We start from the raw sequence: 71549 nt of genomic DNA, 5'->3' as shown, positions 1-71549 counted from the left end.
TTGTATAAGTCTAATCAGCTTCATCGGTTTTTTCTGTCAAAGCATGAATTGCATTAAGAGGAGTTAAAAGCTAAACTTAATGAGGTCGAGGATGAGTTAACGCTCCAATACATTGTGAACACCAAAAAACTTTGGAGGTACATCCTACAAGTTAAGACCATCTCCAACCATAAAAGGGTTAAACCTAAATTTCCACCCTCCAAAATACAACTATTCATGTATTGCCCAGACTCAAACAATTTTTTTTTTTTTTCTCAAATCATGCATACTCAAAATTTGGGTCACAACTTTATTAAATCGTTTAATAATGGTTAACTCATTTTTTTTTTGTCGTTAATTTTTTGTTTAAACTTTCATAATTTTATTTTCCAAACATTTTACCTAAAAAAATTGAAATTCCGAAATATAATAGAATTTCACTTAAAATGAAAATGAGTACAACAATATAAAATTAAAATGCATACAAAAAAAATATAATTGAGGCTATCTTCAACAAAAAAGAAAGGAGAGTGAAAAAAAATTAACAATGCGAGAGGAAAAAATTGATTTTAGTGGATTAATTAACAAATGGATGGTTATTTATTGAATTTGGAATGAGTTTTGGGATTGGATATGATTTAGATAAAATTAAAACAAATATTTTGATAGTTTAATTTTAATTGAGCCGCTGGATCAATTTTTTTTTCACATGGAAATCAATTTGAAAAAATATGGGTCATTAGTTTTTTTGCCTGTTGGTCGCTGGGTTTGATTGGAAGAAAAAAAAAATTAAAAGGTTGTTTGATTACTGCCGTTGGATTGCAACGGCCGCTTCACCTGGGCATGACATGTGGAAGAAAAGCCGCCGTCAGTGGCTTTTTTGCTGGCGTCAGTTGGGCCCGCTCCCATTTCCAGACCACATCGACTCCTCTTTTTGGGCATAGTGGGCTCCACCATTTATTGCGTGGACTGGAGTTTTGGGCCAAATACCGCCCCATTTTCTAGTAGTCTAAAATTCCACCCCTCCCTAGACATGAGTGGGAGATGGTTTTGGGCTAAATTTTAGGATTTTTGGGATTTGGACCCTATGGTTAGAAATGGTCTAATTTACGAACCTTATCCAGAATCTCGAAAGGTCTCACAAATTTGGGAGATAACTTTTCTTGCTTTTAACCAAGTCTCATTACTCCCTTCATTGATGAAACTTTCAAGAATACATGATCACCAACCTCAAATTCAACACTTCGCAGCTTCAAATCAACATTACTCCTTTGGCGACTCTGAGCAGTACAAATTCTATCCTTGATGGAGAAATCTTCTCTATATTCTTTTGTACTATATGAGGATCCAACTCCTCAATATTACCCACCTCAGTCCAATATATAGGTGACTTATAAGGTCTATCATACAACGCTTCATATGGTGCCATGCCAATACTAGAGTGATGCACGCATGCATTGAGGCTAGTAAAGAATAAAATATTTGGTTTGTTTAATCTTAGCAATTCATTGTAGTTTAATCTAATAGTTGAAAATTTGTGTCAAAATTTGTGTAAAAAATATGATGCCATGAATTTGCCACCATATATATATATATATACACACACATAAACAGTTATTCTCTCATTCAGACGTCCGCACGTTATTACCGTATGGATGCCATAGTAAACAGGGAAGAAAGCAGGGAGGGTTAGTAAAAAATACATAGCGTTTGCACGATAATAACATTTGGACCGTCCAATAGAAAATAAACATATTTGAGGTTCACCCTTGTATGGCCCACTACACATTATATTTAATGATCCGAACGGTCTAGTTTTTAAATATTCCCTCAAAGATCATGTATGCAAAAAATCATTTGAATCCGAAACCATTTGGCTACTCAACTATATAGTTGTTATTATAAACTTTTTTTGAAGCATCGTGTTTGTGTATTTTGTTGGTTCCAATTAGATACATTTTTTATTTTTAATTTACATGATTTTTTTGCAAGAATGATCTATGAATAAATGTTTAAAAAACAGATGGTTTGGATCGTTGAATTTTTTTTCGTAGGGTAACCTAAAGGGTGTCCCTCAATAAAAGAGGAATACATATTAAGATTTAATGGCTTTTCCTTAAGCAAAGATAAAGTACAATCGTTATCCATTTATTAATCCTGCTCTAAATGTGGAATTCTAATAAAGTTGGGTGCATTAGTGTTTGTATGATATTATCTTTTCCTTATAAAATAGTTTCAATTACATCATTGTAGGACATCGCATAAGTCATCATAATTTGAGAAGCCGTTAGATTAGATCTAAGAGTAGGTGATCACAAGTCTCTTAGACCATATGAGTCCAAAAGAATGGGACTGCATGTATACGGAGGAAAAGAAATATATCAAGCAAGGATATTGTTCAAAACTTTTTTTATTTCGGTTAGAGAGGAGGGCCTAAAGCCCAATACGAAAACACTAACTAATAATTAATAAACGTAGGTGTAAAATCCTACATAAATCATTAAAAATTAATTGGTCGATAGCAATGGAGCATCCCAAATATGGAAACCCAAGGGCTTAATAATTTGCCCAAAAAAAAAAAGAAAAAAAAGAAACCAGCATATCAACAACATAATTGTTTTCCCTAAACACATGATTGACACATACCATCAGACACATGATGAGCATTACGACCTAATTTTTTAATATATATATATTTTTTGTAGGAATGCCTTTTAGCTTAGTTAGATCCATAATAAAAGATGAAGCCATTGGAAACCACCAAAGTTTATAAACTTGATGAATATCCTTAGACAATGGTCATTTTCCTTCTAAATAAATAAATAAAAAATATTAAATTTTAACCTGGTGATTATTTGTTTATATCTAATCTCATTTATTTTTCAACTAATTTTTTTTAATTAGTAGTGTATTAGAAAAAACTATTAATGTGCTCAAAAACATAAATTAATTGATGAACGGTCTTTCGAGGATCCTCCTTATAATTTTAGTTTCCATTTAAAAAAAAAAAATTAGTTGAGACTACAATTTTTTTTTAAAAAAAAAAAATTAGTGAACACATGAATCATGAGTCAACCTACTCCCTTTCTTCTTGTTTTCCTTTTTCTTTGGTGCATTTACACGTTATACAAACTGATTTAAACAATTCCTACACAACAGCTATTTGATGATAAAATGGAAGCTTTCCAGTCGAGCTACTTTCTGTTAATTTGTCTTTAACTTTATGTCACATTGATCTACTAATCCTTTTATGAGCAAGACTTTTCTTTTGTTCCCTGAGCTTTGAAGTAAGACACTTTTGTGTGCATTTTCTTTTGACGATTATGTCCTTTTTAGGTCATGAGCTTGAGCTTGTTTATTAATATTATCTGTATATGTTAGTTTCTGGTATTTAATGTTTTTTTTCTTTGCAGACGTGAATTAGGCCAGTTGATTTAGACAATGAGTTATAGAAGAATGTGCAGCGCATTGTAAAGGTACAGAAAGAACGTGCTACAAGTACAGAGGAAAAGGCCACGGTCAAGATGGTGGAGGAGAGCAAGACCCCCCATCCATAAAAGCCATGGTCATGAGCATGGAGGAGAGCGTGACCCCATCAACCGTGGCGGGAAAGGCCATGGTCATGAAAGCGGAGGAACTTTTGACCCCATCAACCGTTGCGGGAAAGGCAACAAAGAAATACCAGGACAACTGGGACGACCAGGAGGACCTGGCACCACTGAGACTGAAACAAAGAATTAGATGAAACCTTGGCCTGTGGTTTATGTATTGCAGACCAACCTGTGGTGTAAGACTGGTAGTACTTATGTTTGTTTGTCAATAAAAAGGTCTAAGGTTGAGAAGTTGTGAACAATCAAGCAACTCCCATCTAAAGCCATGATATCTTGCTAATCAAAGGATAATTCTAACACCTCATCCTTACTAAATCCAACTCATGTTAATTTTCACATGTAGTTGAATGAATGTATCCATTTCACTATGAAGACTGATGCCACGTTTTCAAGTTAAAATAAGGCTTATTTATGTACATGTCCCTTGTGCTTTCAAAATTGCCTCAGATTATCACATGTTCTTTGAAACGTCTCAAAATACCACCTACACTTTTAATAACTGTCTCACATTACCTATTTCGTCAGTATTAAGAGATGTTCCATTACATGATGGGTTTATTGAGTAATTTAGGGTCTGTGTTGGTGGTGGGTGGAGATTTTTGGGAGAGAAATCTTCTGGAGGCTGTTGTGATGAGTGGGTGAGGCTTGGTTGTGGGTTCAAAGGTTGAGAGGGTGAAGAAGAGGAGGGTGATGAAAACCAAAGGGGCACAGATGGAAATTGTGGATTGGGCTTTGGATAGAAGAAGATTATTGGAATTGGTTCGTCTGAAAATTGTGCATGTTTTTTTTATGAAGAAGAAGAAGAAGAAGAAGAAGGAGATGGGGAAGAGGACAATTAAGAAGAGAAAAGCTTGTTACTTTTGTCAACAATGGTTGTGCCGTTGTCTTCTGGAAAGAAGACTATAAGCAAATCCATACCCCAAGAAGTGGGGGCCACATAATGTAATGGAACGTCTCTTAATACTAAGAGAATAGGTAATGTGAGACAGTTATTAAAAGTGTAGGCGGTATTTTGAGATGTTTCAAAGAATAAGTGGTAATCTGAGACAACTTTGAAAGCACAGGAGGCATGTACACAAATAAGCCTTAAAATAATTTTAATTATATATATATATATATCTATAATAAAATAGAAAACTATTTAATCTTCAATATATATGTACTTTAAAAAAAAAAAAAAATACGGGTCTTCACAATCTACCCTCTTTAAAAGAAATTTTGTCCTCGAAATTAAAACTTACTGGATTAAGAGAACAACTCTGGGTACTTCTTATGGATTTCGGTTTCTAATTCCCATGTAGCTTCTTGTCTATTTCCATGTAACCAAAGTACTTTGACCAATGGTATTGTTTTTGTTCGTAACACTTGTTCTTTGTGATCCAAAATATGTATTCGTCTTTCTTCAAATGACAGTTCTTCATCTAAATTGAGCTCTCCTCAATCTAGAACATGGGTTGGATCAGGCTCATACTTCCGAAGCATGGAAACATGGAAAACATTATGTACATTCGAAAGTTGAGGTGGTAATGCTAACTTATAAGATACTTCACCAATTCTTTCTAAGATTTCGAATGGTCCAATAAACCTTTGTGCTAATTTTCCAGTCTTTCCAAATATTTTTACTCCTTTTCGCGGGGAGATTTTAAGAAACACATAATCTCCCACATTAAAACTTAATGGTTTCCTTCTTGGGTCAGCGTAGTTCTTTTGTCGACTTTGAGTAGTTAAGAGACGTTGCTTGATAAGTTAACATTTTCAGTTGTCTCTTATACCAAATCAGGTCCTAGCAACACAGTTTCTTCTACTTCAATCCAACATACAGGTGACCAACAATGTCTTCCATATAAAGCTTCATAAGTTGCCATTTGAATACTAGATTGATAGTTGTTGTTGTATGCAAATTCTGCCAACACCAAATGATCTTCCAAACTTCCACCAAATTTGAATATTTCTCTCTGATTATCCATCAGTTTGAGGATGAAAAGAGCAACTAAAATTCAGTTGGGTACCTAATGCTTTCTGTAAGCTTCCCCAAAATTTGGAAGTAAACTTGGAATCTCGATCAGATACAATTAAAATAGGAATCCCATGTAATCTTATTATCTCTCGAACGTAAAGCTTTCCAAGACTTTCAGTGGAATCCATTGATTTGACTGGTACGAAATGTGCAGATTTTGTCAAATGATCCACGAAAACCCATACTGCATCATGTCCTTTTGGAGATTTAGGTAAACCTGTAACAAAATCCATGGTTATATGATCCCATTTCCATTCTACTACTAGTAGGCCCCATTGGATTGGTGGGCTCCATCTCTATTAGAGATGTGGTATAAAAATGTGGTAAGTCTAGCATTACCCGTTGGTAACAGGGAAACTGGACTTGAAATTATTGTATGGTATTGGAGTATGATGACGTGGTATAGCTTGTACACATGTTATAATATGAGTGGACGACACAGGCCCATTACAGTCAGATACATATACAAAAGTACCGAAATCAAATTTTCAAAATAAAAAGTTAGACACTTGTCAGATTGTGATTTGTTTATAAGACGGAATGACTCCTTATATATGCAATGAGCCAAAGATTTTCCTTAATCCGTTTGGATGGAGGAACATAACTCCGAATTTAGCTAAAAGTCGGGAATTGAAGAGGAGAAATTGATATTAAATGACGTATGGGGGTTGAGATTTCTGATTTTAATTTCCACCAAAAAATGTGTCATTTCACAATTTCTATTGAGCAAGAATTTGTTTTCCAATGTAGCTAGTTTTTGTCATTTACAAAATTTGACATACATAAATCCAAACACCAAAATTATTAATTGCCAGAAATTTAAACAATGAAGATCTAAATTCCATCATTTTAGAATTCTAAGCAATTTTCAATTCCTTCATCCAAATTTGGCCCCGTTTGGTTCACGGAGTGGATTTGATGGGAAATCATTTCCCATGTCATTTCCCAAAGGATAGGAAATGGTGATTCCTTTCCCATGTTTGGTAATGTCGGGAAAGAAACCCGGAAATATTACTTTATTTCCTTTCCCATGTTTGTTTTGAGTAGGAATGGAAAACTAATTTTGTGTAGTTTCCCAATTTTACCCCTATTAAAAATATGTTATGAATTAAAAAATAAAAAAGGAATACCAATAGTTGTTGGATAAAACTATAATTATAAATTATTAGTAAGGACAAATTAGTCATAAAAAGGTGCATTTAATGCTAGCCTTACTTTCCTATGAGAAGGGAAAGTAAAACCCAAGGAGGGAGGATGGCTTCACTTTCCCCCCTACTTTCCCATGTGCAAGGCAACGATTTCCTATACCTGACTTACCAAACATGGGAAAGAAATTGATTTCTCATCCTCAAGTTTCCTTTCCCATGAACCAAATAGGTAAGGGTAAACAAATGCCCTAATATATTAAGTACGAAGAGTACCAATACAAACCCACTTAGTGGACACAAATACACGTGCTATTGTTGACCTTTTTAAGTAGAATTTATCTTCTCTATTTCTAGTGTGGTGATTATTAACAGGTGGAATTGGTTTTCACGTATCTCGGATTGGTGTAGGCTTCTAATGAGTTGGTTTGTAATGTTAATTTCTTTGCTCATTGTTTCTGGGTTTCCATTGGTTTATTGTCAAATCTTCGTATTTAGCCCTTGTATGCCTCCCTCTTTCTCTCTAGTCGGTTGGTGGTTCTGGGTCCAAACTGTGTTTGTAGCTCCATCAAGGTCTCCTTCGTACACTACCCGACCCCAAATTGATTAATCATTTATCATGTTTTGGGTTTCTAGGATTTCTATTGAAATCTCATAGGGTTTTCTTTTTCTTTTGTTAATTTCAATTTGGGAATCTAGAGTTTCTTATTTTAATTTCAATTTTATTTAAATCTTAAAAATAGTTTAGAGTTCAATATCAAATAAGTTTTTAGATCTTAAAATCACTATTTGAAAACTCATCTTTTTTTAAAAAAATTATAATTTTTGAGTTTATTGTTTTGAGTAGGATACCAAACAGGGCATAAGGTTCTCCAAAAATAAAAAATAAAAAAAAGTTGAGACTTACTTTTTCTTGCTGAACACATGTATCACGAGTCAACTTTGCTTTCTTTTTTTTCTTCTTCTTCCTCTTTTCTTTTCTTTTTTTTTCTTTTTTTCTGTCCCCCTTTCTCTTTTTTATGAGCTGTAAAATAAGACAATTTTGTTTGTGCAATCTTTTGACGATACTTTTTGTTTTTGCTTTTTTTTTTAAGGACATTTTTTATTGAGAGGGGCGATAGTATGCTAAACTCACACACACTACACGGATGCTAGGACTCGAACCCAAAATCTTTTCTCGGGATGCTAAGACACGATACGTCCTTATCTTGGGCTTGTTTATCAATTTTGTACATAATTGAGTTAGTCTCTTTGTATGTAACCTTTTTAATGTTTTTCTTTATAATATTTAATTTGCCTCCCCGAGTATACATGTCAATTTACTCTTCAATATGAAGTTTAATTAATTTAATATGATTTTCCAGACTTCAAATAATTAAATATAACTGGGTGACATGGAGTTGTTGGACTATGATATCATGAAGCAAGTTGAGTTTCCATCCCAAAATCAATTGGGAATGGAGGGAGTGACCAAAATCCTCATAAGCCATTTGTAACTTTTCAATGTAGGACATTTTTTTACGTTCTCATACACACACACACACATATATATATATATATATACAGTTATTCTCTTATCCGGATGTCCGCACGTTATTATTGTGCAGATCCTACTGTAAACAGGCAGGAAAACAGAGAGGGGTAGTACAAAATACACGGCGTCCGTACGATAATAACGTCCGGATGTCCGCCTAAGAGAATTTCTATATATATATATATATATACTATAGTAATGTATAGAATTAAAACTTGCTACTCTAGCTAGCAGCTTTCTCAATTACACATTTAGAGATGAATAATATGGACAGACTACAGAGTTGAGCATATATATGATAAATATGTCTAATTGTTATCACACCTTTTGTCTGATAAACTGATGTCTAGAAATGTAAATATAGAATGAAAACTTTAATGAAAAGGACTTGCATAATCACTCTACAGTGAGAGGGATGAAAGATGAGTGAGAAACTCAGGGTGAATTTCTCTGTCTTAAAGGGTCTATAAATAGGGAGAGCCAAGCCCCATTAATTACGTTCACTAAAAAATCACGTCTTATCTTGTGTTGTTAGTTATAAGCAAAATATGGCATCCTCGAAAACTTTTCTTCTGCTTGGCCTTATGTTTGCTGTTGTCATCCTTTACTTCTCTGAGGCCTCAGCTCGTAAGCTAGCTGAAACTACTACTCATCAAGCTACTCGTGAGTTTCTCGCTTTCTTAACAAAAACATATAGTTCTCTTTTTTTCCTCCCATTTGTGAATTTAATTAATCACATGCATACAAATGTGCACAAGAGATATCATGACCAAAACATACATATAGTGAGATTCTTTACGCATGCCATTTATCCTTTAATTAATGAGACATACCATGGGGAAAGTGGAAAAGCTCAACCAACTGAGCTATATAGGTTTTGAATATCTAAGCATATGGGGGGAAGTGGAAGAGCTCAACCAACTGAGCTATATGGGATTTGAACATCTTCGCACATTGGGGGAAGTGGAACAGCTCAACCAACTGAGCTATACCCCACTAACATATATAGAGTTGACTGCTTGAAACCTAGAACCTATAACATATATTAAGATTGTTCTATACAATCTTGGAACAATCTTCCTGCAAAGGTATTATTCTAACATTTAAGATAAGTTCTTATAATTAAAGAGAATGTCTCAACTCAATTAAGAAATATTTCTGTTTTAAGCCCCTATTTCATTCACAAATAATTACTAATATTGGTTTCCAATTTAACGATAATGATCAGTGCCGCCCCCGGGAAAAGCAGCGTCATGTAACCGTCTAGGAAATCATCAGTGCCAACCTCAAGGAAAAGGCAATCATCCAGCACATTGTAAACCTGGAGAAACCAATAGAGCGTGCCACAGCTATGGAGGTCATGGACGTGGAGGAGAAAAAGACCCTATCCATAAAAGTCATGGTCATGAACGTGGAAGAGAGCATGACCCAGACCATAAAGGCCATGGTCATGAACATGGTGGAGTAGTGCTTGAACCCATCCATGGAGGGAAAGGCCACGGTCACGAATGTGGAGGAGAGGGAGACCCTAACCATGGAGCACATTGTAAACGTGGAGAAACCAATAGAGCGTGCTACGGGCATGGAGGTCATGAACGTGGAGGAGAGGGAGACCCCTTCAACCATGGCAGCAAAAACAGACCAGGACAACCAGGAGACCCCTTAAAATCAAATTTACATCTTTGTCAAGGAAAACCAAAAATTTAGTTAACCAAAACCTAACAATCCACGACCACAACCCAAACCACACGCAATGAAGCGACTTCACGCTACAACCTAGGAACACATACACATAGCATAAAAACGACGCGTTAAGGCATGGTCATGGTTTTGCTAAATAACGAAAATTAACCTGTGTAAAGAGCACAAGTTTTATATTATTTTCTTTGCCAAATAAACAAGTGATATAGTAGTATATTCTTTTTTAAAACACACAAAGATAAAGTGAATCAATCTTAAATAAATATAAGATTAAATAAACTGTGTTAGCATATATATATATATATATATATATATGTTTTCTTATCCCAACGTATGGACGTTATTATTGTGCGGATGCCATTGTAAACATGGAGGAAAGCTAGGGGGTATAGTAAAAAATAGGGGTTCTTAGATCTAGGTCCAAAACAATTAGCTATCATTGGGTCTAGTCCTTGTGTTTTTGGTTTTAGATGTAGGTCCTTTGACATTTATTACTTTTTTGTTGTGTTGATTTTACCCTTTAAGGCAAATAAGGAAAACACATTGAAAATCTAAATTTAATGCATTATTTCCTTGAAATTGAATTCCAAATTTTGAATTTTGAATTTTTTTTCCTTGATAATATTCCTAATATATAGATAAAATACAATTTGATCAATAAAAAGTAAAGACTCACATATTATACCAATCGATTAGACAAGCACCCACATTAAATTATATACTTGACATACAGGTAAATAATGTTAATACATACAGGTATATATGTACCTACCTTACAGGTAAGTGTTTTTTTCTTGAGTTTTCTTAAGCAGTTTTTTCTGGAGGTTCATATTTATATACATACGTACATGTCTTCCATGTAATAGTGTTTTTTTTTTTTTTTTCCAAAGAAATTTTGTATGGATTTTTATCTTAGTTGAGTTTAAAGATCCATACCAAGATATTATATGAGTTCAATTAGCTGGGCTAGAGGGTATAATTACCTAGACTATAGGTAATTTATGGATTTAATTACCTGGACCAGAGGTAATTTATGGGTTTAATTACCTGCATACTGCATACGAGGTGTATGCATAGGTAGCTTACCTATTGTTAAGGTATGAAGTTTTTATGAACTCTTATTACAAATTTTGATGTCGGTATACCTTGGGAAAATTTCAGAATTCAATAAATAGATTTGCAATTAAATTCAAATCAAATATGATAATTAATATCCTACAAATCAATAACTTACCAGTTTTAGGAATTCATAATTTACCTTATTTATGTTTTAGGTGCATAACTGGAACAAAAAATAAAAAATAAAAAAAATTAAATATCAATAAATTGAAATAGGCATGTAATCTTATGTGACGCAAAAGTCAAAGGACTTGGATCAACAACAATTTCTGCGTGGATTGCACACAAAATCTCTCCTCATAATTGGACTTATGCCAAATTTTCTATAAAAAATATACGTCGTTCGTATGGTAATAACGTCCAGATGTCTGCATAGAATAAAATCTGTATATATATCGTATATGTCTATATATATTAAACTTTTTGAGAACAAGAGTTCATTCATAAAACCAAAAGGTATACGAAGACATTTGAAACTTATTTACTGAAGATATATGTGTAGACTTGATTTTCTTCTCTGGTCGTTAAACGGTTTACAAAAGGAGACAAACCGTCAACGTTTATGAAAAAAAAACAAGAAGGACAAAAAGAAAATGAACGTTCCTCCACAAGCAAGCTAAATGTGAATGGGCATGCAAAGACTTCAAAGTAAGTCTTTTGTAGACACAAAAAATTGGAAAAGCAAAAAAGAAGAAATCAACATCCGGACATGTGTGGTCCAACATGACTTTTCATACGAAGACTTGAAAGTTTGGACTCACATATCTTAAATAAAATGAATATGAAATTTTGAACTGGTGATATATTTGTATATTTTTTAGTGTTTTTTTGTCAAATTAAGTCCACAAAATGTGATCAACTAGGTTTAGTGTTCCTCTCCCTTTTTTTTTTTGGTCGTAAGGGAAACTTCATTGAAGGGAAAGCAACCCAAAAGGAACAGACCCGCCCAGGAGCAAGCAGAAAAAAACCACACAGACAGGCTAGAGAAAAGAAAGCAGAAAGTAACAGCAACTAGAGGGACACGTCAGCCACTGCATAGAAATGGAGTTAATAATAGTAGAGACCATCAAAGTATCATCTCTTGTGCTTCCATCGGTGGGACGGATGATAGGATTGGCAACACAAGGGAGCCATTTATCAGTCCAAAGGTGAACTCTACTACCATCAAGAATTTGCCAACGAGCTCCACGAAGGAAGAGATCTCTTCCAGCAAGCAAGCTGGACCATGCCCAGGAAGCTTTGGCACCTTTAGGAGCCAGGAGAAAATCACAGTTAGGAAAGTACCTGCTTTTTATCATTTTAGCCCAGAAAGAGTCAGGCTCAGTTAAGAGTCTCCAGCACTGCTTAGCCAACAAAGCTAGGTTGAATTCATGCAGGTTTCGAAACCCCATGCCTCCTTCTTGCTTTGGCATCCCCAAAGCCCGCCAGCTAATCCAATGGATCTTGTTTTTGTCCCCAGAGTGACCCCACCAGAAATTGGCCAAAATACCATCAAGCTCACTTAAAGAAACCCTTGGGAAATAGAAAAATTGACATGGGATAAGTGGGAATAGCAAGAACAGCAGATTTGATGAGAGTTTCCCTTCCATCTTGTGAAATGAGGCCTTGCTTCCATCCTTGAACTTTGCATAATAACTGATCCTTAACAAAACTAAGAGCATCCTTCTTGGATCTGCCCCACATGGTTGGAAGTCCAAGGTAACGGCTAGGGTCATCAGTATCCGTCATTCTCAAAATACCACAAAGCTGCTCCCGTAAATCATTAGGGGTATTAGGACTGAAAAAGAGATTAGATTTCTCAAAGTTAACAAGCTGCCTAGAAGCATGACAGTAGCAGTTCAAAATTCGGTCAAGAACCCGACAATTATGCTCAGTGGCCTTGAGAAAAAGAAGAGAGTCATCAACAAAAAACAAGTGAGACAAGGTTGGTCCATCTTTATTAAATTTGATACCATGGAGGAGATGATGATCAACGGCACAGTTGATCATAGAAGAAAGCACATAACTGATAATGATGAAAAGGTACGGAGAGAGGAGGTCACCCTGTCTGATATCTCTGGTAGGTTTGAAGTTGATACCAGGAGAACCGTTGACAATTACAGCAAACTCCACAAAGGTTATGCAATGCATCACCAAACTAATCCAGTCACCAGAAAAACCTAGTTTCTCAAGAACGGCAGTAACAAAGTCCCATTCAATCCGGTCAAAAGCTTTATTCATGTCGAGCTTGAGACCCATCTCAAAAATTTTTGTGTTCCTTCGAATTTTAAGGGAATGGAAAGCTTCATGAGCCATAAAAATATTGTTTTGAATTTGCCTACCAGGAATAAAAGCACATTGCTGAGGAGAGATGAAGTTGCCCAGCAGGGGTTGGAGACGATTTGCAAGAATCTTCGATATTATCTTGTAGGAGTAGTTGCACAGAGAGATAGGCCTGAACTGAGAAACCCGTTCAGGATTTGGAACCTTGGGGATCAAAGCAATTTCAGTTTTGTTTATAGCTGTAAAATTATCATGCCCAGCAAAAAACCTTTTCACCATACCACATATATCTTCTCCAATAATTCCCTAGAAATTATAGTAGAACACACCTGGAAAGCCATCAGGACCAGGGGCTCACAAAGCACCCATTTGGAAAACAGCATCCTTAACTTCCTCCTCTGTGACTGGATAACAAAGAGTATTGTTCATCTCAGCAGAGATAACAGGTGAAACAAAGGCAAGAATGTCATCCCATGATCTAGGCGCATCAGTTTTGAACAAACTTTTGAAATATGAGTCAATAGTGCTGCAAACATGCATTTCATCAGATTCCCAATTTCCATCATGGTTGAGGATTCTGGTTATTTGGTTTCGCTGCCTACGTTGGGCAATACAGTTGTGTAAGAAAGCAGTGTTAGAGTCACCCTTCTTCAGCCATTTGATTTTTGAGCGTTGCTTCCAAAACAGCGCTTCACGCTTCCACAAAGTGCTTAACTCAAAGCCAATTTGATTAATTCGAGAGCAATTTGCCGCCCAATTGCATTGTAGCATATCGAGCTCAGTTAAAAGCACCTCAGTTTGCTTCTTGCTATTCGAAAATTTGATCCTGCTCCAGGCTTTAAGGTCTCTGCTGCATCTTCTCAAATTTGTCCCCCAAGATGAGGAAGAGTTACGATTCAATCTGTGACTCCCGATCCAGCTCCTGGCCACCACACCTTTGCAGTCAGGATCCCGAGCCCAAAATGCTTCAAATTTGAAAGGTCTACAAATGGCAGGCTTAGCTAATTCCAGAGCCACCAGTAAGGGACAGTGATCAGAGCCGAGCATAGGTAAGGGCGTAAGGAAAGTGCATGGCCACCTCTCTTGCCATTAGATATTTATGAGCCCACGATCAAGTCGTTCACGAATCAAAACACCATTAGTTCTTTTGCCACACCAAGTATAAGCCTGACCCTGAAAGCCCAAGTCAAGAAGCTCATTGGTGTTCATAAAGTCAGAGAGGTGACGACGTTGGGTCGTACAAAATGCACGACCACCCTGTTTCTCAAAGGCCCAAAGAATCTCATTAAAATCTCCAATGCACAACCATGGCAAATTATTGGATAAGATGGAGGTAGTAAGCCACATCCAGCATGTATCTTTATCCTCACGGTAAGGGGTGCCATAAATCCATGAAGCATGAAAAGAAGTACCAGACCCCATCATGACCACCTTAGTGTCAATCAAGTTTTTAGTGAAGAGCAAAACATCAACATTCATAGAGTCATCCCACCAGAGGCAAAGTCCACCAGCAGCACCAACGGGGTCAACATAGAATTCAGAAGTGAAACCCAAATCCTTACCAAGCTTAGTCAATCTATTGTGCTTTTGCTTGGTCTCCATTAGAAACACAATAGAGGGCCGATGTTTTTTAATGATCTCTTTCAGAGATCGAATTGTCAGGTCAGACCCTAGACCTTGACAATTCCACGAGAGAAAATTCATGGCGCCCCTGTGGCTGCATTTGGCCAGCCACCACCACCATTGTTATTTGCTTCATATCCTTGAGTCAATGTTGTGTATCCTCTAGGCATATCAGTTTCCAATCCAATTTGCACATCAATGAGCCCTTCATAAGAGAGATTCAGAACCCTGGAATTTGAGCTTCCAACCTTTTGTTTCCGTGAAGTTTTGTTGCTTTTAAAAGATCTGTGGGGCCTAACATTGCCCACCCCTACATCATCAACAAACTTTGAACTCTTATCCCCCTTTGGAGACCCCGTCCAAACTGGGTTTGCCTCACGTTTGAGGCCCAAATGTTCAAAAGCCCCATCAATCTGCTGCACATTGGGTTGGCGTTGGACTCCAGAGATAGGACCAAAAGGGTTTTTGAAAATGGGCTCAATATTAAGGGGTGTGTCATAAGGGCCCAGATTACTAGGCCCAGGATGAGTCCAATTAGTAACATAATGTTGGCCAAGACTTAGTCGAGAGCGGGCCCATTTTAGCCTTTCTTCAAAGGGCGGGCTAATTTCGTCAGCAAATGTCACACCTCTATGAGCAAGGGAGGAGGAGATGTCCCCTTTGTCAACAACGCCCCAGTCATAAAGCTGAAGTTTAGAACTTTGCACCTGATTGTGAGTTGGCTCCTTGCCTTTGTCAGTGTTGGAGTTGCTACCTTGTCCATTACATGTAAGAAGAATAGAGGTCTGTTCGGTTGGCACTAAAGAATTTGAAGACTTAATTCCCAGTTCCCCACCAGTCCTAGTTGCACCTTGGTAGGTGTGCCTAGGATTGTCAGCCACATCGCCACTTGTAGTCTCAACCATATTTGGCTGAATAAGATGTGCCACCTGGGATCCACGGTTTACAATTTTGGTCTTGCCAGCTCTCCGTCGGACGCCCCTTAGGATATTCAGGTTTAGTGGAGGTCGTTGACCTCATATAGCTCTTGTCTTGAGCCAGTCGCCATAGCTAGCTGAGCGTTGAAGATTACTCTGATCATGCGGCATTTGACACCCGTTTTGGTTGTGACCCAATCTTCCACAAGAAAAGCAGAAATCCGAGAGCCTCTCTATCTTGAACTCCACCCAAGTATCTGGGCTTTCACGTCTGGGCAGCCAGAAGCCAAGGGGAAGGGGTAATCTGGAATCAATCTGAACATGAATGCAGAGGAAGCCCCTAGGGCCCTTCTGCTAAGGATCCTCAACTTTCACAACAGTGCCTAGCTTTTCACCAATCTCCGTGGCATTTCCAGTTGTCATGAGGTTCATTGGGATACCATGGGCCTGAATCCAATAGGATACAAGGTGGAGTGGCATCTCCTCAATAGCCAAGTTGTCTTGACATCTTTGTACTGTGAAACAGCAGCCCATAACTGACCATGGCCCATCATTGATAACATTGTCTGCCATGCTTTCGTCTTGAACCATGATAGTGAAGAGATTGTCTTTCATGTAGGTGATTTTTGCTTTACCATAAGTTTCCCATGCCTATGTGAGGATGTTTTTGATAGCGCCTCTATTGGGAATCTTGTCAGCTATGATAACACCAATCAACTTTGGACCACTTTCCAGTGTAGAGATTCCTAGGGATTCCTCAAGTTTGATAACCAACTCGTCAGCTCTTTGGTTAGTCATAATGAACTCAAAGACAGAGATGAGAAGAAAAGCTCCCCACAAGGTAGTCGCAAGGTATATGAGGGTCAAAAGAATCACTACGACAAAAATTGAAATAGACAATGGGAAAAAACCGTCGTCTTTTTGTTTTGAAAACCGTCGTGAAATTGACCGCCATCTTTTGAATGTCAAACTACGGTTTTTTTGACAGAACCGTCGTCTATTAACTATAAAGACAACAGTTTTTATGAAGAACCGTCTTCTATTAACTCTAAAAACAACAATTTGTTAAAAAATCGTCGTCTATTAATTCTAAAAACGACGGTATGGTTGGAAAAACCGCCGTCTATCAATTGTAAAACTGGACGTAGTAATTTGGCATTTTAGCTTCTTTTTTTTTTTGTTTCCAATGGTTCTCAACAACGATTTTAACTAACAAAAACAACCATAATGCTTTGTGAATAATAAATTCAAGTCTAAATCTGCTATTACCCACACCATACATATATATACTCAAAAATTGTTTATTTCATAGAACTTGAAGATTCAATAATTACATAGTTTACCAATCTTGATTCCTACTATATCCATACAAAATATACCATATCCATAGCATTAAACTATAATTAGAAATATATGAGCTACATGTGATTGCTCATAAATGCTGCCCATTCAATCTGAATTTCATCAATTTGTTCTTGTGTATGAGTTAGCTTTGCCTTCTTGTACTGCAAAACCAAGATTAAAAAAAAGAAGAAAAAGTTTGAGTAAGAGATTATAGAACAGTAGACCAATTCTCTACCCCTAGACAATTCTATGCCCCTATAAATATAAGAAATCAGCTTCTATGATGATACTACTACTTATGTAAATACAACTCTTATCAGAAATGATATTACCTGTGGGAACCGAATTAAATCACCCTAGGTCAAATAATTCCTTCCATTTGGGGATTATTTGACCTAATTGGGAGTTACTCAATTTAATTGGGAGTTACCCAATTAAATTAGCAATTACCTAATTAAAATGGGGATTGATTTGATTCCTACCCTAATTAGGGATTTGATTTAAATCAGATAAATCAAATCCCTAATTAATCAAATCTCGCCTAATCGGGGAGGAATAATTCCTTTCCATCTACAGAATTATTCCTCTGAAACCCTAGCCTCCGAGGCTCCTATAAATACCTAGCTACACACAAGGGTTAAGGTACGTCTAAATTCCTACTGAAACTCTGCAGAAATTATCCTTCACAAACCCTAGCCACCATCTTCTTTCTCTCTCTCACACACAAGGCTCCGGCCTCCACACACGGCTCCGGCCACCCGGTTTTCCTTGAAACACCCATCCTAACTTATGCATCGGAGGGCCTTTCGCCAACACCCCCCGAGTGTGGTCCTTTTACTCCGATCTATTTTGCAGGGAGAGAGAGGTGCGGAGAAGACAAAGGAATCTTTAGGCGAATATTCCCGTGGGAGGAAATTTGCTCCCACAAATTGGTGATTTCATTAAGAGCGCGAAATTATACTCAAAGCGTGCTCCAAATTCATTTTCCACAACTTTTTCCAATCAACCATGGTCGATACAAGACGTTCGAAGAGTAACACCACCACGACGGGCCCGTCTCACGGTTTCGTGGTGGAAGCCTCTCTGCAACCTCACGGAATCATGGCTGCCAACGCCTTGCGTCCGCCTCCTAGCGCTTCGCAGCCACCTCCAACTGCCGGAATTGCAGAACAGCCGCCGCAGACAGCTACTGGAATTGCAGAACAGCCACCACGTGGTCCTGTGACCTGCACAACCATGCAGCCACAAGCGCCAGCGGCCGGAGCTGCTCTGCCGCGCCATCCTGCTGTCGGAGCACAGCAGCAGCCACACCACTCAACTGCCAGACTTGCTGCACAGCCCCATGGCTACTTTGGTGCCTCCCCAGCCTTGGAGCAGATCCTTTCTCTCCCTCCTCTGCCACCACACTTGACGTATGCACCTGTGTACGCGTCTAATGGAGCCCTAGCCCACGTGCCATTGGGCCCAATGCACACCTCTGGTCAGGTGGACCTTAACTCATGGGTTGATTAGCTCACACAAAGGGTCGACGATCAGAACAACCTGATTGGCCAGCTACTCAGGCAGATCAACTTGAACCAAGGCCCTAACCTTGGACCCCGTGAGGAGGAGAGGAGGACGCATGAGCATGTCAGCGAGCAGTTCGAGAGGTCCCAAGCCGATCAGGCAAATGGGCAGGGGAGAGAACGAGATCGTGCTGGCGAGACACAAACATCTGCAAGTCGTACTCTGAGTCAGTCGACGATCCGTTCGAGGTTAGGTCCAAGGACCAATGTACGCGAAAGGCTGGGCCCACAATCCAATGTCCATGCCCGCTTGGGCCCACAGTCCAATGTCCACGCCCGCTTGGGCCCACAAAGAAGTAACCAATCCAGGCTAGGCTCACAAAGAGCTCAAGTTCGTGAACAATCGCGTGACGAGCGCAACAATCGACGCTCACCAGCCTGCTCGAGGACCAACACACGGCAACAAGCCGTAGAGGACTCCTCACAAGCTCAATCTCCTAATCTGCCCCACGGGCAGAACAACCAAGAGGATCGACCCTTGGGAACCGAGGAGGAAGTTAACTAGCGGCGCTCGAGACACCGAAGACATCGACCCGAACCACCAGCCCTGCGGGCAGAAGATGTCGAGAAGTTAGTGAATGATCGACTCCAAAGTCTCCAACTTAAAGGAAGCACGGATGAGGCCCTGCACAAGGAAATTGCTCAAGTTGACTGCTCACCCTTTACGGACGAGGTGGAACGAGCTGCACCGCCGAAACGGTTCACAACGCCATCCATCACTCCATTTAAGGGAGACTCCGACCCTGAGAGCCATTTGAGGCACTTTAAGAGTGCCATGATCCTGTACAAGGCAGACGACGCCCTGATGTGCAAAGTGTTCGCGATGACTTTGAGAGGAGCAGCTCAAGACTGGTTCCACACTCTACCGTCCGGGTCGATAGGCAACTTCAAGGAGTTCGCCCTCATCTTCACAAAGGAATACACCTCTTACAAGACGGTCAGAAAGCATGCAGACCACTTGTTCAACCTGCATAAGAAACCAGACGAGTCTCTTCGAGACTACCTCAGACGATTCAAGGCTGAGAAGGCGAACATCATAGGATGCAATGACCAAGTTGCATCCTCAGCTTTCAAAAAAGGCTTGCCAACGGAACACTAGCTATACCGTGAGCTGGCCATAACTCCAAGCCAAACCTTGGCAGAGGTCTTCGCGATGGCAGAGCGCTACGCACTTTGGGACGATGATCGTATTGCGGCGAAGAAAGCCAGCAAGCCAGCTGATCACCCGACAAGGCAGGAGAGCCAAAAGGGCAACAAGTTCGAGAACAAAGCCCGAGACAAGCGCAGATCGCGGCCCCAAGAGGGAGGCTCGGAAACAGGAACCTTCACTGAGTTCACTATCCCAATCCACCAGATCCTGGCACAAGTGAAGGACAAGCCGTGGGTGAGGAGACCGCCGCCCCTGAGGGGAGACCCGTCTAAGAGGGATGCCAGTAAGTACTGCGCATTCCATGGGGAGCATGGTCATTACACAAACAACTGCAACGCCTGGAAAAGGCACCTTGAGGAGCTGGTCAGAGACGGCTATTGCACAGAATTCGTTGCAAAGAAGGCCATCCAGCAGATCGAGGATCGTGTTACGGCTGCCAAGGAACCTCCCCAAAAGGTCATACGGATCAACACCATTCTAGCTGACTCCCAGGAGTCCGGGCTGACCACCAAGGAGCGCAAGAGGAAGATCGCGCAGGCGACTTATGTCTCCCAAGTCACAACGGGCGTACCAGTCATTGCAGATACACCCATCATCGGCTTTCAGAAGAAGGACTTGATCGGGCTTGATCTGCCGCACAATGACGCCCTAGTAATCTGCATCCAAATTGAACAAGCTGTGATCGAGCGAGTTCACATGGACGAGGGCAGCGCAGCCAATATCCTGCAACTATCTGTTATCCAACAGATGGGATTGGAGCCCAAGATCAGCAAACTTGCCAGATCACTCACCGGCTTCAATGGGGCCACGTCAATCACTGTTGGGACAATTGACCTAGACGTCCGCTCACCCCCAGTGGTCTGCTCGCAAACCTTCATGGTCATCGACGAGGTCTCTCCCTACAACGGGATTTTGGACCGACCATGGATCAACAAGATCGAAGCCATCACATCTTCTCTACACCAGAAGATCCGCTTCCCCATCCCTGGAGGCGGTATCGGGCAGATCAACAGTGACCAAGCCATGGCAAGGAGATGCACAGCCCAAGGGCTCAAGAAGAGCAAACATCTGCAGTTCACACCAGTAATGCAAGCTACTGACGAGGCAGGAAACACTCCCAGCAGACAAGCAAGCCCGAGCGGGAAGGGAGTTGCTACCTCAAAATAGCAATTAAGGAGCCAGGATCAAGGCGAGGGAATCCGCCTGGAAGACTCCCCTGAAAAGGGTTGGAAGCCTGAGGATGACGTTGAGTTAGTACCCCCTGATCCTGGCCCGCCAGACAAAGAAGCGCAGATCGGCTCGCGCCAAAATCCAGACAAGACGGATCGAGACGAGGGAATCCGCCCGGAAGGCTCCCTTGAACAAGGTTGGAAGCCTGAGGAAGACGTTGAGTTAGTACCCCTCGATCCTGACCAGCCAGACAAAAAAGCGCGGATCGGCTCGCGCCTAAGCCTAGACGAGAAGGTGGAGCTGACCACCTTCCTCCAAAAGAACAAAGACATGTTCGCATGGTCGCCATCTGACATGCCTGGCATCGACCCGAACATCATCTGCCACCGACTCCATGTCAACCCTGCTAGCAAACCCGTGGTGCAGAAGAGACGCAACTTCGCTCCCGAGCGAGTTGCGATCATCGAAGCCGAGATCGATAAGCTTTTAGCTGCCGGCTTCATTGAAGAGGTCTCCTACTCAGAATGGCTGGCCAACGTTGTACTGGTGGCAAAGCAGGAAAAGGGCAAATGGAGAGTTTGTGTCGACTACATCGACCTCAACAAAGCTTGCCCAAAAGAAAACTTCCCATTGCCGAGAATTGATCAGCTCGTGGATTCAACTTCCGGCAATCAGCTGCTCAGCTTCATGGACGCCTACTCCGGCTATAATCAAATCCTAATGTACGAAGATGACAAGGCGAAGACCTCTTTCATCATAGAAAGAGGGACCTACTGCTACAAGGTCATGCCTTTTGGGCTAAAGAACGCCAGAGCAACCTACCAAAGGCTCGTGAATAAAATTTTCAAGGAGCAGATCGGCAAGACCATGGAAGTCTACGTGGATGACATGCTGGTCAAAGCCCCTAAGTGAGCAGACCACATCAAGAACCTCAATGAGGCGTTCAGCCAGCTCCGCCAGTATCGCATGAAGTTGAATCCAAGTAAGTGCACGTTCGGTGTATCGTCCGGTCGATTCCTGGGATACCTAGTAACTCAACGAGGTATCGAGGCGCACCCACGCCAAATCAAGGCCATTCTCGAGATGAAGTCACCTTCAACAGTAAAGGAAATACAAAGTTTGACGGGCAGAGCAGCGGCCCTCAACCGATTCCTCTCGAGATCCACCGGCAAGTGCAGACCATTCTTCAAGGCTTTAAAGAAGGGGCAAAGAGATAAATGGGACGAGGAGTGCGAAGAAGCTTTCCAGAATTTGAAGACTTACCTCACATCACCTCCCCTGCTCTCGAAGCCAGTTCCTGGTGAAGACTTGTTCGTGTACCTGGCGGTGTCCAACTCAACCGTCAGCTCAACTCTCATCCGAGAAGAACTGGGGGCCCAACATCCGGTATTCTACACGTCAAAAGCCCTTCTCGATGCTGAGACTCGCTACCCAAAATTGGAGAAGCTCACTTTGGCCCTTGTAGTTTCCGCGAGAAAGCTGCGACCCTACTACCAAGCTCATCGAGTCATCATCATGACCGAATTTCCTTTGAGGTCAATCCTGCACAGCCCTGACGCGTCTCAACGACTCATGAAGTGGGCTATAGAGATAAGCCAATACGACCTCCTCTACCGGCCGAAGACTGCAATAAAAGCCCAAGCTTTGGCAGACTTTGTCGCAGAATTCACGCCATCGGCTGAAGAAGAGAAGCTGGTCAGCAAAAAGAAGGAAAGTTCGAGTGCAGACAAGACCTCCGATGAACCTGACCAACCCAGAGACATGGGGCAGTTGCGCGTAGATGGAGCGTCGAACCAAAAAGGAGCTGGGGCAGGTGTCGTCATCATCACTCCGGATGGAACCCTGTTGGAGCAAGCTATCACGCTTGGCTTCCCAGCCTCAAACAACGAGGCAGAATACGAGGCATTGCTCGCTGGCTTGCGCTTGGCAAGGGAGCTGTCAATCAAGAAGCTGGCCATCTACTCAGATTCCCAGCTGATCACAAATCAAGCCTCAGGAGAATACATGGCGAAGCACCCAAGGATGATCTTGTACCTTGATAAAGTCCAAGAGCTGTTGAAGGCGTTTCCTACCTTCACCATCCAACAAGTGCCTCGAGCAGAGAACGCGCATGCAGACGCACTAGCGAGCTTAGGATCAGCGCTTGATACCCAGTTCAAACGCTCTATCCCGGTCGAGCACCTTGACCAGCCAAGCATAGAAGAGGCAGAACAGCCAAACTTGATGCAGATCGACGAGGATCCTAGCTGGCAAGACCCCATCATTGACTACCTGGTGAACGAAAACTTACCCATGGACAAGTCCGAGGCTCGAAAAATCAAACAAAAGGCTGCGAGGTACTACATGAAAGGTGACATGCTTGTTCGCAGATCATACTCCGGCCCTCACCTTACTTGCATCAAGTACCCGCAGACGCTCGAGGTTCTTTGCAAAAGACACGACGGCGAATGTGGAAATCACGCTGGGGGCAAATCGCTTGCCCAGAAGGCTCTCAGCATAGGCTACTTCTGGCCTACCATGGGCCAAGACTCCACGGAGTATGCTCAAAGATGTGATCGGTGCCAACGATATAAGCCGATCCTTGGCTTGCCATCTGAGTAATACCATCCGTAGAACAGTCCATAGCCTTTCATGCAATGGGTCATTGACTTGGTGGGACCTATGCCGACAGCACCTACCAACAAGGAGATGATGATCGTCGCCACGGATTACTTCACCAAATGGATCGAGGCCGAGGCTTTATCCTCTACCAAGGAAGCTGATGTCGAACGGTTTATCTGGAAGAACATCATCTGCCGATTCGGATGCCCGCAGTCAATAGTCACCGACAATGGTACTCAATTCGTGGGCAGGCAGATCACCACAGTCCTTGCGAAGTATGGCGTCAAGCAGCACCTGTCAACTCCCAGATACCCCCAAGGCAATGGCCAAGCAGAGGCATCCAACAAGATCATGTTGGACTGCCTGAAGAAAAGACTGGAAGGCGCAGAAGGAAAATGGGTCGACGAGCTGCCAGGAGTTCTATGGGCTTATCGCACAACCAAAAGGAGGTCAACCGGCGAGACACCATTTTCCCTAGCCTAGGGGACAGAAGCAATCATCCCCCCACACATCACAGTCCCTTCCATGAGCATTGAGGTGGGCAGTCTTGACCAAAACTGCAAGCAGATGAAAGTCAACCTTGATCTGCTCGAAGAAGAACGAGAAATGGCCATTGTTCGAGTTGCAACTTACCAACAGTAGCTCACATCTTACTACAACAAGAAGGCCATTGTTCGAGCTTCCCAATAGCAGTTGGCATCTTACTACAACAAGAAGGCCATTGTTCGAGTTGCAGCTGACCAGCTCGACTCCAAGCAGGCGACGAGCCTCCATTACCTCCATTGAAGGCAAGCTACTTCTCGAGTACAAACTTCATGGAGCCTTTTTCAAGCGCTATGTCCTCGACATACGCCCACAGGCGACAAGCCTTACCTCCACTGAAGGCAAGCTACTTCTCGAGTACAAACTTCATGGAGCCTTTTTCGAGCGCTATGTCCCCGACATACGCACACAGGCTACAAGCCTTATCTCCACTGAAGGCAAGCTACTTCTCGAGTACAAACTTCATGGAGCCCCTTTTTCAAGCGCTATGTCCCCGACATACGCACACAGGCTACAAGCCTTATCTCCATTGCAGACAAGCTGCTCCTCGAAGCACGAACTCAATGGAACCTCCATTGCAGACAAGCTGCTCCTCGAAGCACGAACTCAATGGAGCATTTTTTGAGTATTATGTCCCCGACATATGCTCGCAGGCGACAAGCCCCACCTCCATTGCAGACAAGCTGCTCCTCGAAGCACGAACTCAATGGAGCATTTTTTGAGTATTATGTCCCCGACATATGCTCGCAGGCGACAAGCCTCACCTCCATTGCAGACAAGCTGCTCCTCGAAGCACGAACTCAATGGAACATTTTTTGAGTGTTATGTCCCCGACATATGCTCGCAGGCGACAAGCCCAACCTCCATTGCAGACAAGCTGCTCCTCGAAGCACGAACTCAATGGAACCTACATTGCAGACAAGCTGCTCCTCGAATCACGAACTCAATGGAGCATTTTTTGAGTATTATGTCCCCGACATATGCTCGCAGGCGACAAGCCTCACCTCCATTGCAGACAAGCTGCTCCTCGAAGCACGAACTCAATGGAGCATTTTTTGAGTATTATGTCCCCGACATATGCTCGCAGGCGACAAGCCCAACCTCCATTGCAGACAAGCTGCTCCTCGAAGCACGAACTCAATGGAACCTACATTGCAGACAAGCTGCTCCTCGAATCACGAACTCAATGGAGCATTTTTTGAGTATTATGTCCCCGACATATGCTCGCAGGCGACAAGCCCCACTTCCATTGCAGACAAGCTGCTCCTCGAAGCACGAACTCAATGGAACCTCCATTGCAGACAAGCTGCTCCTCAAAGCACGAACTCAATGGAGCACTTTTCGAGTGTTATGTCACCAACATACACTCGCAGGCGACAAGCTCCACCTCCATTGCAGACAAGCTGCTCCTCGAAGCACAAACTCAATGGAGCCTTTTTCAAGCGCTATGTCCCCGACATGCACACACAGGCTACAAGCCTTACCTCCATTGTAGGCAAGCTACTTCTCGAGTACAAATTCAATGGAGTCTCTTTCAAGCGCTATGCCTCCGGACATACACTTACGAGATACAATGAGAATTGAAGTTTGAAAGACAACTGAAAATTCCATTACAAAGCTGCCAACCAGTCAAGTTCAACAAGAAATGAACCTGATTCTGCTCAACCGGCATCATCTGCTCAACAGCCCCAGCTGCCTCCTCCTCCGCATCTGCCCTAATCTCATCAGCCGGGCCACCTTTGGCTTCGTCTTCCTACATTGCAACTTCATCAGCTACCTGCTCTTCAACTGCTTCTACATCCACAGCATTGAGCTGCTCACTTTGAGCAGGGGGTAAGTCAAGATAGAGCTGCTCACCATCTTCATGTTCGAGAGGGCAACAAGGAGGAGCACCGTTCCTGCAGTCCAAGTATCCCAGCTTGTATGCATTAGCAGCAATTTTCATGCTTGGATGCCTCCGTGGCTTCAACATGAGTGTCAAACTTGACCAGCAGAGCTCTCACCGACTCCTGGATCGGTAGTTTGCGCAACTGAAGGACTTTTTGCTCGAGCAGACGACTTTTTATCTCTCTTGGCTACAACTTGCAACATTGAGTCAGCTCCGCGCTTGACTGTTCGTGGCTTTGCAGACGAGTCGTGACTGCTGAACAGAGGCACAGTCTTCTCAGTTTGATCCCCGGATCAGTGCAAGCAACCCAAACCTTGCTTCTATGCAGCCTCTTTATAAGGCAGATCACTGGTTTTGGGCAGTTCAACCGGAGACTTTAGGAGAATATCCCGAACCTCCTGTATGCTACTGACATGCTTACTATTCACACTGACGAGGCGCTTGATCATAGCAAACGAGGCAGGAGCAACTTCCATAAGGACCTTCTCAGCAGACGAGACCCTCCTTGAGGAAGACTTGCTCGTGGCAGAAAAAGGTCTCGGCTACTTTGGCTGTGGAGACGTATTCCTTGATCGTGAGACTACGACTTCATCGTGGGCAGATCTACAGCTAGACTGCCCAAGCCAAAGTCCAATTGGCAAGTCAAATACCTCCTCAACTCAGGAGCCCAAATCCAAGAAGGAAGCCCAGTTGCAGTTGGACATCCCAATAGATAATTCACATCTCCTACATGCCACCACGCGCCATGCAGAAGCTGGGGGGCATTTGTGGGAACCGAATTAAATCACCCTAGGTCAAATAATTCCTTCCATTTGGGGATTATTTGACCTAATTGGGAGTTACTCAATTTAATTGGGAGTTACCCAATTAAATTAGCAATTACCTAATTAAAATGGGGATTGATTTGATTCCTACCCTAATTAGGGATTTGATTTAAATCAGATAAATCAAATCCCTAATTAATCAAATCTTGCCTAATCGGGGAGGAATAATTCCTTTCCATCTACGGAATTATTCCTCTGAAACCCTAGCCTCCGAGGCTCCTATAAATACCTAGCTACACACAAGGGTTAAGGTACGTCTAAATTCCTACTGAAACTCTGCAGAAATTATCCTTCACAAACCCTAGCCACCATCTTCTTTCTCTCTCTCACACACAAGGCTCCGGCCTCCACACACGGCTCCGGCCACCCGGTTTTCCTTGAAACACCCATCCTAACTTAGGCATCGGAGGGCCTTTGGCCAACACCCCCCGGGTGTGGTCCTTTTACTCCGATCTATTTTGCAGGGAGAGAGAGGTGCGGAGAAGACAAAGGAATCTTTAGGCGAATATTCCCGTGGGAGGAAATTTGCTCCCACATTACCTATATTGTCGCTCATTCAGAAATGATGTCATCATGGAAGTGAAGTGAAGGATCATTTGTCTATTCATATTTCTCTCCTCATCAGGTCTCAACGGACTTTCGGAAGCATGCAGGACTTGAAATTGGGAAGTACTAATGGATCACTTAAGTGTCTATTCAATGATCACTTCTAACAAGATAAGCTGATCAAAACCCTGAATTCATTGACTGGAATGCACTTAGGGAGTTAAACAGATATATGCATACATATGTAGTATATGGTTGAGAAGTGACCCTAACCCTTTTTTCAGACAATTATAGCTGATGTAGTTTAAAAAGGATGAGAAATAAGTCAGGATTTGTGGTAAATTTAGAAATACATATCTTCACGCTAAGTTTCTTTACACATTCGTTGTAAACCTGAGGAATAAACTCCTTCAACTCTCAAAAAATATCAATGGTTCAATGAAATACAAAAAACATATTCAAGACAGACTCATACAGGGTAGAAGTGTGAAAGTAAAGTTTTATTTTTTGGTGTGAGCAGCATATCTGCTATGGCAATAAAAGATATGTCAAAGGACCAAATCCTTGACAATGTGTCCAGAATTGGAAATTCCACCATCAGAAATGATAGGCACACCATTTTCTCAGCAACCAAACAGAGCAGACCTAACAAAACCAATACTTTCAACATATAGAACAGAACCTAATACACCACCAAAAAGAAGGATTTTTCATGTATAAGCCATAAGGAAAACTGAGATACCTTCCTCCAGTTGAACTAAACTCTCAATTTGCAAAATCTCCCTTTCAATACTGACAAACCTCTCCGTAACTGCTAGTGTGCTGACAAAGCGCACTAATCTGCCCTATAAAAAAGAAAAAAAGCTTTAACTAACAACAAAAGAAATTGTCTATCTAAATTAGCAAACGATCAATTACACTAGTGGGCAATTTCACAAATTAACAATAGAGAAGGCCAAAAGAAGTATGAGAATTACCTTTGAAAGGCGGATTTGGTGAACCAGAGTGCATGATTTGTGGGTGGGCGAAGAGTAATTGAATGGCCACCTCTAGAAATCTCATCTTTTACAGATTTGAGGGTGGGCAAAGGGTTGGAACAACCTAGGTGCTATTTCTCTGTTTTCTAAGTTGCTCTTCAATCTGAAAAATTCAATCAAAAGCAAAATCTGAAAATCCATAGGCACAACAGAAACCAAAGGAGCCAAACATATAACTGTTAGTTGAGACAATTACAAGACAAAGACAAGACATAGACAAGACCCTAAACCAAGGAATGCTTGTCTACCATCTCTCTACTTTTCCATGTTTACATATCCATGTTTTAGGGATGTTTACACATCCATGTTTTAGGGGTACCTTTCTAGGATTTGTGCTAGATGTAATTATTAATTAACCTTTGTACAATTGCATATAACTCTCAAGTGAGTAATACAATTTTAGATTAGCATTCTCTGCAAATCCTCTTCTCCAAGTTCATCTCTATTCTCTCAATTACACTATCTTTGGCATGGTATCAGAGCAATCGATTTTGGTTGCCTCTGCATAATCTTGTTCTTGCCTAATCTCTACCTATCCTTGCCCATAACTTGCTGTTGTATTGTCCCTATCTCATACCTTGCCTTGCCTCAAAATTGATCTTGATCACAAGCATTATTTGTGCTCTTGTTTGCTGAAGTTTTAAGCTATTTCTTCCTCTACATCCTTTATATATTTACCTCATGGGTGACACCAACGACTCCATCAACTCCACGGGCGACTCCTCTAAAATCGACTCCACCAAGATCGACTCCACCACTCCACCACCCCGGTCCTCTCATGACTACTCTCCAATTACTCCTGATAAGTTGGATGGGTCCAACTATCCTGCATGGTCTCGTAGTGTTCGCTTGGCCATCACTGCTCGTCGTATGGCTGGTTTCATTAATGGTAAAAAGATTGCCCCTGCCATTGATGATCCTAGCTATGAAGCTTGGGATGAAGACAACTGTTTGGTGCAGTCATGGCTCCTCAACTCCATGACCAAGAATGTACGTGCCTTATTTGATCACTGCTCAACGGCTTATGCGGTGTGGGACGCAGCTCGGAAGACATATACTGTCACACAGAATAGCTCCAAGTTGTACCAACTCCGTCGTCAATCAGTCACCACCTTTCAAAGTGGTGAACCTGTGAATGTATTCTATGAAAAATTACACATAATATGGCAGGAAATTGACAGCCTCCGTCCCTGCAAACATACCAATCCCGATGATGTGGCTCTTCACCAACAAGCACTTGAAGTTGAACGTGTGTACGATTTTTTGGGAGGACTCGATCCCAACTTTGATTCCGTTCGTAGTCGGATCCTTGCCATGAACCCGCTTCCAGCAGTCATTGAAGCTTATGCACTTGTGGTAGAAGAAGACAATCGCCAATCTTCCATGCTTGGCGGTGGGAGTGCGATGGCAGTCAAGCCATATCGGCCACCACACCGTACGTCATCCGGACTTCCCCCCCGGGACCCCAAAACTGAAGATGCAAAAGGAACTCAGAAGTGCACTCATTGTAGTGGTAATCATCTTGTTGAGAAGTGCTTTAAGCTTCATGGTTATCCTGAGTGGTGGGATGCTCTCAAGTCCCGCAATAAAACACCCAAGGCAGCATGTGTTGTAACTACCGATGCTCCTCCATCTTCCACCCTACTCTCCGACTCCGAATCAGGTACACGACCCACTACATGGATAATTGACACAGGTGCCACTGATCATATGACTTTTGACTCTACTATGTTTACCACAATATCTTCTAAGTCTCGTCATCCTTACATCACTAGTGCCAATGGAGTTCCCTCTAATGTTGCTGGTGAAGGAACTATATCACTTTCCCCTTCCTTATCTTTATCTCATACACTACTTGTCCCCTCCATCAATTGCAATTTGCTGTCTGTTGGAAAATTACTTGACTCACATAATTGTTATGCCACATTCTATCCTTCCCATTGTCTTTTTCAGGACCTCACGACTCACGCGACGATTGGGCATGGTAAACGAAGGGGGGGGTTGTATTCCTTGACGGTCTCTTCACCACCAAGGGCAGCTCATACTCATGGTTCCAGCTCACAAGTTCGCAATAAACACCAGATTTGGCTTTGGCATCGTCGCCTAGGACATCCATCCTTTGGCTATCTTCAACGTTTGTTTCCGTCTTTGTTTCGTGGCTTAGATCATTATCAGTTTCAGTGTGAAACCTGTGTATTGGCCAAAAGCCATCGAACTGTTTTTCCCTTAAGTGATAATAAAACGGAATTTCCTTTTGATTTGGTTCACTCTGATGTTTGGGGTCCTGCTAAAGTTTCTTCCAATGGCAAAAGATGGTTTGTTACATTTATTGATGATTGCACTCGCATGACTTGGGTTTATCTACTAGCTCATAAAAGTGACGTTTCCGCTGCAATCCGTGAATTTCATGCTATGATTACCACACAGTTCCAAGCCTCCATCAAAGTATTCCGGTCTGATAATGGTGGGGAATATGTGAACAATGTCTTGGCACAATTCTTCCGAGACCACGGCATCATTCATCAAACCTCCACATCTTTTACTCCACAACAAAATGGTGTTGCAGAGCGAAAGAATCGACAATTACTTGAGGTCACTCGTGCATACATGCTGGATAAATCGGTCCCTCACTACTTATGGGGACATGCCCTTCTTTCTGCAGTCTATGTAATTAATCGGGTACCTAGTAGTGTTTTGAAGTTTGAAACTCCATTGAATACCTTGGCTCGTCACGTCTCTCTTCCTACAGTCCTCAAGCTGCCTCCTCGCATATTTGGTTGTGTTGTATATGCTCATGTTCCATCTCATCATAGAAGTAAGCTGGACCCTTGTGCCATTCGATGTGTGTTCGTTGGATATGGATCAAATCAAAAAGGTTACAAGTGTTACCATCCTCCTACTCGCAAGCTCTTTGTCACTATGGATGCCACATTCCATGAAGATTTATCATACTTTGAAGCTTCTAAGCCCCCTTCTCTTCAGGGGGAGAGGAGGAATGAAGAGAAGGGAGAAAAAAATCAAGTCTGTGAAGAAACGACCGGTCGCACTGACCCAAGCGACCGGTCGCCCTGTTCCAGACTTGGTGAAAAACGATTCTGTGAAGAAACGACCGGTCGCACTGACCCAAGCGACCGGTCGCCTTGTTCCAGCGATAATGAAACTCGACTCTGTGAAGAAACGACCGGTCGTAGGCAAGAAGCGACCGGTCGCGAAGACTCCTGTAATGAAAATTGATTCTGCCCCAAAGCGACCGGTCGCACAGAACCCAGCGATCGGTCGCCGAACATCAGTGAACTTGAAGATGGCTACAGCGATGAAGGTACTGAAAAACTGTCGTTCTTGTTTGGTGAAGATCCTGGAGGGAACAATCCAAATGAGTGTTGTGATCAACTACAAAATACAACCCTTCCTTCTCAACCATCGGACCAATCGTCTCGTGATGAGGAAACACTTGAGGTAATTCCTGAAGCACCTAATACTATACCATACACTCTCCCACCTAGGACCACTAGAGGAAAACCCAAACCTCAATATTGTCCTGACCTCACTGCCAAGTCTAAATATCCCATTAATAACCATGTTTCAACTCATAGATTGTCAAAGTCATATGCATCATTTGTCAATCAATTATCTACTGTATGTGTTCCAAATAAATGGCAGGATGCTATAACAGATTCTAGATGGGCTGAAGCGATGGCAATTGAAATGGAAGCTCTGAAAAAAAATTCTACATGGGAAATGGTTCAGTTGCCACAAGGGAAGAAACCAGTTGGATGTCGGTGGATATACACCATTAAATACAAAGCTGATGGATCCATAGATCGATACAAAGCTCGATTAGTGGCCAAAGGGTATACACAAACATATGGAATTGACTACCAAGAGACATTTGCACCTGTTGCCAAGATCAACACTGTACGTGTTCTCATGTCATTGGCTGCAAATCTTGACTGGCCACTACTGCAGTATGATGTAAAGAATGCATTTCTTCACGGGGACTTGCAAGAAGAAGTGTATATGGAACCACCACCAGGGACCTCTATGACACTCGGTCCCAACACCGTGTGCAAGCTGAGAAAATCGTTATATGGGCTAAAGCAATCACCACGAGCCTGGTTTGGAAAATTCACAGATTCTATGAAGCGCTTTGGGTACACTCAGAGCCACTCGGATCACACTTTATTCTTAAAGCGTCGTGGTGACAAACTTACGGCCCTTATCATCTATGTTGATGATATGGTGGTTACCGGTAATGACAATGAAGAAATGAAGAATCTGCAGAAGCTCCTTGCTAGTAAATTTGAGATGAAGGAATTAGGTGAGTTACAATATTTTCTTGGCATAGAAGTTGCTAGATCAAAACATGGCATATTTCTATCACAGCGAAAATATGTGTTAGACTTGTTAACAGAAACTGGAATGCTTGATTGTAAGCCAGCTGATACACCCATTGAGCAGAACCACAAGTTAGGGATGTATCCAGACCAAGTACCCACCGACAAAGAAAGGTATCAAAGATTGGTTGGGCGACTGATTTATCTATCACACACACGCCCCGACATAGCTTATGCTGTGAGTATGGTGAGTCAGTTTATGCATCAACCAAGTGAGGCACACATGAATGCAGTAATACGGATCATGAGGTATTTGAAGGCTGCCCCTGCAAAAGGGTTGATATTCTCCAAACATACACATATGGACCCAGAAGGATACACAGATGCTGATTGGGCAGGATCCATCACAGATAGACGTTCGACTTCTGGATATTTTACTTTTGTGGGTGGTGATCGGTTCATAATTGTATATTATTTCTTACCCTTCTAGCTTATGATTTGGTTATGTTTTTGAGTTAAACTTGTGCTTTTAATCCTTTTTGTGTTTATCTTTCAGTTAATTGAGCTTTAGGTAACAATGATGGCTTTGGAGAACATAATTCATGCAATTCAAGCATGTTAAGGCCTAATTTGGATGAATTGATGAAGAGCTTAAAGACAAATTCATTATGGCTACAGCCCCCTGCCAGTCCAGTTCCGTAGGTCATATTGCAAGCTTTGTTTCAGCAACCTACATAGCTCGGATGAGGCCACATTCTTCATGAACGTTGCTCCAATTGGTGTGTACTATAACATATCCAAAATTCAGCCCCATTGGATAAATCTGGAGTCCGTTACCTAGCAAACACAGAACCATGCTCAGGATGGATCTTATCAGCGCGGAAAATGAGTTAGCAATTTGTTTCGGCCTTAACTTCTTCCTCCGACCTTGGATTGGCCCAAATAACATATGGCTGGAAAGAAGACATTCTGAACTTCAATTTAGAGTGCTTAAAGTCCTAATTTGATTAAGAGAAGCCCAAGTTGTAAGCCCTTGAAGTTGCTGGTCATGCTGACCTCAGCATGTGCTGGTTGGATGCTTGGTCATGGTGAGCTAGGTATGAGCTATCATTTCTGGTTGGAAGCTTGGTCATGGTGACATGAAGATGAGCTAGGGCTGCTGGTGGGATCTATTGGTGAAGTGCATCAACCAATTCAAGATTTTCTAATACAAGTGCATCACCCAATTTAGATTTTCTAATACAAGTGCATCAACCATTTCAGATTTTATAAAACAAGTGTTGTATGCATTAGCCATACTTAATTCAGATTTTCAGCTTCCTTAGGCCTATATATAGTGAGGTTTCCCAAGCTTGTAAACACACCCCAAGGGGGGGAGCTCTCAAACACTTCTCTAGAGCTCCCTTCCCTTCTCTCCCTCAAATTCTCTTAGTTTTCCTTTCTAGTTCTCAATTCTAGCTTTCCTTTTGCTTCTTAGTTGTAATTTATTTTTCATTATGTAAATTCTTTTCTTTAGTTTCAAGTTTGATTAGTTTCCAAGTTTCAATTATGGTTCATGTTCTTATTCATTATGCTTATAAGTTAATATGCTAGTTTGAATGATTGATCACCATTTAGGCTTGCATGTTAGCTATCTTGGTTTGAATTAAGAGTAGACACCATACTTTAATTCGAATTGAACTATGAATAGGAAGAGTATGTATGGACATTCGACAACAGGGATTAGATACATGCTTGGTTGTTTAAATTGTTCTTCTATGCTTAATGGGTTCCTAATGCTTAATTTTAGGTTAGACAACAAATGATCAAATTAGGGAATTAGGAACACAAGGTTATGACCACACACCATGGCTTAATCATACTTTAGCTAGAATCAATCCATTAATCTAAATTGAACTTGGGAACTTATTTGCTTGAGTTACTTATTTCTTTCTTCCTTGTTTTATGTTCTTTGTTTTTGTTTCTATTTTGTGTAGGGAAACTAAATTGGATCATTCAATCACCAATCCCTGTGGAATCGACCTCGCACTTACATATGCTATACTACCAACGGTTCGTGCACTTGCGAGTATCACAAGTTGAGGATGCAACTGAATCCATTTTGGTGCAGCTGTATCTACGCAACAAGTTTTTGGCGCCGTTGCCGGGGATCGGTAACATTGTTTGATTCTATTTGGCTTTCCTACTTTTTCTTTTCTTTTCTTTTCTTTTTTTTTTTTTTTTTTCTTAACTAGACAATTTCAAGTTTTAAAGTTAATGACATTAATGGACAAGTTGTGTTTGTAGTCCAACAGAAAAGGATAATTGCCCAACAAGCAAGAGAACTGGGTTTAAGTCCCAGCTTACACAACCCATTGGTGATTGTTGCTTTGAAACATGGAATTGGATGTGTGTTGATTTTCCTTTTCATTTTAGTTTTTATTTCCTAATCCTTTTTTCAAGTTTTCTGTGTTCGTTTTAGCAATTTATGATAGCTTAATAAAAATGGAGAGAGATGGCAACCTCAATCATAAGAATGGGGAGTGTGGAGCAGTGGGAGAAGTCGCGACCTCCAAATGCATCCATGCTCGACCTAATCGCTTCAAGGGGGAGTATTCCAATCTTTTCTCTTTAGTTGTTTTGTTATTATTTTAGTAATTTTAATTTTCTATTTCTTTTATTAAAAAAAAATTAAAAAGATTTTTTATATTAGCTGACTCGTGGTAACTCCAGTGAGCGTCTCCGTCAATACAGTGTCTAGGAGTTCTTTAGGCGACACCTTCGGTGTCTAAGAAGTTTGGGTTTTAAGTGGGACCTTTGTGACCCCTCCAACCTTCCCGGATCCCCTGGCTGTGTTTTCTGAGGCCCTTAACTGGTCATCCATGAGTTGCTTGTATATTTGTGTGTTTTATAAAAACAAAAAACAAAAAATTTAAAAAAATTGAAATTTGAGTTTTTATTTTTTTTATCCTTGTAAATTGAAATTTGGAACTTCTTTTTTTTTTATTTTTTTTATTTTTCTTTGTGTGGTCAGTTAGTTGTAAATAATAATAAATTTAAAAAAAAAATCAATTTGGAACTTCTTTGTTTTCTTTTTTTTGTTTTGTTAAGTTAGTTTATGTATTTATTTACGTGGTGTGGTTAGTTAGTTTATTTCTGAGTGTTAAAAACATATTATTTTTATTTCACTCAAACACTGCATTACAAACAAAGAAAAAAAAAAGAAGTAAAAAATTTAAAAACAAAAACAAAAAAAAAAACAAAAAAAGAACAAAAAAAAAAAAGAACATTCAAATAAATTAAAAATAAAAACAACTTCTTCTTCTTCTTCTTCGTCTTCATCTTCATCTTCATGGCATGCCTCTATTATCTCTTACTTGCAGAATCTGCAGCAGCTCCACATGGTCCTCATTTTTTCTCTGCAGTGCTTCCACGTGCTGATTGGCACAGTAGAGCCGCTTCTGCAAGTCCGCCACCATAGCCTTCAAGGAAGTTATTTCCTCGCTCATCGCGGCACACTCCCGTGTTCTCGCCAGCAATCGCATACCCAAATTGGTAGCCAAGACCGCATGGAGAACAGTTAAATTATTGGACTCCTCCACCGCTGCTTTGTCAGACCTCTGTGCCACATGCAGATGATCTGTCGGTGTGAGCTTGCAGCCAATCATGCCTCCAAGCAGCGCTGCTCTGTTCGGCATTGCCTCAGAAAAGTTCGGTATTACCTCAGCAAAGTTTGAGGCCGTACCGTGATGATATGTGGAGTTTGGGAAGACATGGTTTTGAGGAGCCCTTATCTGCGCATTCGGTGGTGCAAGGGACAGTTCAAGGCTAAGATCATCAAGGTGAGTGCATGAGGATGCCATTGTTTTGTTTTTGGATTTTTTGATGTTTTTCTCTGAATTTGCAGGAAGAAATGCGGGGTACTCTTCTACTTCACCGAGATGAGTTTAAATAGACTTATACAGACGAGGGAGCCGAAAGCACTTCGGATCTCGAGGGTGCTATCCTGTGCTCTTTTCTCTCGGATCCCTTCATTTCTGGCGCAAATTGCGAGCACGTTTTTTTTTAAAAGGGAGCATGTCTACACTTTCACTTACTTTTGCCTCCCTGTTTTCTGATGTTTGTGTTTTTGCTTTTTCAGTTTTTATTTTATTTTATTTTATTTTCAATTATTTTCTTCTTGTTTGACAGGTTTCTTAATAATGTAGTTGGAAGAAGAGACAAAATTAAAGATGCGTCTTGGACACCTGGTGCAAGAATCCCAACTCTTCTTTTAAATTCTTGTTTGAATTGCGTGTTTATTTCAGTTTATTTATTTATTTATTTATTTTGTTTTTTTTATTTAATTAGGTAGTATAATTTAAAACTCATAGGATATTCTTTGAAGGAGCTAAATTTTTGGTAACTCCAGTGAGCAACCGCAGTCTATACAGTGTCTAGGAGTTCTTTAAGGCGACACCTTCGGTGTCTAAGAAGTTAGGGTTTTAAGCGGGACCATTGTGACCCCTCCAACCTTCCCGGAACCCCTGGCTGTGTTTTCTGAGGCCCTTAACTGGTTATCCTTAAGTTTTTCTCTTAAAAGAAGAAGCAGTTATTTGTGTATTTACTTAACTAAAAAAAAAAATTAAAAAAAAAAAAAAAAAAAATCTTGTTTGGGTCTTCGTGTTTTTGTTTGATTGTCGTTCTTTAAATTTAGGGTCAATCGTTTCTTTGAGATAGCTAACGTTTTTATTTCCCAATTAAAGAAAAAAAAAAACACACATACACTTTAAAATTAAATAAAAACTGAAATCATTTCTTCTTGGCCTTCGGTGTCTCGACCATAGGAGCTTTGAGTTTGGCCCTCTGGCTGTCCTCTTCCGGGGCTTCACGCACAGCCTCTTGGGGCTCATCACTTGAGCTCCCAAAGATCGCAATCTTAGCTTGAGCGTAACTACTCTCGCGATCTGCTTGCTTGCGTTTACCCGGTCGGTCTAGGTCCTCCAGTTGCTTTCTCATGTCGCGAGAGTACAACTCTACCATCTTTGATAGATTTTTATTCTCGTCTCGCAATACTTCTAGCTGGTGTCGATTCACCTCCACAATCCTTGACCTCTCCCTTTTCAAGCTTTTTATAGCACTCTGACAGTCTTCAACCAAACTTCGCTCCGCCGCCAACTGAGCTTTAAGCACCTCTACCTCATGGGACTTCGCAAGTAGGCGATGACCCAAACTTGCGACACATGCTGTACTCTGCACGCTCAGTGCCAGGGCATCACTCGTGACCCGGTTGTCATCCCTTGTCCCGAACACACGTATATCTTTGGGAGTCACTAAATTTCTGCAAACTCCAATGGCAACATCGTTGTCCAGGAGTATTGAGTCATTGACAGTCACAGGCCCCCGTGCGGAGGCAAAGTAGGGCATCCATACTGGTGCTACTGCTTGGCCTCGTGTCTGAGTCGGTGGAGCTAGGTTGAGATCTAACGAAAATGGGTAGGAAGAGGCCATTTGATTTCTCACTTTTTTCTTCTTTTCTCTTTTGTGTTTCTGAGTTTGTGGTTTTGTTTTTATCCCCTTCTTTTTCCTTCTTATAGATATAGTCTTTGACAAACCCTAGCCATTGCAGCGTCTAAGCATTTCTGAATCTCCAGCATTCATCGAGTCCCACAACCTTCTCGCTTTCCAACCGTACCCAACACATTTATCTCGACGTGACCTTTCTGAACGGACGCGTTCAGTAAAGTCATCACGACTTTGTATGGCCCCGTAATTTCTACTTGTGGAGTCTGCGGCGCCTCTATGCGTCGACACGTGGCTCCTGCTTTTTGCCCGTGACTATCCATGAGACGACATTAGGGACCACGTGCTTTCTTTTCAGAAATCCCACTTTGTGCTCATAATTCACGTTTTATCTTCTTTTTAAAATAATAATAATAATAATAATAAAATGTGTGGGCTTCAGAATTCATTTTGGGTCGGTTTTTCACCTTGTTTGGGTTTCAAGGTGGGTTAATTTCATTGTGGGCTTTGGGCTTCAAATTTTTTTGGGTTTCAGAATTGTGTGATTAGGGTTTACTGTTTCATTTTTTGTTTGTTTGTTTGTTTGTTTTGAAATTTTTATTTTTGTAATTATTTTATTTGTGTATTTTAATTCTTGTGTGTTTTGTGATTTATATTTACTTTAGTACCTTTCATTTCTTGCTATGACATTGCTTGTTCCTAATTTTTAAACATTGAGGACAATGTTCATTTCTAGGTTTGGGGGTATTGGAGTTTAGCATGTAAATTTGATTTTTTTCCTTAATTTAATTTAATTTTTTTACTTGTTTTTATTTTTATTTTATTTTGTTTGAGTCTTGCTTTTATTTTTATTTTGATTTTATTCACTTTCCGAACACATTTGATGAGATTGTGATAAATGTTTGCATGACTTAAATGAAAATTGGATTTCATTTTATTTTAGTGTTTTTTTTCTTTATTAAAAAAAAAATAATAATTTAAAAAAAAATAATTTTAATTTGGCATTGTTCTAACATGATATGCTTGAAACCTTCTTTAAACTTGCCATTTGTTTCATAATTTTCCAATTAAAGGATTTGCATGATCTAAAGAATTGTATGAAGCATAAATTAGACTTATATAACCAACCATATAAAGTGAGCTTTTGAGCCTTGTACTTCAATTCATGAGTGTTATATACATACTCTTATTTTCTTGTCATCAAAGTTGTTGTTTGATCTCATTATTCATTGATTTGGTTGAACACTTAAAAGTCATTCATTCTTATGCAATTTGATTTCATGACATTTAAGAAGTGATATTAAGGCCCTCTTTGGATCGTTTGTGCCTTTCAAGCTAACCTTATGCATGCTTAAGCATGATTTTCCATTGTTAACCATTTTGAGCCTACATGTAAACCTTTTCTTTCATTTTACCAATTATATTTGCTCACCTTAGCCCGAAAAACAAGAATTTACCTTTATAAGGAACTCATGAGCTCTAATTCGGATGTGTTTTTCATGCTAAGTTTGGGAAGGGATATTACATAAAGAAAAAAAAAATTCACTCAATTGGTGAAAGAAAAGAAAAGAAAAGAGAAAAAATTGTGATAAACTCGTGGTTGAATGAAATTTCATTTTTGGGTTTCATTTTTGGGCCTTCTAAATAAATTGGTGTTTGTTCAATTCAAGGAAAGGAGTATGAATAATTGTAAATGAAGGTATAAGGAGTTTTGATCGTGTAAAAGAAAAAATCTAATCGTGATGATTCGAAGTCTTGTAAACAATTGTTTTATGCTCTTATATTTTGAGTTTCTTGGACTTTGTTTTATCCATACCCTTCATTTCTTACTCACCTTACACCCTTGGCCCCATTACAACCCATGTTAAAGACCTAAATTGATCTTAAATGTCATATGGTTGAATTGCATGCATTTTCTTACTTTTAAGTGTTTGGCATCCTTCTTGAGATCATATTAATGCAAGTTCTTCATCTTTCTATTTCGAGTTAAGTCTTTATGGTTTAACTCTAATCTCATGTTTATAACTGAGTGTTGCATTATAGCCCTCTTCTGAGTGATTCATTTGTGAGAGGACAACTTTGGTGAGATTTGAAGTTGAATTTGTGCTTTGTATGATTTTTGAAATTGTGTGAAAACTAAGATTGGGGAATTTGTTACATTTGGCTATCACACTACCACACTTTGAGCATGTTGTGTTTTGAACTTTGCCGCCTTGTAAATAATTTCTAAAATTGAGTTTTTATTGTTAAAATTTTTGAGTCATGTGCATGAGTCATTTCTCTTCAGAAAATGTTCGGAAAGATTGTTTTGAGTTGTATTTTTATTTCTTTTATTTTTGTTTTTGTTTTTGTAATTATTTTTGTTTTGGTTTTTGTTTTTGTTTTTGCTTAAGGACTAACAAATCTATTAAGTTTTCTAACCATTTTGTTTTGTAGAGTTAGAAAAACGTTTGTGGGTATCGTATCTGTTAAACCCTCAGGAGACACAACTCCTCCTACTAGGGATGCCTAGAGGTTTAAAGGCTTGTTGCATATGCTAAATGCAATCGAGTTACCTACGAAAGTGGTTTAGTTAACTTCTAGTTTTGTTTTTAACTTTGTTTTGTGTTGTTTTGCTCGAGGACTAGCAAAATCTAGGTTTGGGGGTATTTGATCGGTTCATAATTGTATATTATTTCTTACCCTTCTAGCTTATGATTTGGTTATGTTTTTGAGTTAAACTTGTGCTTTTAATCCTTTTTGTGTTTATCTTTCAGTTAATTGAGCTTTAGGTAACAATGATGGCTTTGGAGAACATAATTCATGCAATTCAAGCATGTTAAGGCCTAATTTGGATGAATTGATGAAGAGCTTAAAGACAAATTCATTATGGCTACAGCCCCCTGCCAGTCCAGTTCCGTAGGTCATATTGCAAGCTTTGTTTCAGAAACCTACATAGCTCGGATGAGGCCACATTCTTCATGAACGTTGCTCCAATTGGTGTGTACTATAACATATCCAAAATTCAGCCCCATTGGATAAATCTGGAGTCCGTTACCTAGCAAACACAGAACCATGCTCAGGATGGATCTTATCAGCGCGGAAAATGAGTTAGCAATTTGTTTCGGCCTTAACTTCTTCCTCCGACCTTGGATTGGCCCAAATAACATATGGCTGGAAAGAAGACATTCTGAACTTCAATTTAGAGTGCTTAAAGTCCTAATTTGATTAAGAGAAGCCCAAGTTGTAAGCCCTTGAAGTTGCTGGTCATGCTGACCTCAGCATGTGCTGGTTGGATGCTTGGTCATGGTGAGCTAGGTATGAGCTATCATTTCTGGTTGGAAGCTTGGTCATGGTGACATGAAGATGAGCTAGGGCTGCTGGTGGGATCTATTGGTGAAGTGCATCAACCAATTCAAGATTTTCTAATACAAGTGCATCACCCAATTTAGATTTTCTAATACAAGTGCATCAACCATTTCAGATTTTATAAAACAAGTGTTGTATGCATTAGCCATACTTAATTCAGATTTTCAGCTTCCTTAGGCCTATATATAGTGAGGTTTCCCAAGCTTGTAAACACACCCCAAGGGGGGGAGCTCTCAAACACTTCTCTAGAGCTCCCTTCCCTTCTCTCCCTCAAATTCTCTTAGTTTTCCTTTCTAGTTCTCAATTCTAGCTTTCCTTTTGCTTCTTAGTTGTAATTTATTTTTCATTATGTAAATTCTTTTCTTTAGTTTCAAGTTTGATTAGTTTCCAAGTTTCAATTATGGTTCATGTTCTTATTCATTATGCTTATAAGTTAATATGCTAGTTTGAATGATTGATCACCATTTAGGCTTGCATGTTAGCTATCTTGGTTTGAATTAAGAGTAGACACCATACTTTAATTCGAATTGAACTATGAATAGGAAGAGTATGTATGGACATTCGACAACAGGGATTAGATACATGCTTGGTTGTTTAAATTGTTCTTCTATGCTTAATGGGTTCCTAATGCTTAATTTTAGGTTAGACAACAAATGATCAAATTAGGGAATTAGGAACACAAGGTTATGACCACACACCATGGCTTAATCATACTTTAGCTAGAATCAATCCATTAATCTAAATTGAACTTGGGAACTTATTTGCTTGAGTTACTTATTTCTTTCTTCCTTGTTTTATGTTCTTTGTTTTTGTTTCTATTTTGTGTAGGGAAACTAAATTGGATCATTCAATCACTAATCCCTGTGGAATCGACCTCGCACTTACATATGCTATACTACCAACGGTTCGTGCACTTGCGAGTATCACAAGTTGAGGATGCAACTGAATCCATTTTGGTGCAGCTGTATCTACGCAACAGGTGGCAACTTAGTCACTTGGAGAAGTAAGAAGCAAAAAGTTGTGGCTAGATCAAGTGCTGAAGCAGAATTTAGGGGAATGGCTCAAGGACTGTGTGAATTGCTCTGGTTACGGAACTTACTGAAGGACCTTGGAGTTAAACCATTAAAGGCTACAAACTTGTACTGTGACAATAAAGCTGCTATCGAGATAGCACATAACCCAGTACAACACGACCGTACCAAGCATGTGGAAGTCGACCGACACTTCATCAAAGAGAAACTTGAAAAGGGTATAATTAAGTTTCCGTTTGTAAAATCAGAAAACCAACTTGCCGACATTCTGACGAAGGCCGTATCAAGTAAAGTTTTTTATGATTCATTTGACAAGTTGGGCATGCGTGATATCTTTGCACCAACTTGAGGGGGAGTGTTAGTTGAGACAATTACAAGACAAAGACAAGACATAGACAAGACCCTAAACCAAGGAATGCTTGTCTACCATCTCTCTACTTTTCCATGTTTACATATCCATGTTTTAGGGATGTTTACACATCCATGTTTTAGGGGTACCTTTTCCAGGATTTGTGCTAGATGTAATTATTAATTAACCTTTGTACAATTGCATATAACTCTCAAGTGAGTAATACAATTTTAGATTAGCATTCTCTGCAAATCCTCTTCTCCAAGTTCATCTCTATTCTCTCAATTACACTATCTTTGGCAATAACAGATCTACGATCTGTCGACACAATCGAAGAGTATTATCAACAAGACAAACAAAAAATCACTTCGTTTGAGAGCAGCTGCTCTGGCTTTACCCATGGCGATACTTTTGGCGACCCCAGCGACCTGGACGCAAGGGATATGGTGACCTCAGTGACCTAGACGCAAGGGATATGGCGACCTCAGTGACCTGGACGGCGAGATCTGTGACCTGGATGGTGAGCTCGGTGACCAAGATGGCGCTATGGACATGGTGTTTAAGAGATGAGAAAGGGAGTTGAGAGAGAGATAGAGGGTTTTCTGAAAAGGTCGTGAGAGGGAGTGTTTGAGAGAGAGAGCTGTTCGTGAAAATTTAGAACGTAAATGAAATTTTTGTCCAGCGCTTTTTAAAGGACGACGGTTTTCAAAATTAATGGTCGTAATTTTTATCTGAGCCTTTTAAAGAACGACGGTTCCTTTTGGAACCGTTGTGGTTTTTCATGATTTTTAAAAACACAACGCTTTTTAGTTTTACGGTCGTCTAATACGGGTCGTAGTTTCCCATAATTGAAGTAGTGGGTAACGTCTGGGCTGGAGTTTCAGTTGGTTTTGGATGGTTTGTTGGCTGCAGGGATGCAAGATTTGGCTTTGTTGGGCTCCAAGAGAATAAAACATGTGGGTTAACTTGAGGGGTACATCGCATTAATGTTTTGTTCCAGGATTAAGTAAGATTGTTGCCATAGCATTCAAAGCTATAGAATCCATTACTGCTCTCCGGTTTGGTGGGTGGGATTTATTACTTCCTCTGCCCACTTTTTGGATTTGAAAAATTGAAGCAAAAGGGGGTTGGTGGTTGGGTGTGGGATGGTTTTAATTTTCGAAGGGAGATATTGTAAGGTGTTGTGGATTTGTTGGTGTTCAATTCCAGATGAAACATCAAAGATCTTGTGGATTTGTTTGGAAGCAGTCTCACACAGAGGTGAGGGAGCTCTCATAGTAGAGAGAGAATCTCTCATTTAAGAGAGAGACTGGGACAGTAATTTGCATGTTACTTAGTGTTCCTCTCCCTTAGGCATCTTCAGTTCAACGATGTCCACAGAAATTCTTCTCTCTCCCTCTCTTCCCCCACCACCCCACTCTATCCTCAAGGGTCTATAAATTGGTTGAGGCCAAGCCACATTAAGTTCACTCAACAATCTTGTCTTGATCACCTTAATTGTGTTGTTAAGAAAAACATGGCATCCTCCTCCAAGACTTTTCTTCTTCTTGGCTTTATGTGTGCTCTTGTGATCCTCATCTCCTCTGAGGTCTCAGCTCGTGAGCTAGCGGAAATTACTAAGCCAGCAATTCCTGTTAGTGAGTTTCTAATTTGTTTTTTTTAACTCAGATGTATGTTTATATTTTTTATTCCACCGATCTGTGAAAATATATGTATGTGTGGGTATATGCGGATGTTCATATTTATGACCTCTACTCATGTTACTCAACTCATATTATTTTCTTTGTGGGTGTTGTATTATCCTTACAAATAATCAGTCAAATCAAAAATCACAAAAACAAACAAAAAAATTTCGGCAAACATTAAAATGACCTTAAAGATAAACTATGTCATTAATTAAATTCGTTGATCATTCGTAGGGATGATTTAAGAAAAGGACCTAAAAAATGAATATTTCAACACATTTTCAACCCACAAACTTACCATTCAAATCATAGAAATATATACATTACATATGTATTTATGTCATTTCTTTTTATCGGAGAGAAGAAGGGATTCAAATTTGAGATGCATATTTTAACATTGAGAACATATGTACTATTAGACTAAGTACTCTTTGGCATATATGCCATTTTTAAAGAGAACTTTCTTTGTAGGTTTGAGTATAAATGTGAATTATGTCCCTAGGCTAGATAAAACAATTTTAATATTAAGTTTAAAAATTAAGGGCAATATAATAATTAGCAAACCCTTAATCTTCACTCACCCACTTTTACCCTCCTAGACTAGACCCAACTGTAGCTCTATTCTAATTTCTACCTTTATGTGAATTAATAGTCCCAGTAATTTTTTTTATACAAAATCATATGAAATTTCTTAATCTATCAAGATCTTCTCGATGTTATGTTCATTTTATGTTCATTTTACAAGGCTGCTGTTTGCATGGCTTTGCTCCCTACAAAATACAAACCGATCCATGCTTGTCAAAGTGATATAAATTCTTTAGACTTATACAGATTACTTTTCTTTCAGGGGGCAATACCTATCCCTTTAAAGGCCGTCCAAGTGCGCGAACTGTCAGATGCATGCAGTCCGTATACCTATCAATTTAGAACATTTCGCCGGGCCCCGCCCCCTGCCCCGGCCCTAGCCCCGCACTGGCAGCAGCGCCGGGCCCTACCCCTGCCCCCGGCACCGGAACCGGAACCGGAACCGCCCCTGCCCCCTCTTCCCCCGGCACTGGAACCACCCCCATCCCCGTCCCCACCCTTGGCTCCTGTCCCGGGAGAGTATAGGCAAGGCCAAGGGCACCATGAAAAACCAGGACTTGGTGTTGCTGAGACTGAAACTGGGAATTAAATAGATAACCCTTTTTCAGTGGATATTGCAGGTACTGTGTGGTAATAATTAAGAGTTTGTTTTGTCAATAAAGGTCAATGTAATGTATTGGTTGAGTTGTTAATAAAACTCTCAATCATAATTAAGTAGGATTTTAAGGTTTATCTTTGTACTAGTACTCATATCATACTGTGTCTAAGATATGTGGCTTTCTATCTTTATATATACATTTGAAATCTATCCTAGCAATTCCTTTTTCCATAATTTGTGTATCAATGAAAATCTCCATTAAGAGTAACTATATGTTGATGGAAGTTTTAAAATTAATTCAAGCAAGCCTTTCATATCATAATGTATTAAAAATAAGTAATTTCGACTTATTTTCTTTACAATATAAAAATAAGTAATAAGGACACTCAGGCTAGATACTTGGGTAAGAAATCCTGGAATTCATCTCAGCCAAATGGACCCACTTGATGAAAAAAATAAAAAAAGGACCCGTGCTATATAACATGTGAATCTTCGCATAGGAGAAAATCTGTATATATTGTATATGTCTATATATATTTATATATGAAATTTTTTGAGAATAAGAGTTCATTCATAAAACCAAAAGGCATACAAAGACATATGAAACTTATTTACTAAAGATATATATGTGTAGACTTGATTTTCTTCTCTGTTCGTTAAACGATTTACAAAAGGAGACAAACCATCAACGTTTGTGGAAAAAAAAAAATGAAGGACAAAAAGAAAATGAACGTTTGTCCACGAGTAAGCTAAATATGAATGGGCATGCAAAGACTTCAAAGTAAGTCCTTTTATAGGCACAAAAAATTGGAAAAGTAAAAAACAAGTGTTCCTCTCCTTTATTTGTATATTTGTATATTTTTTATTTAATTTTTGAGTGTTTTTTTGTCAAATCAAGTGTTCCTCTCCTTTAGTCGTCTTCAGTTCAACGATGTCCACAGAAATTCTTCTCTCTCCCTCTCTTCCCCCACCCACCCCACTCTATCCTCAAGGGTCTAAAAATTGGTTGAGGCCAAGCCACATTAAGTTCACTCAACAATCTTGTCTTCACCTTAATTGTGTTGTTAAGAAAAACATGGCATCATCCTCCAAGACTTTTCTTCTTCTTGGCTTTATGTTTGCTCTTGTGATCCTCATCTCCTCTGAGGCCTCAGCTCGTGAGCTAGTGCAAATTCCTTTTAGTGAGTTTCTAATTTTTTTTTTAACTCTGATGTATGTTTGTATTTTTTATTCCATCGATTTGTGAAAATATATGTATGTGTGGGTATATGTGGATGTTCATATTTATGACCTCTACTCATGTTACTCAACTCATATTATTTTCTTTGTGGGTGTTGTATTATCCTTCATATAATACAAACTAAAAAGTTTCGGCAAACATTAAAATGACCTTAAAGATAAACTTCGTCACATAACCTTATGCTTGTCAACTGATATAAATTCTTTTTATATAAAGGACGACTTATATATATAGACCCTTCAAACCCGGGCCAGTCGTCAATTGCGGCCGTCATCCGTATTCTAAATGCCTACCTAAACCGAAAGGGCATGGCCCCCCAACCCCCGGCCTTGGGAGAGTATAGGCACGGCCAGCCCCCGGCCCCCGGTGTTACTGCTGAGACTGAAACTGGGAATAGATACGTAACCCTTTTTCTTTGGATATTTTCAGGTAATATAATAAGGGTTTGTTTTATCAATTATAAAGTTTAATGTAATGTATTGGTTGAGTTGTTAATGAACCTCTCAATCATAATGAATTAGGATTTTAAGGTTTATCTTTGTACTAGTACTCATATCATATTGTGTCTAAGATATGTGGTGTTTGTGCAAATAATCTCGTGGGAGAATATTCGCTTCTAGATCCTTCAACCTTCGATCTTCCTTCTCTCTCCTTCTCGGTTCCTGTAAAAAAGATTGGAGTAAATAGACCACACCCGGGGGGGTGTTGGCCAAAGGCCCTCCGATGCCTAAGTTAGTTCGAGTGTTTGTAGGAAAACAATAGCTAAGCAAAGGGTACGGAGTTGTATGGTGTAAACCGAGCGGCCGGAGCCGTGTGGAGAAAATATGGAGAGTGGAGAGTGGAGAGGGAGAGAGAGCTTCGGGTATTTTCTCGGGTTTTGGAGCTAGGTTTAGAAGTAGGGTTTTTGAAGTACCTTTTTTTTTTGAGAGAATAGCGATAGGATTTTATTGATAGGATAAGACGTAACTAGTACAAAAAACCGGGCAATGTCGTCGGGGATTAGGCGAGTTTCTCTACACATACGGGCTCGGTCGTCGGACTAACTGAGTAGCCTTACCCGCTCAACTGCAATCAGGAGCGGGAACCTAACCACAGGTAGAGTACCCCCCCGTCCCCCTAGGATCATACCCGTACCTTGAATGATGACTGAAGTCATCTATTTATAGGAGCCTCGGGGCTAGGGTTTCGTAGCCTCGGGCAGGGACGGATCCACAGAGGAGCAAAGGTGGACAAGTGACCCCTGCAACTCTGGGATCTGCCATTAGAGGGGAGAAAATTGACCCCTGCAAACTACTCGACGAAAGTCCCCAAAGAGCACGAAGCGCTGCTCCTCCCCAGCGCGCAGCATCCTCTAGCATGCAGCGCTGCTTGCGCTTCCTTTTTTCTTTTTTCCCTCAAAGTCAAAACAACGTTGTCCTATATATATTATGTATTTTAAAGCCTATATCTATGTTATATATTATATGGTTCTTTGTCTGCTGGTCCAATCAAAAACTTTTCTTCTTTTTTATTCCCACAGCTGAAGACACGCGCATGCATGATGTCTCCCACTTCCTTTTTTATTTTTTCTTTATGACCTTTTGTTCCTTCGTTGCTGCTTCTGGTCCCACTTTTTCTTCTGTATTTTTTTCATCTCAAATTCCCTTTGGTCTGCTGTGTTTCATTTCCTCCTCTTTGCTATAGTTTCATCTCAAAACGACACCGTCTAGGACCAGGTCACTTAACTTTTTTTAAATTTTATTATCATGGCCTTTTGGACAGGTTTTTTTAATTTCCGAAATATGCATATAACAATCTAATAAACATGTTCCTCATAATTTTATTTTTTTACATGTATGTAACTGTTATTGCATTTTCATTCATTTCTACGGGTCTTCTATATGTAAAAAATTGTGAGCTTATATATGTTGACCCCCGGAGAGCAGATTTCTGGATCCGTCCCTGGCCTCGGGGCTAGGGTTTCGTAGAGATTGAGTCGGACTTGATAATATCTGAATTATCTCGTTAATTATAAGATAATATCCTATAATTAGGATATTATCCCTTTGATAAGATAATACCCGAATTATTGATATTATCTCATTAATTATAAGATAATATCCCTTTATTATGATAATATCCCAATTAATGATATTATCTTTATTAATTATGAGATAATCAGTCCCGATCTCTTGGACCACAGGAGTCCAAGAGATTATGGTCACCTACCGTTGGATATTAATCCAATAGTTCAAAAAAGTTTCTTAAAAGGAGTGCAAGAGTGAGTGAACCGTTGAATTTATATCAAACGGTGAGTGACCACAAATCTCTTGGACCCTTGTAGTCCAAGAGATCGGGACTAATGAGATAATACCATATAATTAAGATATTATCCATATTAATTAATTATCCCAATAAATGGTTTAATTAATTAATTTAAGGGATAATCTTCTTTTCCACATGGTGTGCTCTGATTGGAGACGAAAATATTTGCTCTCACATGTGGCTTTCTATCTTTATATATACGTTTGAAATCTATCCTAGTAATTTCTTTTTCCATAATTTGTGTATCAATGAAAATCTCTCCATTAAGAGTAATTATATGTTGATGGAAGTTTTAAAATTAATTCAAGCAAGCCTTTCATATCATAATGTATTAAAAATAAGTAATTTCGACTCATTTTCTTTACAATATAAAAATAAGTAATAACGACTCTCAGGCTAGATACTTGGGTAAGAAATCCTGGAATTCATCTCAGCCAAATGGACCCACTTGACAAAGAAAAAGGACCCGCTCGACTTTCTTTGGCTCTACTTGAACACTGGACTTGTGCAAAACGAATATCAACGAAGTCCTAATCCAATTTTAATAGCTCCAGATGCATGATGCCATCCTCGTCTCTCTTTCATTGCTTCACTCCCATGTCTTAATCTCTTCCTCTACTTTTGGTAACCATTTCGTTTTCAGTGTTGAGTTTCTGTTTTGAAAACCCAAACCATGTTTGATAATAGTTTAAATTGTTTTTAGTTTTCAGTATTCGTTTTTTTTTTTCTTCCTCGTTTTTTTATTCTCCAATTTTACATAACCACACATACATCTACATCGCACTCCAGTACCACAACGTCAATCATTAATCCTATATGCACTGTGTTTTGTTGTTTATTCTAATAGGTATATGGTGGAATAATGAACCTTTTAGCTCTAAGAACATAATTATACACTGGAGCACTGGCATGAATTTAAGCACCTACAAAAGAAGCGTGTCAAAAGAAGGGCAGGCTGCCCTTGACAAACATACCCACATAAGGTGAATAAAAAACATGCTTCTCGTAATAGAGGAGAGGTCATATAACTCTTGAATTATTTCAAGGAGATATTTAATCCACACGGTTGACTTGTAAGAGAACACTTCTTGACTTGTATTAAGAGATATAAAACCATAAACCTAGCTAGTGATTTAAGAAATTAAACGACAGCAGAGAGGACACATGAACCCTCAGGTATTCAAACAGAAAGCTAACACACAACTTGACTTCTACGAGACACAACCAAACATGGAGCTGTCTGTTTTCCTACTACATTCACAGGCTATTCCAGAACTTGTTTACCCTTGTCCTTATTAAGCTTAGGACCCTCGATTCCTTCCACGCTTTTAAAGAGAGGGTCTTGCATGGAGCTGTCTGTTCTGCTAGGTCCTGCCTTGCCCTCACCACCATCATGGTAGCGCTGATCATTTGTTTCTTTGGTCTCAAGAAAAGTGGTAAACTCATCCTCATGCTGATATACTCGACGGAAACCACACATTTTCGCGTACAGCCCTCCCGTATTGCTTGCAAATGAAGCGTTTAAGTGACTACACCCTTTCAACTGATCTTGAAACCACTTCCGTGGTATATAGGACAGCCAATTGAATCCTCCATCTTCTAACCACTTTAATTCTCCCCTCGTTGTTTGATAGGGGTGGAGGGAATATTCCAAACTTATGTTGTCAGTTTCCAAGTGACAAATCAGGTAGTGAGGAGTTTCTGTATCCAATTTGTCGTGGCAGGTAGTTGGATTCTCAAGCTCTGAGAAAATTGCATAAAGTCCTAATCCAATTTTAATAACTCCATATGCATGATGGCATCGCTCGTCTCTTTTTCATTGCTTCACTCCCAAGTCTTAAAAGTTACAGATTGAATTCTATAATTTTAATTCTAATCTAAAGTCATACTAAATTATCATAATAATGGACCAGAAATCTTACATGGCTGAGCAGTCCTACATTGCGTAAATACATTGAAGAATGTAATCTTCTCCCACAAACTTGTATTCCGTCATGAAAACATCAGATAAATTACAAAACCTAGCTTCTTGCACATGAACAGATCAACGAGACTCCCAATCCTTCAATTTCTTGCTTCCTTTGGGTTTTGCAATAGGCGCGTTCATTCCTGCCATTTTAGCATTATACTTTGCCCGAAGAGGATCGTTGTACGTCCATCTGAAATGCAGAAAACGGTAAATAAATGTGCTTGTTTGGAAAAAAATTTCGGGAACAATCAAATAAAACGTATTCAGATGTACGTATTCTGGAATTTAAGATCAAAAGAGAAGCCAAAGTCGATCCCATTACTGATGATACAGTTATATTCCCACTTCCTTTACCGAAAAGGGGAAAAAGCCCTATGAAAAATTCATCAGAATTTGTATGGTATGTTCGCCTATTCACATCTCAACTTTTGTTCTCCCTCAAACAAAATTCACATCAATTTAATATATATTCATACCACAAGACAGCTCCTCCCGGTGGAACCTTAACTTTACATACTAAGAAATCCAAGTGAAAACCACCAAAAAATAATACTTATACTGACATATAGAACCCATCCAAAATATGTTGATATAGAAATGAAAGTAACAATATGAATATGACCATAACAAATTGCTAATAAAATAAAAAAGAACAATAACTTTTCTCATGTTCTATTACTTCAAAGTTAAGCCACCAATCCTTTGTTCCAAAACTTTAAATTATTCCTATGACCACAACAATATCAATGTAGTTTTTCTATATATTGTTGAAGAATTTTTAGCTTATTATCCTAAAATTTTGACTCAACCCATGGCTATTCTTTTTTATTTTCGTTTTCCTGTCATTCCATTTACAGATTATGGATTCCTACCCAACCGAACTTTGGAGTCTTGAAAACATATACAGATATAATGATGTAGGACAAAGAAGAAGTACAAAAAGATATGGAATTTGGCATCACTACTAAAAGTTTCTTGGATCATTCCTAGTAATAGATCAGGAGGTGTCTTTGGCTCACTCCAATACCATTCAAGCTACACATGAGAGCGGGAAATCATAGAAAACTATAATTTATTTGATGTTCACTAATTTTCAAATCTTACTAACTAGTCCTTTTTAAAAGGACTATTTACATGAACCATTGGAAGACTCAAATTAACATGTTTAGGAATACTGAATTATGCCTATACCATTGATCATGTGACAGAGACTTAAACACGATGATTAAAGAGCTCCAAAATAATAAACGTAAATGACATCTATAAATTGCATTAACTACAGAAAAATAAAAAGACTCTCAATCATCTGGTCCTGGGTAGTTGTTGTGTAGATACAGCTGCACCAAAATGGATTCAGCTGCATCCTCAACTTGTGATACTCGCAAGTGCACGAGCCGTTCGGTAGTATAGCGTATGTAAGTGCGAGGTCGATCCCACGAGGATTGGTGATTGAATGATTCAATTCATTTTCCCTACACAAAACAGAAATGAAAAAGAAGGGAAATAAATAAAACAAGGAAGAAAGAAAATAACTAACTCAAGCAGATAAGTTCCCAAGTTCAATTAGATTAACGGATTGATTCTAGCTAATGTATGATTAAGCCATGGTGTGTGGTCATAACCTTGTGTTCCTAATTCCCTAATTTGATCATTTGTTGTCTAACCTAAAATTAAGCATTAGGAACCCATTAAGCATAGAAGAACAATTTAAACAACCAAGCATGTATCTAATCCCTGTTGTCGAATGTCCATACATACTCTTCCTATTCATAGTTCAATTCGAATTAAAGCATGGTGTATACTCTTAATTCAAACCAAGATAGCTAACATGCAAGCCTTAATGGTGATCAATCATTCAAACTAGCATATTAACTTATAAGCATAATGAATAAGAACATGAACCATAATTGAAACTTGGAAACTAATCAAACTTGAGACTAAAGAAAAGAATTTACATAATGAAAAGTAAAGTGGAACTAAGAAAAACTTAAGGAAAATTTCAACACAAAAGATTTCATTACAACAATTGAAAACTAGAAAGAGAAACTAAGAGAATTTGAGGGAGAGAAGGGAAGGGAGCTCTAGAGAAGTGCTTGAGAGCTCCCCCCCTTGGGGTGTGTTTACAAGCTTAGAGAACCTCCCTATTTATAGGCCTAGGGGAAGTGAAAATCTGAATTATACAATTGAATTTTCTAAACACACTAACTTCACCTAACACACAACACTTAATTCACCAACTTAACCTAACACACAATTGCATTTGAAAACAATTCTTCTTGTCATTAAGCTTAGTGTTGCATCATCCACTTCAACATCTTTCAATTCATTTGGCTGCAAAATTCCACTCAATTATAGGAATTGAATATGCTTCACCTAACTTCCCCACAATCAATAACACCTCATGCATATGTCAAGCATGACAATGCATTGCAGTCTTCTTTTGGGCTCGTTTTGGGCTTGTTTCTCCATCCATAAAATTCTGGAAAAATATGGATCTTGAAGCTCTTTGAATTATCTTTCCAAGCATATGCAGCCCAACTCAAGGAAAAATCCGGAAGGCCTTCAAATGTGATTTTTGGCCCAGTAACGCAGATGCTGCCGAATTTGACCTTAAGTTGCCAAAACATGTATAACTTTCTCTAGAAGACTCGGAATCATGAACCGTAAAATTCTACAGAAAATAGACTTCCGTATCTTTCCAATGATATATGGCTCATCATCTGGTTCTTCTTGAGCAAGTGCAGTCCAATCCGTGAAGTTGACTGATCTGCAGACACCGTTTTAAGCTAACTTGTCTCCAAAATGCAATTAGTGATTCTCAAGCTTATCACACTGAAATAAACACAAAACTTATTAAAAGCACAAATTTAACTCAAAAACATAACCAAATCATAAATTAGAAGGTTACAAAATGATATGTAAATATGCACCGATCAGTAGTTGGATGGGATCATTTATCATACTTTGAACTTCACTCTTGAAACATATAAAATTATCGAATCTCTCAACAGGTATAGGCGAATGAAGTTACATGGGCTTCTAGATCAAATTGAAAGACAGTTTTTGGTTAGGAATACTTGTACAGGTGAATTAAGTGATGTTTATGTCCAACTTCTGACCAAAAAATAAAAAATAAAAAATGTTGACCATCAGTAAAGTCAAATACAGTGATACTATACATTTACCATAACCAATTTTCTTTTTGATTCCCTAAAGCATTTTATAAATCAAATTTTACTTATCAATGAATATAACCTAGTTGTTTAATTATTATATCAAACTATTTAAGCTAATAGACATATGTGCTAATAAAGCACCATACTGCTATTGGACCACACATACTTTTCTACAAGACTAATGCTCATCAAGTGCTACGTGAATGTCCTCAAATCTTACTATTCTCCAACCCATAAAATCTTACGATTTGACTGAGAAATTCAGTAAGATTAGCCCCTCAGTTCATATTCACTTCAAATAAACTGTGGGTAAACTGACACAAACTCTAACTTCCCTTAAGAAAACAAGAAATATAATAGTGCTTGTGGTGTTTAATGAATTCAACACAAAAATAAAATAGGTAACCAGAATGGTTAATGCATTAAAGAAATTGAACTTACGGATTGTTCCAATCAGTGGTATCCTCATTGACAAGATGAGTCCATTTCGTCCTTCCACTACGACCAAAATGTTTGACCTGCATGACCTTGGGCAATATTGTTTTGTCCATTTTATCTTCTCCAGTTGGGGCAGAGAAATCACGTGTGTAAATTCCATCTGTTCCAACAGTTGCAGCATAGTCATCAGGTTCTGACTGGAAGAAAGCACCCTTGTGGTAATATTTCTGCATAAATCTCCACTTCTGCTTTGGTTGTGGTGCAGCTTTCGGATGCTTCCTCTCCCAGTCCCTCCTCTCTTCCTCTGTCATGTTTCTAACCCTTTCAATCTCTTCCTTCTCCTTTATCATTGCTTCCCGGTCCTCCCTATCCCTCTTGATCCTGGCTATCTCTCTTGCCTTCCAAGCTTCATACTCCTCTGCCTCATTTACTTCATCATCAGTATCAATATCAGCAATATTTCCTTCCTGTTCCAAACCCTTCTGAATCTCTTCGTCCTTCCGAATCTCCTCAACCACAATCTGCTTTGTCTCTCTCTTCCTTTCCTCCAAATTCCTCTTCCTTGATTCCTCAAGGGCTTGTTCTTCAGCCTCAAGTCGCTCACGTTCAGCAATAGTATCTCTCTCTGACTTGGGCACAAAGACAGGCTTCAACATCACCATACCAGTAAGCTCTTCTTCTGAGTCAGTATCATACTCAGACTCCTCTTCCTCCTCTTCCTTTACTTCTTCCTCGTCTTCCGACAGAAGGAGTGGAGCTTCTTCTTGCTCCCTTTGACGCAACTTCTCCTTGATCCTTCTTCTTCTTTCCTCCAAAGCATCTGCGTCCTCTTCCTCAGCTTCTAACCCTTCCCGCCTCTTGGCTTCTTCTTCAATTGTTGAAACAATCTCTGCTTGCCGGATACGCCTATGATCAGCTCGAACATCCTCACGATTATCTATCCTGCTCTCAGCCAAACGGCGCAGTCTAGGATCATCTTTTCTAACAACATCAGAATATTCCTGCGTGGGGAAAGCTTTCTCCAATGAAGCAGCTGCGGACATCCTAATATCCCCATCTTCGTTCGCATCATCTGCCCACTCGGGAGCTTTTCCAGGCCAATACCTTTTAACTTTTGTTTGCCCAATTTTACCTCTGAGCTTATCCCTGACTGCAATCACAGTATCACTAACACCTGCTGTTACCGACATTGTTGCACCTTATAGACACCCTCTAAACACTGGTTTAAATCACTACACCACAACTTCTCATAGACAGCGCTGAAAAAACACTATAATAGGTTATAACAGAGTTATAGAAAGCGCCGTGTCAGCCAAAGATATGAAAGCATGAGCTATATAATAGCGTTTTTTACCTGCTATCGAAAGAACATAAACTTGACAAAGAACAGTGCCAATGACAAACGATGCAGAAAATTCATCAAATCTATTGTTGTGGCCATTAGAGCACAAAAAGCCAGATATTCTTTTTTTTTTTTAAATTGCCTGAAAACCTAAGAATTCACTTTGAGCTATCAGCATTACGAAGGTAGAGGAGCTTTACACAATAAATTAAGAATAGAATTAGCTTTCCAATTTCAAATCTCCAACCCCCAACTTGAATGCTATTCTTATTGTCTAAGTTGTAATCACGAATACGAGCAAAGCTCCTTAGCTAGTCCTATTTTCAAGCAAAACCCAGAAAAAAATTCAGAAAACTTGCCCCAATTCAATACTCAACAAATTTAACCCTAAATCAAATTAGGGACATAACAATTGTTTTGATATACTGATTTGTTGGATGGCTAGACCATAACCCTAAGAGAATGAGAGTTATTACCTGTCACAGAGCTTCAGACGTTGGGACAAGAGCAGCCAGCGAGAAAGATAGTGCGAGTTTGATAAACAGACAGCGAGCTAGATTTCCACCATGAGAGAAAGAGAGTCAGGGCGGGAGAGAGACAGAGAAAATCAAAGCGGGAGAGAGAAGGAGAAAGCTACTGAGAGCGAGAGCGCGAAAGAGAGATCCCGAGTTTTTTTTTTGTTAAAAGAGACAGTTGGAATGGGGAGAGAGAGAGAGAGAGAGAGGGGGGGTTTTCACGCCTAATTTTTTTACGCCCGCTAGTTTTTAATTGTCTATGCTATTTAAACTCAACACTTCTCTTTGGGTCGTTTGGTAAGGCGGATTGTTATGGATTGGATTAAATTCTGAGATTGTCTTGGATTAGTTTGGATTGGATTAAGCTAGATTAAGTACTGACCTATGTTTGATGGTGCGTCGGACTAAGAAACTAGATTATAAAACTAGTAAAATACCTATATTTGGTGATGTGTAGGACTAAAAAATAATTTTTTAAATATTTTTAAATTTAAATTTAATTAGTGAAGAGTCACTCTCTTTTGTTCTCTCTCCCTTCCCGTCTCACACCCACAACCCACTTTTTCTCCAATTTCTTTCTTCTCTATTTTCCCTTTCTTTTCCCCCCTTTTCTTCTTCCGAATTCACTTTTCTCCCCCTCTCTCTTCCCTTTCCTTTTTCCTCTTTTACTTCTTCCGTGCCATTTCCCTCATCTCTCTCTCTGTGTCTCTTTAGATATACTTGAGAAGGCATGAAAAGCAGAACAAGGTCACTGGAGCCCAACAAAAGCTTGGGACCAAAAACAGCCTAAGCCACAAGATACAAAAGAAAGAGCAAACAAAGTTGGAAAGGTGGTAGGGATGCATCAACAAAATCATAATTTTCTTCCTTTTCTCTCTTCTTCTTCCTATCTCTCACCTTTCTCTTGTTTTTTTCCCTTTGTTTCTCCAATTTTTTTTTCCTGCGTTTCTCTCTTTTTCTCTGGTTTGGATCTACTAGGAATTGAGTTTTTGTGTTTATGATCCCACAGTTTATGATTCCATCTTCATATGATAAAAAAAAATAATAATAAAATTTAGGGGAGACCGCCACTGTGTGGTTCCATTGGGTTTGAATTGATGGTGGTGGTTAGTCGAATTGGTGGTGGTTGATTAACTCCCAGACGGTGCTGGTTTCAGCCTCACTGTTCTGCGAGCTCTCTATTTTGCGAGCCATATTTCAACATCGTTGTATTGGGCCAGCGAGTGAGGGTTTTTTGGTAATGTTGGAATATATAATCTCATTTAAGTTGTCCCCCTTGTTAGTTACCAAACATGGGCTTCAGGTGTTATTTAACATAGCCCAATCTAGAGAGGTCTACCAAACATAGCCATATATCCAACTTTTCAGTACATAGTCGTCTCCAATAATGAAATATAAGAGTTTAATGATTTAAGTATTGGAGTGAACAAAGAAAAGTAAACCGAAAAAGTGTGAGATTTAAATAGAAAAATTTAAAAAACAAATTATCTTTTGAACTTTTAAACGCACTTATTGTTCATTGCATTTGTTTCCCATTTGATTCATACAGTTCATATGTCGGCCCCAAGGGTGAAGCTGCAATACAGTTTTCGAATAATTTTAACGTTTCTCTTTATCTTTTTTATTAGAAATATGAGGTTTAATTAGAATATATTTTTTTTCTAATGGGTGTGTATTTAAGGGTAGTTTGGGAAGAGAGTGGGGTTTTCTTAAAAATTGTGAAAATTTGAATTAGAAGTTTGGGTGAACTTAGAACATGAGGTGAACAAAGAGAAGTGCGGGGTTTAAATATAAAAAAAAATATTTGTTAATGCCCCGTGTTTTTCATCTCATAGCGTTAGTTTGTTTTGCTTTAATTTTTTTGTCAAATCCCTATCTTTTATGCACTTCTGTAAAAACGCTAGGGGGGGCATGGAGACCGCAAAACTGAAAAACCGAGCCATATTGAATTAGGCAAATTATGAATGGAACTGATGGATTACTACTTGCAACAACAGATACTACCAAAGAACTGAAAACTAGGATTCACGGGGTACTCAATTTATCTCTCACCTTTCTAACATACATTTATGGGTGACGTTGAAACTTAACATTCACTTAGCTCCTGTTTCCAATGCTTAGCATGTTGCAGAGATGGCATATGAGAATCAATTTGTGACAGAGACGCAAAAAGTTGACCATGGAACAGTCATACACTTGGAGAAGATACAGTTTCTCTTCACGACAATTTGCTAGCGGCTCATACAGTTTGGGTCAACCCTGCTGAGGTGAGTTGATGTTTCTATTCCTTTGTTGAACTCATACAAAATTTGTAAAACTGATCACACAGTAAATATGTATCCGAGTTTCCACGTCTGTTGCGTGTTATGTACATCTTTCATCAACACAATCAAAACTCACATGGTTTTAAACTTGTTCTTGTATTGTATGGATGGTATATATGTAACTGTTATTCAGTATCTCCAGACTGATTGTCTTTCAAGGGATGGGGTCAAAGTATCTCACTGCCCTGCTGTTGCAATGAGAATGCTTGGATTTTCACCTATAAGAGAGATGCTTGATGCCGGCATCTGTGTCTCTTTGGGAACAGATGGGGCACCCTCAAATAATAGAATGAACATAAGTTGAAATTCTGGGTTTGGACATTGGAAGTGTCATACTTGAACCTGGAAATTCATGCATGAATTTTGTTCCTTGCAGTTGATGAGATGTACCTGGCTTCTCTGATTAACAAAGGACGGGAAGTTCATACAAATGGGACAACTGATCCTACTGCTCTTCCTGCTGAAACAGTTCTCAAGCTAAATGGCGACTTTAAACTCTGATTTACCATTCACAAACAATAGACCCAAGGCTGTGGAGAACAAAAGACCGGCCTTCATTATACCCGCACCAATTGAATTGTGATCGAATATAATTAGAGGCCTTCATCATACCCACAAATAAAAATCATGCTACTTGTACGAGCACGTATATATCTCTTTGAATTATTTCAAGGATAATCCACAACGGTGGCTTAGACTTATATTAAACCTAGTGCTTTAAGGAATTAAACGACAGAAGAGGACATGAAATCAATCCTCAATTATTTCAAATACAGGACACAACCAAACACCTAATATTGCATGCATGCCTTTAAGAAACGACACGTCTTTACTAACAAACATTTTATTCCTAACAGTTCAAGATAATGCAGACCCTATGGTTTTTATTTAAACTAGAGTAACCATGGTGAACCAGCTCATATCTCAAATACATCCGCAGCCTATTCCTGAACTTGTTTACCCTTGTCTTTAGGCTTATTAGGACCCTCGGCTCCTTCCAATCTTTCATGGTGAGCGTCCTGGACGAAGCTGTCTGCTCTGCTAGGTACTGCCTCGCTCCCACCATCATGGTATTGCTGATCATTTGTTTCTTGATTGACAAGTAACGAGGTCATTCTGATACAGTGCTGCTTAAACTCTTCCTCATCATGCTGATATACTAGACGGAAACCACAACTTTGCGCTGACAACCTTCCCCTATCGCTTGCAAATGAAGCCTCCAAGTGGCTACCCCCATTCAACTGATCTAGAAACCAATTTCGTGGTATATAGGTCAGCCAAATGAACCCTCCATCACATAACCACTTGAATTCTTCGCAAGTTGTTCGGTAGCTGTGGGGAGATTCCAATATAGTGTTCTCAGTTTCCAAGTGACAAATGAGGTAGTGAGCAGTTTCTGCATCCAATTTGTCTAGGGAGACAGTTGGATAGTCAAGGTGTGAGAAAAATGCACAAAGAGCCAGACCCATCCAATTTCTGTCACTACAGAGAGATGGCGGTAACTGGATTTTCAATGAAGGACCACTGTTGTGATGAGGACTGAACCACTCTAGAATTTCAGTACTTGGAGGGAAAGTTGCATTAAATATCGAGTCACGATCAAAGTCCTACAAAATATAAAAATCAAGTAATGATATCCAACTCTAATCACCAATGTGTGTGTGTGTGTGTGTGTGTGTGTGTGTGTGTGAGAGAGAGAGAGAGAGAGAGAGAGAGAGAGAGAGAAAGAGAGAGAAAGAGACCTTAACATATGGTCCTTGGGGCATATGATATTGATGTGGATCTTCTTGAGAAAGACCTTCCTCAAATTGACGGAAAAGATCCTCATTGTCGAAGGAGATATAGGATTGGATTATTGCTTGCTTAAATTCTTCCTCGTCTTCCTCGTCTTGCTTGCTCATACAGCGCCGCATAAACCCCTCATCATGCTGGTATACGGGACGGAAACCACACCTTTTCGCATACAGCCCTGCCCTGTCGCTTGCAAATGAAGCATCCAAGTGACTGCATCCATTCAACTGATCTTGAAACCACTTCCGTGGTATATAGGTCAGCCAAATGAATCCTCTATCTTCTAACCACTTTAATTCATGGCCAGTTGATCGATAGGAGTGGAGAGAATATTCCAAACTAGTGTTGTCAGTTTCCAAGTGACAAATCAGGTTGTGAGGATTTTCTGAATCGAAGTTGTCTAGGGAGGCAGTTGGATTCTCAAGGTCTGAGAAATATGCATAAAGCGCCAGTCCTGTCCAATTTCTCTGACTACATAGAGATGGAGGCAACAGGATTCGCACTGAAGAATCACTGACGTGAAAAAGATACCACTCTAGAATTTCGGTAATCGGACGGAAAATTGCGTGGAGTATGATGTCTCGATTAAAGTCCTACAAAATATAAAAATTAAGTAATGTTATTGGATTCAGATAGCTGATGTGGGAGAGAAAAAAGGAGAGAGTGAGAGAGACCTGAACATGGTGTGGTTGGGGCGTATGATCTTGATTTGGCTGCTCGGGAGAGTGACCTTCAACAAACTGACGGATGGGATCCGCATTGTCAAAGAAGGAGGTCCAGGATTGGATTATTGCTTGCTTAAATTCCTCCTCGTCTTGCTGGTATATGAGACCGATACCAGACCTTTCCACTGTCAAGGATGGGCAATTGTTGTAAATTTTGGGCACTACAATATCAGAATTAGCAACACCAAACTCTGGTAGAAAAACACGGGGTATGTAGGTCACCCAAATAAATCCCCGCACATGTAACCACTTGAATTTCTCTTTTGTTATGGAACACATGGCGACTGGATTCAAGCAATATTCACCCATTCTCAAGTGACACAAAAGTTTGACAGTGATTTGGGAGCCCAGATCTTCAAGGGTGGCAGTTGGATGCTCATGGACTGAAAAAGAAGCAATTATAACAAGGCCCCTCCAATTTTTATCATCATACAGCTTTGGAGGTATTTCTAGTCCTTCCCCGGGTGACATAGTAGTCCAATGTTTGAAACACTCTAGATATTCCTTCCGAGGGAAACAAAAATTGTATGTGTTCCGAGGATCGAAATGCTTGAAAACAGAAATTTTATCTCCTTTAAGACTGAGTGTTGCCACCTGGGACTTTTGAAGGTAAGCCTGTAGGTACCTTTTCCATTGTGCTGGACTATAGCTTCCATAGAGTTGAGTCTCAGCCAATACATGTACATGACCAACCAACAACGACAACGGAGGTGGAGCATCTTCTTCTGCAATCTTTTGTTGGGTAGAATCCCTGTTGGCAAACGTTAAGCATTTTGAGTGGACTATTATTACTTCACCACAATCCTCGACATCCTGCTTTCGTTTGAGATAGCATCTATACTTGTGCAGTATTGAAGTAAAATCCTGTTCTGGTATCAGAAACTCTTGTCCAGATTCAGCTAACCGTTGCCTATACGTACAACTTATATTAGTCCAAGTAATTTAAAGACATTAAAATATTTTGCCAGGATTGAGAGAATTTAAATATATAAACAATCAACACACACAGATATATATATGACCTTTGGATCCTCATGGAATCAGGAGCGATGGGCATTTCTCTTTCCTCTGCATTATTATTGCCCATAGTTTTGTCTTCCTGCTGAAGGCGATTTTCCATTGTTTGTGCAGAAAAGGCTTGGGCATACGCACAAAGCTCATCAAGCATATCTGACCTCCCCAATGTCAACTCAGTTAATGAATGGATCAAGCCTCCCAAGTCTTCCTCGTATACTAAACGGGCTCCACAGAGTTCAACCTCCACCGCTGAGTTGGTGGTTCTAAAGAATGCCCTAATAACCTGACATTGACTCCACACATGTTGTTGAAAATACACACGTGGCACGTGTAACACAACAAGTTCATGGGACCTTGTAACTTTCTGGGGGAAGGGATTGTTTATCTCGACACATCTTGGTATTCTACTGCTTTCTTGGTCACACAAATCAACACAAAGGAAGGACGGAAGATGGAAGAGACTCGAAATGGATTGACGCCAAGAAAATATAACATATAGTTCTAATCCTACCCATCTGCTTTCATCAAACAAGTTTTGAGGAAGTTCACACAGTGCTACATTCCCCAAGTAGTGATTGTCGAACCAGTTCGGAATTACTACTTCATGACGAAAGCTAAAAAATAAATCCTTCTTGCGTCCATTGTGGCCCTGTCGATGTAAAGCGCACAAGTAATTAATTAATTAATGGTTAAGACCTTCAAAAATCAACTGCCTTAAACATAAATTTTGATTTTTGTCCTTTGTCAAGTACATTATTCTAACACACACGCATATATAGAGATGGAGACGGAGGGAGTAACCTCATAGAGCTTTGAAAGCAACGATTGTACTGGTTGGATGCTAGAATCAGTACTAGCTGTGGTAGAGCTGCCGCTGCTGCTGCCCTGATTCACATTTGAAGTTGATGGTGGTTCCCGTAGACGGTAATCAAGTTTCGTCACGTCACCAGAACTTTCCAATTTCATCACCTCATCTAACATATGCTTACAATGTGGACCAAAATTCGAATTGAGGTGTTGATTAGCAGTCTGACTTAAATCGTGGGCAAATTTTTCCGCATCTCGATGGGAGATTAAACGTATTCCGCACCCTTTCACTTCCAAACTGGGTCGATTTTTTGAGACTGAAGCTTGAAGTACTCCTTCGCTTGCTTTTTTCAAATTCCCTGCAAATTTGCGTGCTGGCTCATAGCAACAAACTGCATGTGACCCAACTATGAAGTTTTCAAAGTTTCCAATGACTCCTCGATTTTGAAGACGACCATCCAAGGTGTGAAAATGATAGAACGTCTCTTCCATTTCCGAACTCTGCTCAAGAATTTCGAAAAACACAAAAAGGACAACTCCCATCCATATACTATCTTCTGGATCTGATAGTTGGATTGTTACAGAATTCCCACTCGAATACTCACTGCACCAGTAAGGAATTCTAGTATACGGAACGCGAATTTCAAATTCTTGCTGACGATTAATCAGATCCTGTACAAAATAAGAAAAACAATAACATTATATACATATATATACACACACATATATCATGTATGTATGAGCAGCCCCAGGATCCCTTTTTACAATTCACCAAAAGAGGTCGTAGGTGATCCAACCTGATATAGGATCATTATATGTATGTATTTATATATATAGAAAATTCCCCTATTGGGCTGGAACTGGAAGGCGCCTTAAGGAAACTTACAAATGTATATATGTTGAGAGAGAGAGAGAGAGAGAGAGAGAGAGAGAGAGAGAGAGAGGGAGAGACCTCAAAGTATTTTGGAAAGAATTGTTCAAGATGCTCTTCATGAATTGGCAGTGGGTGGTGGATTATCTCATTTTCAACTCCTTCTGATTCTCGGCAATCTATGAAATAGATACCCTCATCAGAAGTCCATACGTTCAGGGTTTTTGGATAGTTTGTCTGCGAAGGACAACCATGTGCATCCAAATGTTTTAGGCTCAATGGAAGAGGTTCTGGCAACAATCGCAGATTGCAACACTTGAACAAGGTAAGTTCTCTAAGCTCAGAAAGTTGAGATATGCTTTTAGGTATGCTCTCAAAATTGTTTTCACTCAAACCCAAACTCCGCAATGAGGATAAGCATATGCCAATATCATCAGGAATTGCTCCTTCTCCTAGACCGCATCCGCTAAGATTTAAGTATACCAAAGAGGGTAAACCCGAGAACGAGTAAGGGAGCTGCAAACCTGTACAACCAAATAAACATAACCGTTGGAGGTTCTTCAGAAGTAAAATAGAAGGCAATCTTCTTATGGCAGTTTGACAGGCATCAAGCTCTTTTAAAAGTTCCAGGCTCCCTATGTTTTCTGGCAGTTGGTCAATCAGTGAGCACCCTGACAGATATAGACATTCCAAGGATGCCAAACTGCAAATGATGCTTGGAACACTCAAAAGGTTCTTGCATTCTCTTAGATTTAACACAGTAAGGCCAGTCAAGTGCTTGATTGATAGCGGCAACTCCCTTACCCCGGTCCCATCTAAATGAAGTTCTGACAAGTGTCCCATGTTTCCCACAATCTCTGGAAACCTTTCGAGTCTTGAACATCCTGAAAGAACAAAATTTTGAAGAGATTCCAAGCAAATGGAGTGGGGAAGGCTCTCTAGACATTCACAACCCTTCAAGTTCAACGAAACCAGATGTTGGAGATCCCAAATTTTTGGGTGAAGCTCTGATAACTTTTCACAACCTTCAAGAGTCAAACCCACAAGATTTGGGACCTTACTGAAGTCTGGGGTCTTGGTCAAGCATTTGCAGTTGGAAAGATCGATTAGCGTCAACTTTTCCATCATAGGAAGGAGCTGTTATGAAGGCAAGAAAACAGTAGTAATTAAACAAACTTATTGTAGTAATTAGTTTTGAAATTAATAATTTCTGTCTAATTGAATGCAAGAAAAACATATATACCCTTTCATGCCATAGTTGTTTAATGCGACTATTAGGCAGCTTGAGTTCCACGAGGGCATAAGGTTGAAAACTTGGTGGTAGAGACTCTAAAGGATATTCATGCCATTCTAAAAGCCGTAACTCTTCAGAGGTAGTATATTCAAGACATTCAGAAAACTTGACATTACAAATCTTCAACAATCTTAGGTTGTCCATTTTTGAGAATGGATCAACATTTAACTTTATCTCTTTCTTTGCAGGCAAGCTTAGGAATATGCCTTGAACATCACTTGTTCCCTACACCATAAAATAATAAAGCTTCAAGTGTAAGATGTATAAGAATTATTGCATCTGCAAATGAGAAAATATTCATGCACATATATAGTAAATTTGGCTTTTCCCCTTCAAACTAATTTTTTCTTACCTGCAGCCCATTACCTTATTTTTTCTTACCGATTCATATATACAAGGCAGGACACATGCACATGTATAAGTCGTCTCACTTTGTTGATAGATCATATGGTAAATACATTGTATATACATGCATATGTAGCATCACTTGATATCTTACCATATTTTCCTCGAGTACATCATGAAGCCACCACTTGCTACGTTTATACTCCGAAATGTTCTCATTAACCCATAACCTGCTGCGCTCACCTGGCTTACAAGATTCTCCAAGAACAATGCTCCAACCCATTTGTTGTAGTAAATCATGCATCCACAGTCTGTTTCCTTTAATAATTTTAACTAGACATTTCTCCTGGAGGACACTAATACCGATTGTTGGATGAAATTCACAAGCATCCAAAATTTTAAGTACACGATCGTGATAATCTCCTTTGAAGAAACATGCAATGTCCAAGAAGATTTGCTTCTCTGTTTCGTCTAATCCATCGTAACTTATTCGAAGTGCAGGAAAAATGCCTTTGTCATCAGGATATTCTTTCAGTTTAGCAAATTTACTCTCCCATTGAGCTACCGTTTTCCCATACAAGGCGCGACCCAAAACTTCAAGAGCTAAAGGGAGGCCATTGCAATATTTGACAAAACCCTTGGACAGCTTTGTGTAGTCATCAGCCATCTCATGGCCTTTCTTGAAGGCTTTCTTACGGAAGAGCTGAAAGGCTTCTTCATCGTTCAGTTTCTCAACCTCATATTTGCCGCCCACTAAATCTACATATGGCTTCAACAATTGCTCATTTCTAGTCGTTATTATGACTCTGCTTCCTGGACCCAACCAACCCTTGTCAGCTAAAGCTTCTATTTGTTTATCATCATCAACATCGTCCAGAACAATAAGCACCTTTTTAGTACGCAGTCGTTTCTTCAATAAATTCATTCCCATACGGACATTATGTTTATGTATGTCATCCCCGGAGCAATGGAGCAGTTCTTCGAAAAGAACGTTCTGACTCTGTTCTTCAGATTTCTCTCTGACATTATGAACAAAGCAGCAAGTTTGAAACTTGCTGCAGATCTTGTTATACACTAGTTCCGCCAGAGTTGTCTTGCCAATGCCTCCCATCCCCCAAATTCCTATGGTGCGAACTTTAACACACTCCTTAAGATCCAACAACGACTCCATTTTCTGTATACGAGGACCCATTCCAATTAAATCATCGTGGTTAGCACTTGGCGGCATGCAGGTCAATTTATTTGAAATCTCTTTAGATATTTCTTGAGTAACTTCTGATTCACTCCTGCAAACATAATAAAAATTAAATATAAAAAATTAGATATAAATCTAAAAGTATTAGGGTTCATCAGAAATAACCAGAGTAATTTTATTTTTGGATGCACCCTCAGGGTTTTGTTTATGGGAACTCACGAGCAACTTCCCAGTGGGTCACCTGTCCTGGGATTGCTCTAGCCCAAACTTGCTTAACTTCGAAGTTCCCATGGAATTCGAAGCCAGTGAGCTCCCAAAAAGCCTCGTGCTAGATGGAGGTGGGCATGTACATATAAGGCACATCACCCCCTCTCCATTGGTCGATTTGGGATGTCACAATCCTCCCTTAAGGGCCCGACGTCCTCGTCGGCACACTCGCACCACATGGCAAAGTGGCTCTGATACCATTCTGTCATATCCTGGATCAGCTCCGCCGTAGCACGATATTATCCGCTTTGGGCCCCCCCTTGCCCTCACAGTTTTGTTTCTAGAAACTCACGAGCAACTTCCCAGTGGGTCACCCATCCTGGGATTGCTTTAACCCAAACTCGCTTAACTTTGGAGTTCCCATGGAATCCGAAGCCAGTGAGCTCCCAAAAGGCCTCGTGCTAGATGGAGGTGAGCATGTACATATAAGGCATATCACCCTCTCTCCGTTGGTCGATGTGGGATGTCACAATAGTAACTTGGCAAACAATAAAAAACTTTCCATAGTAAGCTAATAAGTCGGCCAATATTTATGGTTCCCATTTTTCAAAAATTTTAATGTGTTTTTAACCCTCAATAACTTCTTATATTTTCAACAATTTTTTAAAATACAAGCGATAACCTAAATTACAAGGGGAAGTGGTGTTTTTAAGGTACACTAGATACAACCAAGATGTCATGGGGATTTGAACCTAAGATTACCGATCTGTAAACATATGATATATCAATTGTCTCTCTCAAACCCTAGCCTCCCTTCTCTCTCTCTCTCTCTCTCTCAAATCTCTTTTGCTTTGTTCTAGGGAGGGGGAAGGAGGCCACTCCTCCTCCTCTCTCCCTCTCTCTCTTTTCCTTACCTTCCCACTTATTTTCCCATTCCCCATCTACTAGATTTGGGGTTTTTGTTGGTTGGTGTTTTAGTTGTATGGAGATTGGCTACAATCTCCATGGTGTTCTCTGTCTCCAAGGTGGCGATGGGGTCTGTGGTGACGGTAGTGGCACTGTGATTCATGCTTGGTTTGTTCATACATGCAACTTTTATGCCGAAATTTCTCTGGCCTTTTGTGGCTTGTATCTGGATTAACCCTTTGTGGTTACTATACTTCCATATTCGTATTAGCCCTTTGTGGGTATTTGTAAATACAATTATCTTTTTTCTCTTTTTTTTATTTTAAAAAAGACAATTTATCTGTAAGTCAATGTCATTTTCTACTCGGTTAGATCTCGTTGACTATATTGTCAACACCTTAATTATTATATGATTGTTTATTTTAGGTCAACACTTATTCAATTTGACATATTCAATAATTATCACATTTAATATTAGATCTATAATGTCAAACATCTATAATTATCACATTAGTTTTTAGTTTTTATTATTCATCTTTCTTTTCTCTTTCTCACCTTCTTGTTTCCTATAGATAGTTGTTTTATGGTGTAGATATGTTGTAAGCATGGATATTTTGATTAGCAGTTGCATGATATTTAAGTATGTTGTTCTTGAAATTGTTTCATCCTATAGATCATATACGTATTGAGTGTGCTCGCCCTACTTTCTTGTGTGTGTTTACATAAATTCAGTTTTTTTAAGAATGTTTTTCAACCTTTAACATAGGTTTATTATTTTATTTTCCAAACTATGATATATAGGTTTATTATTTGATTTTCCAAATCTACAAACGATTGAGGGAGGGGAAATTCAGACATGAGATTTTGGGTGCAGGAGTAAATGCCCTTAACTACTGGAGCTACAAGCCCCTTACTTCCAAACCTATATTGTAGGTATTTTATGTTCTTGCAAATGCCTTAATATGACTTTTATTATTTTCCTATTTATTAGTTGTGAATATATTTATTGTTGTTCAAATATAATTCATAATTCAAATTTCGAATTAGTAAAGATGCATAAAATCAGGATGTCAGTTTCTTTCATATTTATTTCATATGGCAAAATGAGTAATAAATATCATGAGATACCAAAGCTAGTTAGTGCCCGTATCGTTATTGTGCCAAACATCATCTTCAAGTTTCAGTATTTTGTTAATGGGCATATATATACAAGATAAGAATACTCTAAAGTTTCAAATAATTGAAGAAGTATAAATATTATTTACCTGTCTTTATCCAAAACCCATCCCCATATATCGGCTATTTCCCCTAAAGCTTTCCTCCACTTGTCAACCTTCTCCATATCGCCCTTGAAAACTTTTTCATGTTCAGCAAAGGCCTCGCCAAACTTACCAGTTTGATTTCCGACCTCGGATTCTGTTACGTGATAGAAAACCGGGAAAATTTGGAGTTCCTTCTCTTTCTTGCAATCAACAATATGTGCAAGTTCATCCAAACACCACGTTGAAGAAGCATAATCTCTTGAAAGAATGACGACTGCAAACCTCGATTCTTCAATTGCTTTCATGAGTTCTGGGCCAATGGGTTTTCCCCTCTTCAGTTTTTCATCATCCATGAAGGTATCAATTCCTTTCTCTATCAAAGCATGGTATAAATGGCTCGTAAAACTTTGGCGGGTGTCCTCACCCCTAAAACTGAGAAACACATCATGTGTCAATATTTTAGGGGTTGAAGAAGCCGATGAAGGCATTTCGGTGCAGTCGAATCAAAACTGATGCAGTAGGTCGTACAAGAAAAGTAAGAGACAAAGAAGAAGAAGATCGAGCAGGAAGAGAAAATGAGGAGGAGCAGGAGGATGAAGATGAAACAATGATGTTGATCGATGGAAGGCAATGGATGAGAGATGGAGTTCTATTGCTTTGGGCAAACAAGGCTTGAATATTAGTGGGATATTTATAAGCAATTAAGCAGAGTCTGGCTGATCAAGGGACCAAGAAAATTATTATGTCTAGTTAATATAACATTATCTTACGACTAAACATGTTCATTTATTCGCCAGGTGTGACAAGAAATGGGAACACCAGAAGATTATGCATAATCAATTGCCAATCAAGTGATATATATATATATACACACATAACATTTTATATTGGAAATACAATCAATAGATGCTGATCATGTTACACATGATCAAATATTATATTGCCAGGTGTTACAAAAAATATTAATACTAGGTTTTTCTTTTCGTTGACATTATAGTGAAACATTTGATGAGTTGCTCATACTAATTTCCACCTTCTGGGAACGTACGGGAAACTGAGAAACTATGATCAAGGGATCAAGTAAATTATTATTTCTAGTTGATAACACATTATCTTATGACTAAACATGTTGATCATTTATTCGCCACGTGGGACATGAAATGGGAACACCCGAACATTATGCATAATCAATTGCCAATCAAGTGATATATATATATATATATATTGGAAATACAATCAATAGATGCTGATCATGTTACACATGATCAAATATTATATTGCCTATACAAAAAACTATTAATACTAGGTTTTTCTTTTCGTTGACGTTATAGTGAAATATTTGATGGGTTACAAAGAAAAATCAGAGGGGAAGAATTAAAATAAAATAAAATAGAACGCGCTTCACGTGCTCTGCTCCTTCCCTTCCTTTTTCACACTTTTCTTGTTGCTTCTCTTTGTGACCGTTACCACCGCTCAAGGTGGGGTTTGCAATGCCAGAGTTTGTCTTCTCTACCGACATGAGTCGCTCTGTCAAAGAGGGCCCAGTTGTTGGTGAGAAGAGAGCTCGTACTCACGAGATGATGGATGTTGGTGGATTGGATTCAGATGACCCTCCTCCCCCTTTGCCTCCAATTTCGATGAGTTTCAAAGATAAGGTTTCTAGAGATTTTGGCATGGCTAAGGATCAATTGGTGATTGGTGATGATGATTTTGTCATCAAGCAAAGGGCGATTTCTTCAATTCAATTTTCTGATAAAGTTAAGAGTTGTCTGTATAGGCCATGGCGCACTTCTGTAATTCTTAAGCTTATGGGTCAGCCTCTGTCTTACACTTT

The 71549-nt window shown here is 39.7% G+C and overlaps 5 protein-coding genes, 1 long non-coding RNA gene and 1 pseudogene across 9 annotated transcripts; 2 read left to right on the top strand and 5 right to left on the bottom strand.

Moving 5' to 3' along the window:
* Positions 1–13722: 13722 nt before the first annotated feature.
* LOC148295001 (uncharacterized) lies at positions 13723–14415 on the bottom strand. Its single transcript, XM_088252342.1, has one exon. It carries the CDS (start codon positions 14413–14415, stop codon positions 13723–13725), a length of 693 nt encoding a protein of 230 aa, XP_088108468.1.
* A 42-nt stretch (positions 14416–14457) lies between these two features.
* LOC148295000 (uncharacterized) lies at positions 14458–15072 on the bottom strand. The gene has a single exon (XM_088252341.1). It carries the CDS (start codon positions 15070–15072, stop codon positions 14458–14460), a length of 615 nt encoding a protein of 204 aa, XP_088108467.1.
* Positions 15073–17218: 2146 nt separating this feature from the next.
* LOC110754520 (uncharacterized) lies at positions 17219–43759 on the bottom strand. The gene is made up of 4 exons (XR_015835506.1): positions 43517–43759; positions 28517–28679; positions 27534–28384; positions 17219–17413 (listed from the first exon to the last, which is right to left on the bottom strand). It is a non-coding gene; the product is annotated as an uncharacterized LOC110754520 (long non-coding RNA).
* Positions 28949–30843, top strand: LOC148294999 (uncharacterized). Its single transcript, XM_088251572.1, has 2 exons — positions 28949–30239; positions 30530–30843. Exons 1-2 carry the CDS (start codon positions 29258–29260, stop codon positions 30562–30564), a joined length of 1017 nt encoding a protein of 338 aa, XP_088107698.1. The 5' UTR covers positions 28949–29257; the 3' UTR covers positions 30565–30843.
* A 660-nt stretch (positions 43760–44419) lies between the features above and the next one.
* On the top strand, positions 44420–47778 carry LOC110754541 (uncharacterized; annotated as a pseudogene). Its single transcript, XR_002526320.2, has 3 exons — positions 44420–44756; positions 45652–46019; positions 47657–47778. The product of XR_002526320.2 is annotated as an uncharacterized LOC110754541 (transcript).
* Positions 47779–51566: 3788 nt separating this feature from the next.
* Positions 51567–57192, bottom strand: LOC110754501 (uncharacterized). Of its 3 annotated transcripts, none has more exons than XM_088252786.1 (3): positions 56933–57192; positions 55118–56384; positions 51567–51690 (listed from the first exon to the last, which is right to left on the bottom strand). In XM_088252786.1, exons 2-3 carry the CDS (start codon positions 56302–56304, stop codon positions 51576–51578), a joined length of 1302 nt encoding a protein of 433 aa, XP_088108912.1. In that variant the 5' UTR covers positions 56305–56384; positions 56933–57192; the 3' UTR covers positions 51567–51575. The 3 variants fall into 3 exon arrangements, with proteins under 3 accessions (XP_088108912.1, XP_088108911.1, XP_088108913.1); XM_088252785.1 differs by having other exon boundaries at positions 55118–56373; positions 56933–57191; XM_088252787.1 differs by lacking the exon at positions 51567–51690 and adding an exon at positions 53408–54332 and having other exon boundaries at positions 55118–56373.
* Positions 57193–60039: 2847 nt separating this feature from the next.
* On the bottom strand, positions 60040–70203 carry LOC110747973 (uncharacterized). Its single transcript, XM_088252340.1, has 9 exons — positions 69719–70203; positions 66300–67431; positions 65750–66025; positions 64588–65643; positions 63630–64307; positions 62834–63477; positions 61761–62721; positions 61038–61679; positions 60040–60902 (listed from the first exon to the last, which is right to left on the bottom strand). Exons 1-9 carry the CDS (start codon positions 70201–70203, stop codon positions 60237–60239), a joined length of 6540 nt encoding a protein of 2179 aa, XP_088108466.1. The 3' UTR covers positions 60040–60236.
* Between the last annotated feature and the right edge of the window lie 1346 nt (positions 70204–71549).

Source organism: Prunus avium, chromosome 4 (assembly GCF_965620075.1).
Source record: "Prunus avium chromosome 4, drPruAviu1.hap1.1, whole genome shotgun sequence".
Classification (NCBI taxonomy): domain Eukaryota; kingdom Viridiplantae; phylum Streptophyta; class Magnoliopsida; order Rosales; family Rosaceae; genus Prunus; species Prunus avium.
The sequence above is the reverse complement of the archived record's forward strand: the minus strand, read 5'-3'. Positions and strand labels throughout refer to the sequence as shown.

What these genes read in the sequence shown, in the direction of transcription:
- LOC148295001 (XM_088252342.1), bottom strand. Translation starts at nt 14,415, where the DNA reads ATGCTCGGCTCTGATCACTGTCCCTTACTGGTGGCTCTGGAATTAGCT.
- LOC148295000 (XM_088252341.1), bottom strand. Translation starts at nt 15,072, where the DNA reads ATGAATTTTCTCTCGTGGAATTGTCAAGGTCTAGGGTCTGACCTGACA.
- LOC148294999 (XM_088251572.1), top strand. Translation starts at nt 29,258, where the DNA reads ATGGGTGACACCAACGACTCCATCAACTCCACGGGCGACTCCTCTAAA. An exon ending in ACTCTCCGACTCCGAATCAG is followed by an intron (nt 30,240 to 30,529) that starts GTACACGACCCA and finishes TGTCTTTTTCAG; the next exon opens with GACCTCACGACTCACGCGAC.
- LOC110754501 (XM_088252786.1), bottom strand. Translation starts at nt 56,304, where the DNA reads ATGTCGGTAACAGCAGGTGTTAGTGATACTGTGATTGCAGTCAGGGAT. An exon ending in ACCACTGATTGGAACAATCC is followed by an intron (nt 51,691 to 55,117) that starts GTAAGTTCAATT and finishes TCTGCATTTCAG; the next exon opens with ATGGACGTACAACGATCCTC.
- LOC110747973 (XM_088252340.1), bottom strand. Translation starts at nt 70,203, where the DNA reads ATGCCTTCATCGGCTTCTTCAACCCCTAAAATATTGACACATGATGTG. An exon ending in ATGTACTCGAGGAAAATATG is followed by an intron (nt 66,026 to 66,299) that starts GTAAGATATCAA and finishes TTTATGGTGTAG; the next exon opens with GGAACAAGTGATGTTCAAGG. An exon ending in AACAACTATGGCATGAAAGG is followed by an intron (nt 65,644 to 65,749) that starts GTATATATGTTT and finishes CCTTCATAACAG; the next exon opens with CTCCTTCCTATGATGGAAAA.